Source organism: Cotesia glomerata, linkage group LG10 (assembly GCF_020080835.1).
Source record: "Cotesia glomerata isolate CgM1 linkage group LG10, MPM_Cglom_v2.3, whole genome shotgun sequence".
Lineage (NCBI taxonomy): Eukaryota > Metazoa > Arthropoda > Insecta > Hymenoptera > Braconidae > Cotesia > Cotesia glomerata.
In genome coordinates, this window is record NC_058167.1 from 5,674,369 (window position 1) to 5,746,080 (window position 71,712).

At 32.0% G+C, this 71,712-nt stretch overlaps 8 protein-coding genes and 1 long non-coding RNA gene across 13 annotated transcripts; 3 read left to right on the forward strand and 6 right to left on the reverse strand.

Annotated features, from left to right (window-relative positions):
* Positions 1–4,359: 4,359 nt before the first annotated feature.
* On the reverse strand, positions 4,360–7,631 carry LOC123272559. Its single transcript, XM_044739433.1, has 7 exons — positions 7,365–7,631; positions 6,850–7,056; positions 6,411–6,759; positions 5,973–6,173; positions 5,545–5,881; positions 4,577–4,843; positions 4,360–4,479 (listed from the first exon to the last, which is right to left on the reverse strand). Exons 1-7 carry the CDS (start codon positions 7,469–7,471, stop codon positions 4,406–4,408), a joined length of 1,542 nt encoding a protein of 513 aa, XP_044595368.1. The 5' UTR covers positions 7,472–7,631; the 3' UTR covers positions 4,360–4,405.
* A 283-nt stretch (positions 7,632–7,914) lies between these two features.
* On the forward strand, positions 7,915–13,625 carry LOC123272558. 4 transcript variants are annotated; one of them, XM_044739431.1, is made up of 9 exons: positions 7,915–8,391; positions 9,341–9,405; positions 10,404–10,643; positions 10,739–11,090; positions 11,166–11,369; positions 11,555–11,888; positions 11,984–12,265; positions 12,561–12,854; positions 13,184–13,625. In XM_044739431.1, the coding sequence occupies exons 1-9, from the start codon at positions 8,374–8,376 to the stop codon at positions 13,369–13,371; spliced, it is 1,977 nt and encodes a 658-aa protein (XP_044595366.1). In that variant the 5' UTR covers positions 7,915–8,373; the 3' UTR covers positions 13,372–13,625. The 4 variants fall into 4 exon arrangements, with proteins under 4 accessions (XP_044595366.1, XP_044595364.1, XP_044595365.1 ...); XM_044739430.1 differs by having other exon boundaries at positions 7,917–8,391; positions 9,309–9,405; positions 13,184–13,624; XM_044739429.1 differs by lacking the exon at positions 9,341–9,405.
* Positions 13,626–17,078: 3,453 nt separating this feature from the next.
* LOC123272621 lies at positions 17,079–19,294 on the reverse strand. The gene is made up of 6 exons (XM_044739536.1): positions 19,203–19,294; positions 18,703–19,025; positions 18,450–18,491; positions 17,914–18,049; positions 17,652–17,832; positions 17,079–17,568 (listed from the first exon to the last, which is right to left on the reverse strand). Exons 2-6 carry the CDS (start codon positions 18,720–18,722, stop codon positions 17,285–17,287), a joined length of 663 nt encoding a protein of 220 aa, XP_044595471.1. The 5' UTR covers positions 18,723–19,025; positions 19,203–19,294; the 3' UTR covers positions 17,079–17,284.
* Positions 19,295–19,919: 625 nt separating this feature from the next.
* LOC123272620 lies at positions 19,920–24,178 on the forward strand. Of its 2 annotated transcripts, none has more exons than XM_044739535.1 (3): positions 19,920–20,114; positions 21,323–21,462; positions 21,690–24,178. In XM_044739535.1, exon 3 carries the CDS (start codon positions 21,717–21,719, stop codon positions 24,042–24,044), a length of 2,328 nt encoding a protein of 775 aa, XP_044595470.1. In that variant the 5' UTR covers positions 19,920–20,114; positions 21,323–21,462; positions 21,690–21,716; the 3' UTR covers positions 24,045–24,178. The 2 variants fall into 2 exon arrangements, with proteins under 2 accessions (XP_044595470.1, XP_044595469.1); XM_044739534.1 differs by lacking the exon at positions 19,920–20,114 and adding an exon at positions 20,795–20,969.
* Positions 24,179–28,401: 4,223 nt separating this feature from the next.
* Positions 28,402–31,603, reverse strand: LOC123273378. Its single transcript, XM_044740779.1, has 4 exons — positions 31,301–31,603; positions 28,999–30,587; positions 28,620–28,853; positions 28,402–28,538 (listed from the first exon to the last, which is right to left on the reverse strand). Exons 2-4 carry the CDS (start codon positions 29,798–29,800, stop codon positions 28,402–28,404), a joined length of 1,173 nt encoding a protein of 390 aa, XP_044596714.1. The 5' UTR covers positions 29,801–30,587; positions 31,301–31,603.
* A 21,073-nt stretch (positions 31,604–52,676) lies between these two features.
* Positions 52,677–54,571, reverse strand: LOC123273379. Its single transcript, XM_044740780.1, has 2 exons — positions 54,134–54,571; positions 52,677–54,071 (listed from the first exon to the last, which is right to left on the reverse strand). Exons 1-2 carry the CDS (start codon positions 54,569–54,571, stop codon positions 52,677–52,679), a joined length of 1,833 nt encoding a protein of 610 aa, XP_044596715.1.
* A 16-nt stretch (positions 54,572–54,587) lies between these two features.
* Positions 54,588–55,382, reverse strand: LOC123272793. The gene is made up of 2 exons (XM_044739789.1): positions 55,198–55,382; positions 54,588–55,096 (listed from the first exon to the last, which is right to left on the reverse strand). Exons 1-2 carry the CDS (start codon positions 55,367–55,369, stop codon positions 54,603–54,605), a joined length of 666 nt encoding a protein of 221 aa, XP_044595724.1. The 5' UTR covers positions 55,370–55,382; the 3' UTR covers positions 54,588–54,602.
* Positions 55,383–56,245: 863 nt separating this feature from the next.
* Positions 56,246–56,791, reverse strand: LOC123273468. The gene is made up of 2 exons (XR_006511315.1): positions 56,738–56,791; positions 56,246–56,353 (listed from the first exon to the last, which is right to left on the reverse strand). It is a non-coding gene; the product is annotated as an uncharacterized LOC123273468 (long non-coding RNA).
* Positions 56,792–68,419: 11,628 nt separating this feature from the next.
* Positions 68,420–70,294, forward strand: LOC123273380 (trichohyalin-like). Its single transcript, XM_044740781.1, has one exon. The coding sequence runs from the start codon at positions 68,462–68,464 to the stop codon at positions 70,292–70,294; it is 1,833 nt and encodes a 610-aa protein (XP_044596716.1). The 5' UTR covers positions 68,420–68,461.
* The last annotated feature ends 1,418 nt before the right edge of the window (positions 70,295–71,712 follow it).

Here is a 71,712-nt window from a genome sequence, read left to right on the forward strand (position 1 = left end):
TCAGCGTAATCAAAGCTATTGTCCAATTTCATAGTGATAACAAACTTATTACTGGTATCATAGTTAACAACTTCAAACGTATTAATTATGGATTCAATACAGGCCATATTCATATAATTAAGCCACAGAAAACCTTGAACTTCATTGAAGAAACGCGAATGATAAGACCGGCGATAAAGATTGAAACTGAGAAAAGTTACTTATGGTATAAAACTAGCCAACTCATGGGAGACAGATTAAAAAATAATGTAAACAACTATTTTTTACTGGAGAGTATAATTTTCTTTATAAAATTTAATTTACTTGTCATTTCGATTGTAAAAAAACTTGTAATTTTTTACCAATAATAAATATGTTTGCCTACTGTTTTGATATTTACGAAATTTTTTATTTTAAAATTACGATAAAATCATTAATCCTATAAAAAAAAATTCTTGAAAATAATTTACTAATAATTTAATTTTTGATAATAAAATATCTCATAATAATTTTCCTTAATTACAAATGGTTTGCCGTAATTTCGGTTAACCTTAAAATTTCAATTACTATCAAAAAAATCAATTTAAATCATGGATCTCCGTTAATGGTATGTCATTTGATTAATTTCTTTATCCTTTATTGAGAAAAAAAGATTTAAAACGATTGAATCTAGCAAAATGTATATCTATGTATTTATCAAATTGAATTGTTTTCAATCGCATTGAGCCATTTCGAATCCTTACAAATTTATTTTTTATCAGGGATGATTTTACCTAGGAATAAACGAAATTACAATTTCAGATTTTTTAATTATTCATACCGAATATTTACTGGAAATTTCTCATTTGTCTATCTTTTTATACACTTTGAGAATTTTTAATTAAATAAAAAAAATTAAATGTAGTCAATACTTAATGAAATTAAAGTTAGCAGTCACTTTAAAATTCTTTTAAAAATTCTTAAAATTATTAAATATACTAAATTAATTTTCATCAATACTTACTCATTTTCAACTAGTACAAAATTCCTGACTTATCTACATTATACGCTCATTTCACGGTCGTTTCACTAACAAACCACTGTACATTTACAACCGAGTTACGGTTTTTCGACAAGACATATATTTTCAATTGACTGTCAAACGACTGTCAAACGACAGACAATTGATCGATTACCTACGATTGTTAAATGGATAAAAAATCAGGAAAACTGAGTAAAAATTTTGTTTTTCGACGGATGAAATATGACAATTATACAGAATAAAAATCATAAAGTAACAGTGAAAATTGTTCAAAACCATACTCATCGTTCACTGTCAAACGACGGTCGTTCGACAGTCAAGTGACGGTCATTCGACAATGATTTGTCGACACTGTGAATTGACGGTGCTTTTACCGTCGTTTCACGATCATTTGATCGTGATTACGAATCCGCCAGGGTTTTTATCCTATCATAATTTGTATATACACATTTAGTTTTCTCTAAGTTAACAGAGAGGGAGTTGCCAGAACAGTAATCTCTGAGTACAGTAAGCTTTCTCTTTAGGTCGAATGTCGTATTAGCAAGTAGACCTAAATCGTCAGCATATAGAAACATACAGAGATCAGTGAGATTATTGATTCGAACTCCTGTGATGCCTTTGGCCCTAAAAAAATCAACTATGTCGTGAATATACAGAATAAATAAAATTGGACTCAATAGGTTGAAGAAAAATGTGATTCCCTTCCGTTCAGACCAATAATACGCGATATTTCGAACTTTCTTGACTCTGTAACTCGAACAATGTATTCCATCCCGTGAAGTATTATTTATATAAATTTAGACTCTATATCTCGAAGTTCCAAAAAAAGACTCGGTAAGTCGAAATAAGAAATTGTGATGATGTCATCTTGTACATTTATGTTTTTTCTTATCGCAAATTGATGGTATATTGTCCTTGACATTGGCTTATTTTTGAATGTTTAAAAAAATATCCACAGATTCGGTAGAATCTGGCGCCAAGTCCCGTTCAAACGGAGCGCCAGACTACTGAGTGTGTATATACCGTAAGCAGAACGGTTTTTTGAGGTTGCATAATTTTATTAATTTTACAGACCTTTTTTTCCTTCAAGAATACTTTATAATAATACGTTACATCTTATATTATCAATATTAACTAATTATAGTTAGTGATAAATATGAATTCTATTTAAAATTCATAAAATTCACTGGCACAAACTATAGTGACCCAGATTTTTAGATTTTAACTTTTTTCTTATGGGGAACATAACGTCCAGATGATAGAAAAGTATGACACTATTGTTAAAAAAAAAGGTGGATACGCGACGGAAGCTTATGCGATGTGAGCAAGTGTGTATATTATAAATATATATATGTCGCTGTATAACGTGTTATAGGTGTGGTGCTGTAAGCGCTTAATGCATCCAACGCGAACGCACCCAAAGATATTTCACATCCTGCATTTACACATGCCGGGGTGCGTTGGAATTATTTTTACGTAAAGTATAGCTTAATGGAAATAGTTTTCCGTAAAAAGAAAAATGCAGCCAACGTAATATTAAAGTTGGTACTGTAGAATAGATGAAGTAAACTAAAATCTTAGAGACTCTCACAAATGTTAATGAACTAAAGTATCTTGTCTGCAATTATTTTGTTATTTATTCACTTTTAATTTCCAACAAAACAGTATTGAAATTAAATGATCAATTTTTTGAGTTACAAAAATTATCAAGTTTTTTTCTACGATTATATGAAATATAAAGATTTTGATTGATAATTTAGTTTATTAATCTTAACCAAAGAGTATATGCGGCTTATTTAGGGTGCCATAACTTAGTCCTATTTATTACTTTCGTAAATGTGATGTTTTCATCGAAATAGAGTCTATGAAACGTTCGAAATCATGAATATGAGACTTTATGAATGTGATGTTTTAAAAAAAATAGATTTAAAAAACGTGATATTTTCAAAACGTATCCTGTTGCAAATGTAAGGTTTTCATTACATCGATTTTCATTAACGTGATACTTCAAATATGTGAGGTTTAGAAAAAAAATGGTTTAATAAATGTTACGTTTGAATATCGTACAATCTTCCTCATGTGAGGATTCATAAACGTGAGGTTTCATAAAAAAATCAAGCGACAATATCGACCGAAGATGAAAATAATTTCAGTTGGTACAATAGATTTCATATGATAAGAACTAAAAAATTTTCAAATAGACTTCCGGGCGGCAAATCACGTAGTCTAGTAAAAAAAAAAACAGAATTATAAATAAAATCCTATGTTAAATTTTGTTAATTATAGGAGAGGTTTATACTAATATAATATCATGATTTACTAAGTAAATGTTTTATTAAAATGACCAAAAAATAACGCTTAAATAATTATATTGAAAAAAACGAGACGGTAAATTGTTATTTTTTAAAAATTAATTTATATTTTTTAAAATATCATTGGTTTATAAAATACAAAGTCACGTTTTAACAATTAAGATTTTCAAAATATATACTTATTCTAATATTCCACTCCTGAAGAGCGTTAATTAGAGTACCTACATTAATTTTTTATAATAACATAGATAAATGAATAAAATATATGAAAAATTGGTCCACAGTCATCCCTGATAAATAAGAAAGAAAAATAATTAAAAAGATACCAGGTCTTGTTAATTTCTGACATTTTCATAAATATCAGCTAAATTCTGAGTTTTACTCGTCAAGACCTTTAATTTGAGTATCCACATTGATTTTCATACATTTTAGTCATATATATTTATATAATTATAAAAATATACGAAAAATTGGTGTGGGCACTCAAATTTAAGCTCTTGAAGAGTATAATTCCAGAATGAGTTTATATTTTGAAAAATATCATTAGTTTACAATATATCTGGCCATGTCTTAACAATTGACATTTTTAACATATAAGCTTATCCTAATATTCCACTCATCAAGAGCTTTAATTCGAGTACCCACATTAATTTTTCATATATTTTTTATAATTGTATATATCAATTAATAAAATAAATGAAAAATTGATATGGATACTCAAATGAAAGCTCTTGATGAGTGGAATATAAGGATAAATATATATTTTAAAAATGTTAATTGTTAAGAAATGGCTTTGTATTTTGTCAACTAATGATATTTTTAAAAATATAAGTTTATTTTGACGTTAAATTCATCAAGACCTTTCATTTCAGTGCCCACACCAATTTTTCATGTATATATATATATATATATATATATATATATATATATATATATATATATATATATATATATATATATATATATATATATTTGATACTAAGTCTACAACTTGATGGTTCTTCTGCGAAGAAGATCCGCAACATGACGCTCAACAGACCATTTTTCAGCACAAAACAAATATTTTTTACTATTTAAAATTATGGGTGCACCGCTATTCAAACTGAATATCTATTTCTTGGAAGACATCCATTGCAAGGTAGTATTCAGCTGGCTGTAGGACCATTTCTGCAAGTCATAATAAAATATTATCAATACTCGATCACTTCTATATCAGCTGTCTGTAAATAATTGATATTTTAAATTAATATAAATTAAGCATTACCTCCAAACATGATAATGTCTTCCTCATCGTCTCTTCTGAGATCCATATGCTCGATTTCAATTTCCAAATAAGTCGGCTTCAAAAACAAACTAGCATAAGCTAGAAAATTTGGCATATTTAATAGACCTTGTTCATATAAAAGCCAAGCGTTTTTAATGTCCTGGTCTCTTTTTACAGTGTTACTACGAGAATCTCGTACAATTGTTTCACCGCGAAACAATGACAAGATCTCTATGTGAGTTACAGCTTGTAAATCTCGCAGTTTTTCTGAAATAATTCAACATAATTATTTCTTTGTATAAATTTACTCTAAGAATGACAATTTAAAATTTTATAAACCAATATCTTACCGAAAAATATTTTTCAATCAATAAAAATAATTCAGTCTTTTTTTCAATAATTATATGTAAACGTTCATTTCTTATAACTTGGAAATAATTCTTTTTTTTTTTTGATGAAATTTAAGAAATTAAACTTTGACCAGTAAGGTATAAGCCCCAGTATCGGCTCATGTACCGTTACCTGCTCACTCCGTGTATTTGTATATCTATATTCACCAAAATAGACATACAAATGCATGGAATCCGCAGGTATTGATACATGAGCCAATACTGGGGCTCCTACCTTATATTAATCAAAATTTTGTGATAAAAACAATCTAAGACTTGCATTATTATTCGTGATTTTTATATTTAATTTTTTTAAATTATTCATACGATCTAACGATAAAAAAAAATAAATGCAGGTCTAAATTAATTAAAAGAAAAGGTACTTATTTTACTTTATTTTACTTATTTTACTTTATATTTGTTATTGAAATGTGTAGATTCATACAGTAGAATCCAAATTATATTGCGAAAAAATAACTATTTCAAGTTATAAACTAAAGCACGTTCGGATAGTAAAAAAAAATGACTTTATTTTTATTGCATCATATCATTTGTTTTTGAAAAATCATGTATTCATACCTGTAAATGTCCATATATTCGGATGAATTCCAAATCGCTGTTTATTCCGACGGTTGTTTGATTCCGAAAAGTTATTAGTCCGATTTTTTTCATTAAGTACGCTGTATCTACTTGGAGGTACTCGATTTATCCATTGACGTCTAAAATATCTGAGAAACGGTGTAAATATTTGGCGAATATCAACGGGTAAGTTCGCTTGTAACCAATGAAACGCTGGAATTATTTCATGATGAGGCAATAAAGCAAGAGCCATCACTTTTCGCATAATAATTTGTCCTGGCAACCACTGCTTACTTAGTTCCAATAATTTGAATTCTTTAAATTTTTTCATCACTGCCTATCAAAAAAAAAATTATTTTAAAGAATAGAGAATGATTTGTAACTAGATAATTATTTTTATAATATGAATAATTAAGTGTTTGACTGACTTGGCAGTAATGAAAAAAGCAGCCGACATGTTTAGCTTGCGGATACACTGAGCGAATAGAATTTGGTAACGAGGTTTCAAAATCAGTCATGATTACATCAGGTTGAAAGTGCGAAGCAAATTCTCCCTTGAAGTGCGTTAATCCTGCTGTATAAGCTGATGTGGACTTAGCAGTCATGATCATGCAGCATACCGGTACAGCCTAAAACATAAAAAATTGATACTTTAAATCATAGAACTGATAGATTAAGAAGTTACGCATTAAATTACAGCTCAGGAAATCGCAAAATTACATTGATGCATAATAATATACAAAAAGTAAATTTGATATGACTGATCAATTTTATGGTTAGTGAAGAATATTTAAATAACTTATTGTTATACACGACTGTTTCAAAACTTTTTACCAAATTTAATTAATAATTTATGAAATATTTACCGTATCATATACTAATCCCGTGATCATGAAAATTTGAAAAATTTTCGGTTTTTTTGGTTTTATTTTGTAAGTTGCGTCCATAAACAAGCTCTTTGGATTTATTAATGTCAAAAAATTTGGATCGCCGATAATAGTAATAGATGATGTATCAGCAGCCTGAACAGTTTGCACCCTTAATCTACCATTGTTGTAACAGATTAAATGTTGCCATTCGGGCTGTTGCAGTAATCTCCCATAATCAATCAAATTTCTCGGCTGCTCAGGGTGCTGTGGAGTCACTTGTGAACGCCATCGCTGCATAACTTGTTGCATTTTAGTCCACGTTAATGTTACTGCAGCCTCAGAATGCCTGCAATTATAAATTTAATGCTATCAGAAAATCGATACATTATTATTACTATAAATAATATAAAATTATGGTCAAACTTTAAGATCTTACAGAAGACACTGAGTATCATAGGCTAATCTGAATGATTGAAACGGTCGATCAGTCGCAGCTTTATACAAAACCTTTTGAAACTGATGCTGACACGATAACAGTGGATTTTTGGCATGGTTATGGTCTTTCGAAAGAAATGGTACACCATCAACTAATTTCCCTATGGCAGGACACTTATTCACTGTACGGCTATGACATCTGACGTAGCTATATGAACAAAAAACGAGAGTTGCATTAATAATTATTTATGATTTGTACTTCTTGTTATCGGCATGTACTCCTCATGATTAATAACGCATAATGAAATGTAGCACTAAGAATAGAAAACTGTCAAATTTTAATTGGAGTTAAAGTCTTAAGAATAAAAATTTACTTCTAATCATTGAACTATTTAAGTATATAAAAGTACATAAATTATTATAAAAATTTACAAAATTGCTCCAATTTTTACTTTTTCTGTGTATAGAATTTTAAAAATAACGTATACTTAAAATAACGTAGGTATAGATACGTACTTTTTATCATCATTTGAACGGTATGTATAATACGAATATCCATCGTGAACTTTGTCAGGTAGTTTGATTAACATTCTACTACCTTGTCTTAAAGCACTTGGCGGCATTTAGAAATATTTAATATTAACTTTACACTACAGGTAATTTTTAATAATATACTCGTATATAAACACTGTATACTGGTGAGTATCATGAAAACAAAAGCAATGGCAACTAGAATTGGATTGAAATTTCAGGCACTGAGAGGTTTCGCATTCGACCGTTCAAGCTGTGTGGTGGCGTGGCTGTGTTTATTACATTGTTCCCAATATTCCCAATGTGTTAATGAATTTCGGTAACATGGGGTTCAAATATTCAAGCTGCATTTACTCAGGAACTTTCTCTGGATATATGCGATAAATTTATTTATAGTAGACTATTTAAAAATTTACAATACTTTTTTTTTAATATAATTTGAATATGCTCAGTAGTAGGACAAATACCATATTTATTTTCTTGTGGACGTCCATCGCACTCCAAACACCTTTTTAATCATTTACGTTAATGTGTTTGTGCAACGTTATAAGCTAGTAAAGCAACATCGACAATTTTTTTTCGTAAATCATTTGTTTGTAAGGGTTGCATTCTCAGCCTTCGTTGATCAACATAAAACGATGCTTTTGAATTACCGCTGTTTTAATATGGCTGCTGCGCTTGCGCTTATCACATAATTGAAGACAGCAGAAAGTGGGGGGGGGGGAGTAAAAAATACGACGGTAGTGCTGCGAACTGGCTGCGGGTTAATTTCATCGTCGAAGTCAAACACTGTCCGACACCAGTACCAGTCAGTCGCTGGACAATCCGCGTTTAAATTATTTGTCGTGGGATCGACGAGGACGAGTCTACATTAGTATTTTTAAAATTGTTTTGTGCTCAGAAATCTCAGACAAATGGATGCCCAGATGAGAAGATCGGCAATTCGATCAAGACCTGACAGGATATTTGATGGCTACGGGTATTATTACGGGAGATGGGCCAGTTATGGGAGGTAAGCTTAAAAATTTTTTCTTACTCCAAATAGTTCTAAAATATCTGGATAAAATATTAGAAAAAAATTAGAATAAGTATATTTGAAATTATTATGGCCCTCAGTTTTAACTATAATTTATTTATTATTTAATTACTAGGAGTAGCACAAATAATTAATTGCAAAATAATCACGTATGTTCTTGGAACAGCTCTTGAATGTAAAAAAAGCAGTCGAGGGATAAATTCTAGCAATTTTTTTTGTTCTTTTTTGAACAAAAAAAATTTGGTTGAATTTCTCCCTTAACCCCCTTCTCCTTTTTCATATTTCAGAGCTGTTCCAAGAACATACCAGATTATTTCGCAATTATTTTTTTGTTAAATAACTACATAGTTTTATTTCCACACGTTTCAACTATACTTTTTTTTTTTTTTTTTAATCAGTTTCAGAAATAGATCGAAAAATGTTTTAAGAATAATCGCGTATGTACTTGGTATAGCTCTGCTATCTAAAAAAAAAAGGCGATCGAGGGAGTAATTCGACTTGTATTTTTTTCTTTTACTAAAGATTCCTAAAATTAATATTAAAAAAAATCAAGAGTAGAATACTTAATATTTACATTACAAATAGTTTCTTAGTAACTTAGTATCTAGAAACAGAAGGAAACATTTTCTGCGAATAATCGCGTATATAAATACTTGGTACTGTTCGGGAACGTATGAAATACGATCTCTAGCAGGAAATTCTACTAAAATTTATTTTTGTTTCTTATTTTTTTATTGTAAGTAGTGGAATCGATAATGGATACGTAAAAAATCTCGGTCAGAATAATTTGAAATTATTTATGTACATAGTTTCGAGTTATTTTATTACCACTAATGGACTGTGAAATAAATATCTAAAGAATATTGAAGAATTATTTGCAATATATTTATAAGCACTATTTTGAATGGCCAATATTACAATGCAGTCCGCCAGCCTGGATTTGCAATGTATTTTTTCGGAAGGCATTGCAATACATAGCCTTATGTATAAGTGAGTATATGACATATATTTAATGTTTTAGAATCACGCCTCAATCCATTCATTTCAAGCTTTTTATTTGTTCTACGGTTTGGTATGGTAAAATCCCCAGTATCCGTTCAATTACCCGTACCTACTCACTCCATCTATTTGTATATCTATCTCATTTGTACATATTTGTATATGTATCTCTATATTCACAAATATAGAGATACAAATGCATGGAGTGAGCAGGTGCTGGTACCTGAGCAGCACCGGGGCTCTTAACTGATATGTTTCTTTTTTTTTTTTTAATTTTTCTTACTTGCACTGATAAAAGGATTTCTATAGATTTAAAAACATTTCTTTATAATTAACAAAACATTTATTAGAGACCACTTATTAGCATTAAACAAATATTTGTTACTATTTAAAATGATTTTTTTGTATTTAAGAAACGAGCATCAGATTTATGAAATAGTATTAAAAAATCATTTTAAATCGTAAAAAATATTTTTATGCTAAAAAATGCTCTGTAATAAATTACTTGTTAACAATTAAGAAATCTTTTTAGATCCTAAGAAATTCTTCTTTCTGTGTGCGTTCATACTCTAATTATCTTTGTTTGGCAATCGCTTGGCATTTTACACTTTTTTTTTCTTTATTTGCATTGTGTAATTTCCATGCTTATACTTCGCACGTCCACAAAGTATCCGTTCATTTATTGGCTGTTTCATGGTGGATATTATGTGCAAAATCATCGATTTATAACCCAATGCTTCAATGAAATTTAAATCTAATAAGTTTTATTAATTTGATTTTGGTTCATTATTTTAGTTATAGCTCCAATGAATGCAATTTATATTCTGCTATCAAAAGAAATTTAGATATTTTATTTTGTGCAAAATTCTTTTGTAAATTTAATGGTAACTCTGTACTGAAAATATAATTTTACATTTTATTTGTTATGTAATATCTGAACTTCAAGCATGATACTTATTTTTAACATTAATTTTATTTTCTTTCTCTAGGTTATTGATCTGCTCCAAACGAAATGCCCTGAATTGTAACGCTCAAGGCTTTATCGATTTAGAGGGAAATTTTCAATATGTCACCAAGAATGGCATTTCTTCTGCAGATCCAATAAATCCGCACTGTCATCAGCGTAATGAAAACATTTCTGAGGAAGCAATGTTTTTTCAACAATTACACGCTGTAGTTGTACATTCTTATTTATCCTACTCTGCTATTTACCATGAATTGAAAGACTTGTAAGATTTATTTTTAATTTTTTTTACATTGTAAAATTCGATTTTTTTAAAGTTATGTTTTTGCATTTTAGTGGTGTATTAATTTCATGTTTTAGGTATCCAAGCGCTTCTAAAGCAAACTCTTTGCCAGCTGTTGTGCTGCGTATGCGACAATGGAGAGCGGGTCGAAAATTCCCGTGCGTAACTGGTGGTCTGGAGACAATTTTTGATTTGGTTGAAAACGACCCTAACTGGAAAAAAATTAAATGCTTCGATAATCGTTTTATGACCTTTAAATCCATTAATCACAAAGCTGCAGTTCGAGGGATAGTCTTCGGTGATGTCGAGTTCACCGCTTCAATTGATGCAGCTCTCCATCAAACAGTGTTTGTTGAAGAGGCTCCAATTACGATCAGTGGACTGAAAGAATCTCGTCTAATAATTGCAACTGTGCCACACAAAAATTACGTAAGGAATCACCTAACTGAAAAAAAATTGTCTCTATATTTTACTTATCTATGAAATTTTATATTCTATTTATAGGCTTTTCCAGTGGCGTGGGCAATTATTGTGGATGATTCTAAATCAGAGAGTTACTGTGAGCTCCTTAGGGGTGGAATTTCACAGATTCTTGGGAACGTCCAGCCGGAAACTATTTACTACGATTTTGGAGCGGAAATGTTCCGTGCCCTAACTGTGCAATATCCAGCCTCCAGGGTCAGAGGCACATTCGACGCTTACTGTAATGTAAGTTTTCATTTTATGGTATTGTTATGCTGTTGATCAGTTTCACTTATATAATTCTGCAATATTTTACTGCAAAATTTTGGTTAATGTAGTCAAATAATTTTTATGTCATACGATATTGATCGTAAATTGTACATTTATACGAGTTATGACATTTTCGTTTTTTTTTTTTTTTTTTATGTCAGTTACTTTACACAAATGTGTCCAACACGGTACAGCTTCGCGGAGAAAACAAAGAAGATGCTGTGCGAATTTTTTTAAAACTTATCATTCTCTCCTTGCTACCACCGGAGAAAATCGTCGAAACTTTTTACGGCATTGTGCAGAATCTCAGTGAACCCCTCTTTGCTATTTTTAGAACTGCTTTGCAATATTATGTGGCAGAGTGGCTCAACAAGGTCGGTGTCAGTAACCTATCGTTCTATCATGATCTGACCGCACTTGCGAATTGTTCGAAGCTCCACTGTACACGATTAAAAAATATTTCTGGCGGGACTCCCGACTTTTGGAATTTCTTAGGTATATATATTATTTATTATAATTCGTAGTATCATAAGCTAACTATTTATATTTATAATTATATAATTTAACTCGATGTTTAACTTTTGTTACAGGATCAACGATCACCATTCAAAACCACAGTTCAAAAGACTTCGAAAAATTGAAGTCGAAGAAGTCTATTTCAAACGGAACATCTCGTGTTGGAATGTTGATCGACGTAGAAAAAATTAAAAAACTTCAGTCGAAGTTAATAACTGAAGAAATTACATCCCTTGAATTTTTGAGCCAATCTGTCTCGGCTGTGGAGCGCCATGTTGCTGATCTTATTTTTCAGAATCCGCCTCCAAAGAAAAACCACCAAATTGTCGAATTGGTACCGATTCATCACAAATTATGTGAGTACAATTGGTTTATTTTCATCCTAAGGACATTCATTCGCTACACTACAGTCTAATGAGAGCTAAATTTTGAGGAAATTTATTCAAACGCGAAAAATTTTCAATATATATTAAAAATAATTAGATAATTGAGAAAATTTTATAAATTTATACAAAAAATTTTTTAAGTTAAAGGTCTTGACGAGTAAAACTCAGAATTGAGCTTATATTTATAAAAATGTCAGAAGTTAACAAGACCTGGTATCTTTTTAATTACTGGACTTTTTAATTATATTTTTTTTTTATTCTTCAGGGATGACTGTAGACCAAATACGCGCTTTGGAATCAAATGGTCCTGAGGTCTTACTCGGACAGCATCTTCCAGAAGACGCCAGGGCTGATGCTGATGAAGTCAATCTAGAAGATGAAGTCGATGCCGAGTTTGATGGTAATGATGGTGGCCCACAAGGGGAAATGTTAGTCGGAGAGCCCGTTGTCCTAGACGCCGGAACTGATACCCGGGAAGCTGAACTGGACGAAGAAAATGGATTGGAAGTCCCAGTCGTCGAGAATTTTGGCATCGCAGCTGGTGGTCGATATTACAAAGGTAAGAATACTTTCTTTTAATAAATTCTAAGTTCACTTGATGGGCGTTCAATCGCGAGACTTAATAATAGATTAAAATTTTCATTTTTCAGTTTCGATAAGTTTTATAATTAAATAACTTTTTCTAAAAATTCGAAAACTCGTTATCGATCGTTTTGAAAACTTATTAACGATTACAAGTTTAATTCTTAACATACAGTCTTATGGCGCATCCGATTTTTTTATCATTTAAAATTATTAATTTTTATTATAAGCTGAAGCGTTAACATGCATATTTAAATAGAACGTGCAATTGCTCTATTTATTGATCTTTTTTAACTGTGATTTCAGTAACAAATTTGTGTCTGATCTGTGGACTAAATGATTTGCCTCCGGATGTCATCTACAATCCCTGTCGGCATTGTATAATTTACCAGGAATGCCAGAGGCAGTTTGTGGACCGAGTTATTACAAACGGAGAGATCTTCAAATGTGCGTACTGCAGAGCAGACGTACTGACAGTTGATCTAATCATTTAATATTACCCCTTACTATTTCTTTTATAAAATAAAAAAAAAAATGCATGCTATGTTTTTTGTATTTCTATTCAATAGAAGAAAATCATTTTCGGTAACTATTTGTTTTTAAATGTTTACTGATTATTCAGCTATATCTATATAAATCTACCTTTAATCTATATATGTTCAGTGTTAATAGATATAAAAAAATGTTAGTTGTTAAGATATAGCTTTATAGATAGATAAGAGTTTTATTTGTATCACTCATAAGTGTTTTACAAAGATTTATAATACATGTTATAATTATTACTTACTTAATACATTTTTACGCTCCAATTCAGACTCTCTCTTCTTTTTTTTTTCTCCACATTTTTTATTTTCCTTATAATGAACTTGGTTAGTTTAAAAAGAAGCTGACGGCTGAGTTTTGTAGTATTGATATCAAGCACGTCAACACGTTTACGTCTAGTTTAATCCGAACAAAAACAGTTTCACTGTAAAAAAATCGCGCCAAGTCCACGTTCATAAGACTATTAAGAGAAAAAAAAATTTTTTTTTTCTTCACAAAAAGATATAAAATAAAAAAATTGAAAAATCCAAGTAACCGATATGATTGTATACGATTTTCGAAAATTAAAAAAAATTTTGTTGTAAATTTAAAAATTAAAAAAATTTTTGAACGTACTTGGTGTGCGTCATTGTGTATTTCAATTTTTTGAAAGTCCTAGTAAATAAATTTTACGAATTTCATTAAAAGTAAAATATTTTGCAACCACGCACACCAAGAACGTTCCAAATTTTTTTTTTTTTTAATTTTTAAATTTACAACAAAATTTTTTAATTTTCGAAAATCGTATACAATCATATCGGTTACTTGGATTTTTCAATTTTTATTTTATATCTTTTGTGAAGAAAAAAAATTTTTTTCTCTTAATAGTCTTATGAACGTGGACTTGGCGCGATTTTTTTACAGTGAAACTGTTTTTGTTCGGATTTTAGTATTTTTGTAATTATAATAAAAATTTACAATTGGTACCAACTTAAGTATCGCGTTGGCTGCATTTTTTATAGCAAACTATCCCTTTGAAGCTACAGTTTATGTAAAAATAATTCAAGCGCACCCTGGCGGATGTAGATGCAAGCCTTGAAATGTCTTTTTTCAACTGTAGTTTCCCATCTATTGGAGGATTACCATGTATTCTCGAATTATTTAGTCTGTGGCATGTCACTTTTTACATCGAAAAAAGTCAGGATCTAAATTTTTGCGTTGCTATAGTTTGTGCTGATTAAATTTAATAATTTCAAGCAGATTAATTGTTATGATCGACTATTATTAATTAATGTCAGTAAAATAAAGTATGAATTACTGTTATAATATACAATTTAGAAAAAAAAAGTACCGTAGAATTAAATAAAATTTGCAACCTCAAAATATCGTCCTGCTTACAGTAAACACAGTCGGTAGTCTGGCGCTCCGTTTACAACGGATTTGAACGGAACTTGGCGCCAGATTCTACCGAATCTGTGGATAAGTCTTCTTATAATTGTTGTTTATTATTACTTATATTAATTAGTTTTATACTTATAATTAATATAATTATATTGATCGATGGAAAACCATGCCGTTATTGGTGCAAAATTGGAAGAAATTCATTTTACTGCTGTCCTGAGAGGCGACCAGATGACCCGCAAGTTGAAAAAAATAAATTTCAATCTTGGCCTATTTTAAAATCAAATGTACCTTTAATTAGAATATCCACATTGATTTTCATACAATTTATTTATTGATATTTATGTATATAATTATAAAAAATATATGAAAAATTAATGTGGGTACTCGAATTAAAGCTCTTGATGAGTGGAATATTAGGATAAGCTTATATGTTAAAAATGTCAATTGTTAAGACATGGCCAGATATATTGTAAACTAATGATATTTTTCAAAATATAAACTCATTCTGGAATTATACTCTTCAAGAGCTTAAATTTGAGTGCCCACACCAATTTTTCGTATATTTTTATAATTATATAAATATATATGACTAAAATGTATGAAAATCAATGTGGATACTCAAATTAAAGGTCTTGACGAGTAAAACTCAGAATTTAGCTGATATTTATGAAAATGTCAGAAATTAACAAGACCTGGTATCTTTTTAATTATTTTTCTTTCTTATATATCAGGGATGACTGTGGACCAATTTTTCATATATTTTATTCATTTATCTATGTTATTATAAAAAATTAATGTAGGTACTCTAATTAACGCTCTTCAGGAGTGGAATATTAGGATAAGTATATATTTTGAAAATCTTAATTGTTAAAACGTGACTTTGTATTTTATAAACCAATGATATTTTAAAAAATATAAATTAATTTTTAAAAAATAACAATTTACCGTCTCGTTTTTTTCAATATAATTATTTAAGCGTTGTTTTTTGGTCATTTTAATAAAACATTTACTTAGTAAATCATGATATAATATTAGTATAAACCTCTCCTATAATTAACAAAATTTAACATAGGATTTTATTTATAATTCTGTTTTTTTTTACTAGACTACGTGATTTGCCGCCCGGAAGTCTATTTGAAAATTTTTTAGTTCTTATCATATGAAATCTATTGTACCAACTGAAATTATTTTCATCTTCGGTCGATATTGTCGCTTGATTTTTTTATGAAACCTCACGTTTATGAATCCTCACATGAGGAAGATTGTACGATATTCAAACGTAACATTTATTAAACCATTTTTTTTCTAAACCTCACATATTTGAAGTATCACGTTAATGAAAATCGATGTAATGAAAACCTTACATTTGCAACAGGATACGTTTTGAAAATATCACGTTTTTTAAATCTATTTTTTTTAAAACATCACATTCATAAAGTCTCATATTTATGATTTCGAACGTTTCATAGACTCTATTTCGATGAAAACATCACATTTACGAAAGTAATAAATAGGACTAAGTTATGGCACCCCTTATTTATATAAAATTTTATTAATGCAACTAGATATTGTACGAAAAATAAAGATTAATTTATTAATATTACCATTTTAGGAACATTTAATTTTCGCAGGAAAGGTACAAATTTTGAATTAAACATTTTTTTAATTACAAAAAATGTTAAGATTTTTCTTATTATAAAATCTTTAGAATTAACTATTAAACAACTTTACATGTGAATTTTTTAAAATTATTCATATTTTCTTCTAACCAAATTCTATTTAGTAACAACAGTCAATACTTAAAAGAGCTAAAATTGTTTGGGTTTGCTTTCATCAAAAAAGTCAGCTAATCAAAGTCTTAAGGTGCAATTTTATGCTGACGCTTGACGCTGGCTTAGAGCGTCAAATAAGCTTAAATTGTATATTGTTTCGACTGGAGCGCCATCTTAAATTAATGCAGCGTCAGTCAAAACTAAACATTGTTTACCCTGATAGCCATCTTGTCTACAAGTTAACTTTAAATTGTAGTCCAACTTATGTACAATCTACGGCCGCAAATTGACTTCAAGTTCACTCAATATTTTGGATTGCAAGACTTGACGCCAACTTGTGGAAAAGTTTGAGACAACATTTGTGAATATCACAGATTTGAGGAATTTGTCTGTTTTACCTATCGATCGGTAACATGCCGACAGTTTTAAAGACTCAGTCGGTAAATAAATTAAGCACTCAAATTTAAAAATTTGTGTTGTAGATGAAAAATAAAAAATCATGATTATTTTTAAAGAAATTTTTTTTTATTACAAACAACTCACAGAATACACAGTATTTTTTCATTTAAAAACATATTAAAACTTGCTTAAATAGTGCAGAACATAATATTGTAATACAAAATTGGTAACTATTAATAACTATTAATTTTGAATCTTTTGAAAATAATTTGTTAAATTTAAAATAAATTAAAAACTAATCATTATAAACTTAGTGTGAATTTTCCTCATCCACCATTTCACTTTCATTTTGATTTGTATTTGCATCACGGTTATCATCATCTTCATCCAATAAATCTTCATCATTTCTTAGAGTCCATTCTCTTAGGAAATGTTCCTCTTCATCTGTTACAGATTTTTCTGGTTGTGAGTTCTCGCCTTGACTATGATTTTTCTTCTGAGCCAGGACTCTAGAATTAGCAGCATTCAACGCTGCAGCAACGGCTCTTTTAAAGGCTGGAAATGTCATATTCGGATACATTCCTCGCAAAACAGCTGAAATAAAAATAAATTAAGATTATTATCTTTTGAAAAAATAACTAATTAAGAATAAGCAGGAAATACAAACAGTTACTTACAACACAAATCATGAGTAATACGATGTTTAGCCAAAAGTAGTTTTTTTGTCTTCTGTCCTTTCTTTCCCATCCACATAACATTAGTCAATAACTCATCTGTCATTAAACGATTCTTTTGTAGAATATCTCTGGTGTTATCTTTCGGGTTAGTGCGCATGTTATAAAATGATAAGTATTTTTTCTATAATTGAAAAGAAACTCGGTCAGTATTTAAGTTAGGTTTGAAAAGTAAATTATTAAAAAAATTTAATTTGCTGTTAACCATTTCAGCAACTTGTTCATCTGATGATTCATTATATTTCAGAATATCCGCATGAGTTTTGAATGGGAGATAATTTGGTCGATGAAATGAGTCGTCATTGGAAGTCTGTAAAACTTTAATTGTAGCTTCTAATGTGCTGCGAATAAAAAAAAATATTAATGGTTAAATTGTCATTATAATTAGGGTAATGTGGGTATTACAATCACGACATGCTAAAGGAACGGATTGATAAAAAAAGTTAGGGAAGAGGAAAGTTATTTAATGAAGGTGATGTTGAAGATTACACGTAAGTCAAACTAACTACAAGTATAAAAACAAAAGTTAATTCCCTGTGAGAAATACTGTGCAAGTTTAAGTGGTTGAACAGTGCTACTTATTTAAGTAAAAGCATTTTCTATAAATATTGAAAAATTATCAGAATAAATTACAGAATTGATAACTTTCATCAGTACGAATATCGATACTTTAATTTATTTGTAGTTTATTTCAAAACGATACGAATAAATAGCTGCCGTTTTATATTCTATCATACTTACTTAAGACGTTGTGCCATCGCATCCACTTTCTGACTTTGACTCCTAAAACACCAAATAAATCAGAATGGGCATTAATTATATATTGTGATGATTCCGAGCTACATGAGGAAAGTCATTATCTCTCCGGCAACATTTAAAACAGAAGCATTTGAAGATTAATTACGTACAATAACCTAACGTATTCAAGACCATTAAGGTTTTATAAACCGCTCACTTTACTTGTATATTCATGCAACTTCATAATTTTACTTACGTCAATTTATTATCCACCATTTGGAAACCTTCTTTTAAAAGTCTCAAAATTTCAGGCCCTTCCTTCGATTGTATTACAACTGGTGTACGGCCAGATTTTACGATTGCCGGTGGTTGAGATGAAGCTGTTGAGTGGTTTTTGGTAACAGGTAGAATCAATGGTTGAAGCGGTAGCCTTTGTTGTTGTATTTGAGAGCTTAGGTCAGGAGTCGTTGGACGAGATCTAATAGAAACTGGAGTCAATGATTGAGATGGTAGTCCCAATTGTTGCTGTGTAGCCAGGCTGAGTTCAGGAGTTGTTGATCTTGATTGTGCATTTTGTTGCTTTCGTAGAAAATATAAAATATTAGTACAACGATAAAATATTGTATTGTCATAATGTAAATGCCATCACTTCAGAAAGGCAGAAAGAAAAATTTAGCTTATCTGTAGTGAAAACAAAATTTATGGAAATAGCTTAAAAATAGTGGGCGATACACAAGATTAAATTCAATTATTTACCTATTTTTTTCGATAAGCGTCAATGAAATAGCGATATAATTAAACGATCGGACTGTTGTCTGCTAATTTTCAATTCGGGATTGTAAATACTATGGAGAAATGATTATTAATGCTTATATTGAAGAATCGTGAATTATACAAGGATCTGAACATCATCAACTGGAGCCAGTCATAACAAACAACTAGCGATGATACTGTATTTAAAAAGGATAAACTCGTTAAACTTTTTCTCTCTCTGATACATGCATAATAATTAACTGTGATAATAGATGAAATTAGCTTTTAAAACCTTGAAACGTCGACATAATAATGAAACAACTTCCCCAAAAATGAAAATCAACATAAACAAAGAAAAGGTTATCTTTCAATTAGTTGAAACATGTGTTACAGCTATGTACTCACCAAAAATCATCAATTTATCGACAATAATAAAACGTGTGGTTGTTTTTTTTTCTAGGATGCTAGAAACTTATTTATACTTACATAAATGGATATGTAATTCTTAATAATTAACAGTATATAAATATTTGCATATGCCACTGACGAATACTTTATCTTATTACGAAACAGCAATTAATTGACAGATGTTACTGAACGTTGGTGAATTTCTCCAAATTTAACCTGCACAATAAAAATAGCTGCAATCCAATAATGGGTTGTCAAATTTGTAAATGGGTCGTTGCCAATGCCACCATGAGACTGATGATGACATTTTCAGCTACTGAAAAATGATATTGAGAGTAAATAATAATGTTTATTCAATATTGATTAAATCGAAAATAGCAACATTAATGAATAAACTGAATTTCCAAAAAAGCTTGCAAACAAAAACATATTGAAATAAATCAACACAAATTCTCATTCACCTAAAACAGCAAGAAAATAACAAAATACCTATATGTTAAAAAAATCGTAAGTTAAAAATATAAATATTTTTTATCCATAAACCTAAAGAAATTATATCACAACCTAGCATAACTTATTTTTGGGATTAATTAACAATAATGCAGACTCAATCAAATTATTTCAAATTATAAAGTTTTGGTAAATTTCATGCAATAGTAATTTTTTTTTTTTTTAAGTTGCGGATAAATGCCGCTGACATACATTAATTTTTAAAGTAACAAAAGAAAATTAAAATATTAAATATTAATCCATTTTTTTTAAATACAATATTCAAACAATGACACTCATTATTATATTTTATTTTAAAAAATATTAACCTTGTTATTCAACTAAAAATAAAAAACTAACCTTTCGACCTGACTGTGACATTGTTAAGCTTGTATTATATTTTTATCCACTTTTTAACATCTGTAAAATATTATCTTATATTATAATCAATGCTATTGTTAAAAATTGCAAAAGAAAAATACTCACCCAAGTTGTTAAATATAAACAATTTACTATGTAAAATTACGGATCCTTGCAATAGGTTTTTTATTACAATCTATAGCAAATACATGGAATAACAAAGAAAGAATGGTCTAGACCTTTCTTATTTTTAGTGCGCAAGCTTAGTATCCGCCATGTTTTTCGGACTGTCTTTACATCTGTGAGCAGTGTATGTGTATGTGTGCTTAGCCTCACTTATACATTCACACATAACAACAAGTGTTTCGATTATGAGTGCCAATTGAAAATTCACAAGATTTACATAAATGATAATAAATTAATGATATAAACTAGCTGAAATTACTTTTGAACGCGTGTTTTACAAGATTCTTGATACTTGTAATAGAAAAAATTTCAACACAAAAATAAAACGTAAGTTCACAAATATAACCTATATCAAACAATTGAACCAAAACTTAATTTTTAAATAATTATAAAATTCAAGTAAAAGCTTTTTGAATTTCTTGAAGAAATTAAAATTCGTGAAATTATCTTATCAAATTAACTTTTATTGATAGTACTACGTACTCCATTAGTTACAACTAATTGTCAGATTATTCTGTTGATCCGCATTATTCTATTAAATTACCACTCCAAATTTTTTATTCATCATTTATCAGTTTATTTGTAAACTTGTTATTTAATAGTAAATGCATTTTGTACTTTCAATAAAACAGATAAATTAGATTGAAGGATAAATTGACTTATAATATTTTATATTTCAGGAGTAACAATCTGAGGATAACGGAGTGTTAGACCGTTTTAGCCTTATTTCTAAGACAGCATTTTCTAAGCTTAGTACTATCATCAAAGTATTCGTCATTAACTTGAAGAAAATGCCTTAAATCAAGTTCGACACTTAATTGTAAGTATTTTTATTCAAAAATTATGTCTGCTGCACTCACTATTACAATATTTTGCATTTGACTTAATTGTCAATACGTATCTCTTGCTGCTATACAATATAACTTTTTGTAATATCCAATGCAAACAATTTTTTTTATTATAACATTGACATTTTAAATATTATACTTTTATTTATTTTGAGAAAACAAATATAATAATCTAAAATCGGTTTTTTCTTTGTTCTAGGTCAAAACTTTTTTGAAGAAATCAACGATGGATCCTAATAAATTTCATCCCGATTGCCGTCCAGGCTCGCGAAAACCTTGGGATTTACTTTCAGACAACCACAGAAGAAAAATTAAGAAAAAATATTATGATTCGTTCGATGCTACCTTGCATTGTAATGAACTTAGCTCTATGAATAGTAATGCAGTTTGTCACAGTATTAATAACAGTACATCGTGTAAAGTGCTGGTGTTGGATAAAAATGTAAGTGAAAGCCAGATAAGAGAAGAAAACTCATCTATTATCCAAGAAGAAAATGTGACTGAGAAGCCGATTGAAGAAAGAAGCTTATCTGAAATGCAAGAGACAAATAATGATAGTTTCGCAAAAGATGATAGAGAATCATCATTACGATTATTGAAATTACCAAGCAATTTCAATGATAAAGTTGGAAATAAAATTATTTATATGCAAGGATTATTTACGTCTGCTGCTCCTGACGAAAGTTGTTCAACATTAGATACGAATAACATCGCAGAGCAAGAAGAGCCGACAAATATTGAATCATTTGCACAAACATTAAAAGCGCATCTGGCGAAATGTTTTGTTGAAAATAAGCTGAACCAAGTGCAAAGTAATGCTGTATTAAAGGTTGTAAGACTTCACCCATCACTACGATTCTTGCCTCAAGATTGTCGGTCTCTATTAAAAACTCCGCGCGATAAAATTACAGTGAAAGAAGTCGCTCCGGGAGAATATTTACATCTTAGCTTGGAAAAAATGCTACAATCTATTTTAAATCGAGTACGATTTGAATCAATACCTGACAAATTATTGATTGATTTCAGTACAGATGGTGCAGAATTAAATAAAGAAACTACCTTATGGCCTATTCAATTTCGTGTTGTTAATTTGGAGGAATATGATAAGCCTGAGCTTCTTGGTATTTATCAAGGCGACAAGAAGCCACAGTCTTTTACTGACTTCTTCGCGGATTTTGTTAGAGAGGTGGATAATATTATAATGAAAGGAGGCATAGAATATAAACAAAAAAAAATTCCTATTGAACTTAGATGTTTTATTGCTGATGCTCCGGCTCGGGCTTCAGTACTTAATCATCGCGGTCATACGGCAAAAATTCCCTGCTCAAAGTGTCATGTCGAAGGATCTCAATACGGTGGATCTAATCGGTTTCCTGGTATAAACTATAAGCCTAGAACTGATGCTGATTATAGAGCGTTGAAAGATGTAGACCACCATGAAGGAAAATCGGCTCTGCATGATCTGCCAATAGATCTTGTACATCAAGTATCTTTTGACTATATGCACTTAGTGTGTTTAGGCGTAATGAAGAAAACTATTGAATCGGTAGTGTTCGGGAAGTGTAAACTCAAGAAACTACCAGGTTTTAAAGTGAAGCTGCTTTCAAATCGATTAATAACTCTTCAACTGTACTGTCCAAGAGAATTCGCTCGAATACCTCGAGAGTTGGATAAATTGGTTAATTTTAAAGCCACAGAGTTTCGTCAGCTGCTTCTATATACTTTTATAGTTGTATTTCGCGGACTAATTACTGCTGAACAGTATGATCACTTCCTGTTGCTTCACTCTTCCGTGCGGATTTTATTAAATAATTCATCTACCCCAAAAGATGTGGACTTTGCAGAAGAATCATTAAAAACTTATGTGATTAAGGCTGAAGATATTCACGGCTTGCAGTTCCTGACTTATAACACTCATGGTATATTACATCTTCCTGCGGACTATAGATTATACGGATCTCTGGATTCTGTTTCTGCATTTACATATGAAAATAAAATGCCCGTTTATCGTGGTTTTGTAAGAAAACCAGATAAACCGCTTCAACAAATTTATAAGAGAGTTAATGAGGAAGCACAATTTTCTGCTGTCACAGAAAATGATACCAAAATTTTTAAAGCTTCCGGCATTCATAATTGTGGTCCGATTACTAGCGTATTTGAAAATTTATCAATTCAGTATGAAAATGTACAAACTCCAACTTTTTTCTTTTCTATTCAAAATAATGATAATACAATAATTACCAAACAAGGTAGAATTGGTATTATAAGAAACATCATTTTTTGCAATAATAATTACTATTTTGTTTTACATTTATTTGAGACGTTACAATCATTTTACACAATTTCAAATCAGCCGTCTACTAAATTTGGAGTTTATCTATGTACTGAACTCAATGATACTCGACCTGTCATTATTACATATAGTGAAATACAAAGCAAATGTTATAGAGTTCCATTGTGGGTAAACAAGCAATTTGTAGATCATACTGTTAATGATGAACAGTTGAATAATGCATTCGTTTCTATTACTTTATCTTGTACTATTCTGAATTGATATATAGAGTTAATTCCATAATTCTAGATATAACCATTTATAAAATAATGTCTCTCAGTGTTACAATATTTTTATTTTAATAATTAGAGATAAATATAATATATATTAGAGAAAAAAGATGCTATTTTTATAATGTATTAAATGTATAATTGTAATCACAGTTGTGACAGCAAAATAAAAAATTTATAGACATAAAAATTTATTATTTTTAAGTTCTCGAATGTACAAAATTGTATTTATAAATTTATTTTAATAATAAATATTTTAAGCTACAAAATTAACATGATTTTTCAATTTTTTTTAATCTAGAAATATTTCAGAGATAAAATATTTACATACTATTCATCACGCTTTTCATTTCTTTTAAATCTTGCGATTTTTCTTTATTATTTCTTAATTGTAATTGCCGATTAATTTTAGTAACCTTAAAAGAAATCAGAATTTTTTAACTTTCTAAGGTAACTTATTAAGTTAAATTCGAACTCAAGATATTTACAATTTTAAGTAAAAAATATTTTCTTTAAATCTTACAGTCAAAGTCATTACAATTTTATAAAAATAAATCATTCCAACTTTTCAACAACATTTTGAATACAAAAACTTTGATAAAACTTGGATTCAAATTGCGGCTCTAGATTTACGTTAAGTTACTGTACATTTTCAACTCATATTGTGTATACTTTTTACAATACAAGACTTGGCGTGAAGTTGGTACTAACTTGACTAAAATTACTATACTACAAGCATTTGCAGTAAAAGTGTGGCTATCAGGGATAGTTCGTAAGAATCAGCGTCAAGCGTCAGCATGAAATTGCACCTTAAGGAAGTCCTTTCGCTCCAGTTGAGTCATAACAACTGTAGTAGTAAATTTTCAATAAATTAAAATACAAAACCCATAAAAATTCCTAAAATTAAAAAACAAATAGTATACGGGGCATTAATCGTTGAAATTTTGAAAATTAAAAAAAAAATAGTTAAATACAAAAATTAATTTGACTGTTGTAAATCAGCTGTTAGTAACCTGTTCGTGATTTGGCAACGCTTTATTTCGGTTTTTTACATTTTTATTTGCACAATATAACCTTAACCGTGTTTAACTTTTTGCAGACAGTGTAAATAAATAAATTAATTAAAAATGTTTAGTCACAAAACCATAACATTCTAATGCCAAAAGGTTTTCTTGATTTTTTTCTTAAATTTTGCTGGATAGTTTTTATTCAAGTACAAGAAAGTATTTAGGAAATTCAGTATTTTAGGAAATTATAAATTACTTAAAATAAAAAAACATCGTAATTCAAATTATCAACTAAAATAACAAAATATTTCTCTTTATTTTTGTTTGACAACATAAAATTATATAGAAATAGAAAAATAAAAATAAAAATAATTACAAAAAAAGTTTATTATTATTATTAATATTATTATTATAAGTAATTCTTATTCATCAGTCTCGTCATCAAATTCTATTGCTGAAACTATTGGCTTGTGGTAACTAAAATATGATACATATGTTTGTGATTCTATATTATGCAAATGCCTCGAAAAAACAGCATCAATAGTAGTACCGTATTTTGTTGTCGATTCTTTTGGATTGTTATTTATATGTAATTGAAATTTTTCTAAAAAAAATGTTCTTAGTGGTTCTGATTTTTCATCTGCAAAATTAATATTGAAGTCTCCAGATAAAATCATCGGAAGCTGATAGAAGTTTCCACCAAGTATTTTAGAAACCTCATCAGTATATTCTATCAGCGCTTGATGTATGTAATGTTTCACATCTTCTATTTTTGTATTTGGTGATATGTAGACTATTACCATGACAATTTCAACTCCGTTGTTCGTTTTACATACAGCTGAACAAATGTCTCCAACTCCTGTACGTGAAACATTCACATCGCTGGTATTTTTTAAGATTATGTCCATATTTGGTGTTAAAATATTAGTAGTGTCATTGCTATTTTGATAGATAGCAACTCCACCTGTACGTACGTAATCTCGTTTGAAATGGGCAATGCATTTGAAATTAGGAATATCAATTAGTAGAGCATCAAGTTAAACACGGTGTCTTTTCAATCTAGATTTCTGCTGATACTCGTTACAATGTTCAGATTGAGTTTTTTTAGTTTTAGATGGTGCATTTGATGCAGGGTTACTAAAAAAAAAAATATTTAACATAAAAAAAAAAAATTTCTATGTATACATTTGAGTGCTTCTTTTCTTTGAATTTATATATTTTCACTCCACACACGAGTTATTATTCTAAACTCAGGAAGTAATTTTTTTTCTAATTTACAATGATACTTTTTCGTAGATGAGGCCAAAAATAGAATTCGAAAAAAAGGAGCACCCTCGTATATATACATACACATCGATATTTTTGTATTGTACCTTTCTCGTTTATTTATTTTTTGACGATCCCTGAATGCCTTTTGATGTTCTGCATTTGTTTTTGGTGGTTTTGCGGTACTAAAAATGATTAAAAATACATTTTTTGTTTAAATTAAAACTTAAAAAAAAATATTCAATAAACTTTTTAAATATTTTCATTAGTTTACTAGATATTTTTGATTTATATTGTACCTTTCTTGCTTATTCTCATTTTCTCTAGCTTTTTGGCGTTCCCTATACTCCTTTTGATACTCTGCTTTGGTTTTTGGTGGTATTGCAGAGCTAAAAATGATTTATAATAAAAATAGAATTATCGAAATATATATAAATATATATATATATATATATATATATATATATCTGTTTGTGATTTCAACATTTTGGTGACTTTATTTTTTTTAAATATAGCAAAAAATGATGCGTTTTTATTATGTATATGAAAATTTATGTATATCATAATTTCCAAGAAATAAAGGCCTTTGACATTTTGGTGACTTATATATAAATTATATATAAATTATGTACATTTATACATGTAAGATGTGCAATATTTCTTGCACAAGGAGATATTAACTTTATTCCATCGTTTATATTAGCTTGATAATTTATCCAAATGATCACTAATCTACCGAATCTTTACAGTTTGCAACTATATTATCAATAAATAGAATATTTCATAATAAAGATATAAAAACGTAAAGAAGTAGAAAAGCGCAAGAAAAAATAGGTAAAGCGATTGGCCCTATTGGCCCTATAGAATACTCCTGCTACTTTCCGCTTATATTATATAAAAAAATTATATTATACAAAACTTAATTTCGTTTCTTACGTTCTTTGAGCTTAAAATCAATCGTATATATGCTGTTAAGCTTTTCAGCCATTTACAACATAATTTTCGAACGAGATGCAAACAATTACTTCCCGATTTTGGAAAATTATCAATTTTCTTTACGGAAGGTGAAAAATACATGTTTGACAATATATATTTTTACCATAAGTATTTATTCAGTTTTAAGAGTACAACAAAAATCACTTGTATTTTGGTAGATGTGTAATTAAAACAAAAACAATAAAATACCACTGCTTTATGACTAGTGTAACTAGAAATAAATTCAAATATTTTAAAGATACACAAGACTGTATTAAATACATATATGAAATAAACTATCCTAGTAAATTAAGAGAAGTTAATAATCGTAGACGTACCAAATAATTAACGATAATTAAAAATATCGAATCAGAAATTACACCTGGACACAAAAAAAAAAGTAATCTGTACATTTGACCAGACTTACCTACCTATATGTATTTTGACGCACTGAATCTAAATTTGACATCTCTTAAGATTGTACACTCCCAAAAGTTGAAGTAAAGTGCAGATAAACCCTGAATGAGGTAAAAAGTCGTAAAAATTGCAGTTTTTGAGATGAAAAAATTTTCTGGAACTGAATTGAGCCTTCTTCCCATGTAATTAGATCCCTTGAAAGTTTAAAGTCAATTCAATAGCTGCAATATTTAGTTCTTTCTCCGGTTTTTTGCATTTCACTTAAAAATTTCAAGGGTGTATAAGATACACGGACCTCGAGTTTAGTTTTAGTGCGTTAAAATTCGAATAGGTAGGTACCTTAATCTGGAGAAATGTACAGAGCACCTTTTGTGTGCCAGTGTTATTTATAATAACAGAAAATACATTTATTATCTGATAAATATATATTGCAGCCTTCACTTAGAAAAATAAAAATTCATAATAAAATGAATAGTAACATAACTAAAAATAATGAGCAATAAAAAAATTTTGTTTAATTTATATTAGAGAGAATTCTATCATATAAATGTTAATTCCAACTTAACCACGTTTAAAATATAGTTTGTCATTGAAATTAAACTTCTTCTTTTCTCCTCTCTTAATTTTTTCACGTGGTTATGAATCCATGCGCGCAGTTGAGGCTCAGTTCTCTTTAAACTAGGATTATCTTTTAAGACATTGTCTCATAAGCTTTCCAGAGGGAAGTATCAAAGCTTTAATAGAATTTCCAAATGTGTCAAACACAATCTTTTTTTTCCGTATCAGACCATGTTTTTTTGTATTCACCTTCTTTTGTTTGTCTGAAAATATCAATGATCGTTAAGAATTTTAAACAAAAATAAACTAACACTAATTGATCTGAGACGAGTAAAAAATCTTACCCTTCACTAAATCATCCGTCTTTGATTTTTTCTTCATGCTCTCACCAGAATTTGAAGTTGCATCGCTAGGTTGTCGATCTAATAATTCAAAGCTTAATATTTTACGTTTTCTCCTCGTTAAATTTTTGACACGAGTTGTGTCATGGAAATTTTCTGAATCAGAACTGTTAACTTCCTCATGGTGTGGCATATTATCTAAAAAGGCATTCTGGTCGTCATTGTCAGTATCATTAGCTGTAAATATACATATTTATGTAAATTTAGATACTTAAAAAATAGAGGTTGGCCAATTCAACTTTTAAAATTCAAAATTGAAATAAATCATGTAAATTAATGTAAATAGTGTATATTAATCATGCGAATATCAAATAATATATACCTTTAGCCTGTTTCTGGAATGTAGGCTCAGATGTAGACCTGCTTTGATCACGCCGTATCATAATATTTACCCCTGACGCAACCTCCAAAATTTGGGAAACACCACAAACGTCCCGAGTTACAACAGCCTGTCGATAATGGTCGCGATAAATTTTTTCAGCGTGACCCATAAAATTTGATACATCATATATCTGACACTCATCTATTTTAAGAGATGCCACAGTCGTAGCAAAGTGTTTGCGAAGTTCTGTAGCTCGCAATCTTTCAGGATACACCGCCTCACATTTTTCACTAAACTTGCGCATCAAAACGCATGCTTCTAGGTGCTTGTAACGCGTACCATCAAATCCTGGCAAAGCAAAAATAAACGGATTGTCAGGATGAATTTGGGCTGCACTTCGATGTGATAATATAATATCGATAAAAGAACGCATGCTGGTTGATAAGAGTAATGGTATTTCTCGACCCACTTCCCTGAATTCAATACGCAAGTATTCGTCGACTAGTCTCTTATTCTGACTTGATAATTGATTATATTCATCTTTATTGGTTTCCTCGAATTTTTTAGCCCTTTTATAGTCATCCAGACAAATCCTTTCTAATTCTCCTGGTCGCTTACGGTTAAATAGCATAATAGATATAAGAGTACATTGAGACAATTTTTTCCATGCATAATACTTAAATCTTGCAGTCAATGATTCGATCGCCGAAACCAGACAGGCTTCAATATAATTTCTGAAACTGTTTATATCTTCCATTGTTGGAAGAGGTTTTGCTTGTACCTTTTTGCTTTGTTTGGACATTTCTCGCCAGTGTATTGATTCGAGTAGGAAATTCTACTTCGTGGACTTCCAGAAAATATTTCACAATCTCACATCGTCCGAAGTCTAATTTTTTATCAGCTCCTTTTTATAAACTTTAGCTACTTTCGTAATCCATGTACCCGCAGTAGTAGCAGTTGAAGGAGCTCTACACTCACTTGTTTCTATGTTTACGCCAACAATCACTTGAACTGCAATGATCATATTGTCATAGAGTCTCGGATCAAGAATATCAGCAAAACCTTTGACGTCTACTGGGTTGTGATGTTGATTAATTCTACCATTTTTAAATACATCTTCGTTAAATTCCATAACTTTCAGCAATATACTTCCCAGCATTCTCAAACGAGATCGTATCATATTATGATGATGCTGGTTGGTATATCGTTCAGTCAAATCGTTCGTAAACACTATCAGCAAAGGGTCGTAACGAATAATTTCTGATATCTCATCGTCATTGTTAATTGCGAGAATTTTTCTGGTTAATTCATTTGCGTTCGGTGAATTTGCCCCATCATTATTTTTGATCTAATTAAATTAGAGCTATCTTCATGATGGTCTTTTTCTTCTGGGCAATTATGTCGTTTTAAATTCTGTAACCAACGTCCACATTTAGCACAAGGCTTATAATCTATAGCATTCGCCCCCGATGTTTGACGAGGTTGACGAGAGACAAGGAGATTCCCTTGGTTGAAATCTCTGTTTAAATTATACATGTTATTACCTCGGAGTCGTAATTTTTCTATTGCTGCTTTCCTGGCAGCTGAATCTGTAAGAAAAAAATTATTTCTATTCTAATAAACTCATGTCAAAAGTTATAATTTTTAGCGTATTCAACAAAAGTTTTTATGGATTTAAATAATTTTTAATGAACCAAGCAACTAATAAGCTAATAGAATATATATACTTTTAAACGAAAGCCTATGTAACACAATTTAAATTTGTTTTGAATAGTTCTCGTATTTAGTTTCAAAAGATATAAAATTTTTTTTTTTAAGTTTTCTTGCCGATATTAAAATTATTTCTGTAGACTCGATTAATTTCCTTTTATTTTCTTTTTATTTACTCAAGTACTAAAACTTTACTGAATTTATTAATCATTAATAATATAATCCGCACATATTTACAAATTGTACGGTTTTTAGAACAAGATATATATTTTGTAAAATAATGACTAAATACGCACATAGCGTTACTACAAACTTTTATAATGAAATTCAACTTTTTATTGTTTTAGAACTATAATTTTTTTTGCTATACAGTGAAACGTTTAAAACTTTTAATTATTGTAAAATTGGTTCGATAATTTAGATCATACAAATGGGTTAAGTATAGAACTATTTTTTTGTACAGTTTCTGTAAACACAAATTCTGTTTCTGTAAACATGAACACAGTTTCTGTAAATACAAAATGCACACAAAAAGTATATGTTCAAAAAGTCTAAAAATCCTAGAGATTTTTTAAGGTATATTTATATTCACTTACTTTTTCTAGGGCAAGGAAGTACTTAACTTCTGGTTCATTAGCATGAGCATCTCGATAGTGACGACTAGGAACTACCTTTAGTTCAAAACAGAAACAGCAAAATGTTTTTTGTTTTCGTTCCAGATACGGGTACATCTAATTCATGAAGAACTGGAGCTACTGCTGTAGATAGCAGTTTTTCTATAGAGTTAGCGGTACTTTTTTCAACAACAGAGTTGATGTCAATTGATTCATTTAAGCTTGACTCGATATCGGGTATAAATGTTGAATCGTCTTTCGATTGATCAATTTCAAAAATACTAGAACCTAAAAATACAATAATAGCATGAAATTTTTTCAAATTCTTAGCTTAGATAACTTGATTAACAAAATTTTTGAAAAAGGAAAATTTAATCTACAACTTTTGATTTTATCACTCGTCATATAGATTTATAGAATTTACAGTCCAAGCTGTATAAAATTTTGCATAATAGATTAGTAGACAAAAACTTATGATTGCTAAGAAAAAGCTCAACAATTTCTATCAAATTATATTTTGAATAATAACTCGAGAAAATATTTAAACAACTATATAGATTATAATAAAAAAGAAAGGTAATTACAATTTTGTTTAAGAGTAATTACATTGTAAACTTACGTAAGAGATCAGATAATGTCAATTCTGAAACGACTGAATCATTAGAAAATTCATTTTGCTTCTTTGAATTCGAATTTACTTCGATGCCGTTACTTTCGCAAAGCTGAATATTTGACTAATTACGTGTTGAGTTTTCAGAATTATTAATCGTCTCTCTCAGTATATCATCCGTCTCTAAATTATCAGATTCTTCGAGATCATTTAGTTCGTCGAGCTCACTGATGTGAGAGTCACTTGAATCGGAATCATAATCTGAATCTTGAATACTATCTGGTACATAATTAGGATCTTTATCATCATCAATTTCATCGGAACTTCTTATCGGATGAGTTCTAGAAGAATCCACGAGAGAGGGATCTAGTAATAAAGTTTCAGCACCACGATTGATTTCTGATGAAACTATAGCATTTTGAACTTTACTGTATAAATCCGAATCAATTTTGATTTCGGTGTTATCAATATAAGAGCCATTATTTTCAGCCAATACAACTGGAAATGCTATATTGTCTCCAATTAACGGGTAAAAAGAGATTTCTTCTCCATCTGTATTATTTACCGGGTCGTTGGAGATAATTATTGGTACATCATCAAGTTCTAATAATTTCATTGGTTCAGGAACTTTCTGGATGTGTCCATTAACAGTTGGCAAAAAATGACCTACAAAATTTGACTTAATAACTGGTTTACTAACTTTAGTGCTTAAGTTTACACTTTTATCTTGACTTTGATGATCGGGGGACACATTATTCATTTGCTCTGGATTTTTGATACCGTAAGTATTTGTGTGATCTTCATCTTCGTTTACTCTGTATTGATAAGTCTTACCGGGACAATCATTTATGTTTTTGACTTCGGTCGTTAATTTTGTAGCAGGTACTTGAAGATTTGTTTTGCCATCACTACATCTTTTCATTCAACAATCATCGTCCAGTATTTTATCAAACGGCAAATCATTCTTTAACCTCAAAATACTGTCAACAGTATTAAAACGTGTATCATCATAAGGTTCTGGTTCTTGGTTGGGTACCAAACAATCAAATTTTTTAGACAAGGAACTCAAATCTAACTCATTGCTTTCGTTTTCAACTGCTCTAATATCAGTTATCTTTTCCTCCAATGCGACTGATTCATTTTTCAAAGTTTTATTAGACACTTCAGTACGTTCTAAACGTAAAATCTTTCGTTCATTTACTTTTTCAATATATACTTTTGGTAATTCGTCAGCTAAGTCTTGCGCAATTTTCAATAAATCTTTTTTTCTACCTACAAGATAGAAAAAAACTAATTATTAAAATTTTATTCAAAAAACCTATCATTATTATTTTATTCATTATAAATGCTTGAGAAATTGGAAACAAAATAATTGATTGTTTATGAAGCAAATATAACAAAAATTGTAATCAATAAATAAAAAAATTTAAAACAAGTTCTTCAAGTGCTATTTGAAAATGCATAAATTGATTTAACGACTTTCTAAAAATAAAATTTTTGATTTTCAGTCATTAACACTTCATCAATCATTGTATAATTAAAAAATTGTTTCAAAAATTGAAAAATCTTTGCCACATAAACATTCACTATTTTTAAATATTTTCAATTGTTTACATCTATAATAAATAACAATTATGATCTGTCATAATTACCATTACGCAAAATCAGGGAAGTTTCATATTCATAACCTCTGTAAGTAACTAATCCATTGTCATTCCGTGTTATATTTTTGTTAGCTGCTACTAAATATTTTTTGTGTTTTGTTTGAACTAAGCAATACATTTTGTTATTTTTTAATTTATAAAAAGCATTGTAATAAAAATCGCGCAAATAATATATTCATAGATTATTAATCCATGCTTATGATTAAATAATCACAAAATTGATAGATTTTCACTTTCCAACAGTATTTGTGTGTGAAATAAATATTAATTACAGTTGATGTGCAAAATATGTGTGGATTAATTTTTAATGCGTATTTTTAATTCTTTTTTCCATACGCTTATCAAATCACAATAATTCTTAAAAAATCAACATGGTAATCCAGAACTCTTACAGATAAAAAAAATGGCTGACTTGATTCAAGTACTCAGACACCAGGGGTCATCGTTAGTCTTTTTTAACTTCATTTAATATTTATACTATTAATTAAAAAATATTCCATAGCATAAATTGATTATTAATTAAATGAATATAAAAATTCGATAATAATATCGATATATTTATTAGTAGTATGCTATTGCATAATATTTGATAGTTCGAATTAATCAGAAGGTATAGATTAAAAAAAACAATATTGCATCCCTCACCCAACGCGATCAATTCATCAAGTAAATCGTTCAAGCAACAAAATAATTACAAAGATAAAATATTCCCTATTATTTTCACTGTAAATATAAATGTAAACAATTTTATACTACTGATATTTCATATATACTCGGAAGAAAATCACAGAATTTAAATAGAAAAACCGTACTTTGTTTTTAAAACTTGAAAAATATATTATAGAATCATACGAGTTTTGTAAAATAACAAATATTGAACATAAAATAAATAAAATTATTAAATATTCCACTCAAAAATTTTATTTCCATATGTTAGAGTTATTTAACTGTTAGCTTGTTAAGTAAGGTTAGAATTGTAAAATAATATCTACTGTACTTTTCAATAATTTTTATTATTTTTTTTTATTAAATTAATTTTTTAATAAATTTATTTTTTTATTAAATTAATTTTATTTTAGAATAAATTTTATTATTAAATTAATTTTATTTTTAAATTAACTTTTTTTTTTACAATAATTTAATAAAAAAAATTAATAAAAGTTTCTCAAACAAAATAAAATTTGTTTTATGCTGTAAGATGGACGGCGGAGTTCTTAAGAAGATCCATCTTCACAAGCATGGAATGTGAATGTTATCCATACATGCTTGTGAAATAAAATAAAATTAATTAAAAAATAAAATTAATTTTAAAATAAAATTAATTTTAAAATAAAATTAATTTGATAAAAAAAAAATTAATTTATTATAAAAATTAATTTAATAAAAAAAAATTAACAAAAATTTCTTAACAATGGAGATATCGAAATATCCTATATAACAAAAGACGAATAGTAATAGCTTATCCCGTTATAGAAAATCAACTAATACTCGTCATCATATTTTTGAAATTGCTCAATACCCCACGCGACTAATACATTTTTTGATTTACGAGAAAATGATTGTTCGTAATGTTTTTAGTTTGCTTCAATTCTAATTGAATAAAATATTTTATTAGGTATTTTACAACGATTTCGACAGAATTTTATATAATAATTATAATACTTATTCTATTTCAGTTATTATTAAAATAAAAAAAATTAACTATGTGCTTTCTGCATCATTTTTTTTACTTAGTGAAATTAGCAGACAGCCGACAATTTTTGAATATTTTTTTGAAAAATAAATTAGATCAAAAAAATTATTTTAAAAAACTTCATTTATAATTTATTAAAATTTCTAAAGATGAAATTTTTTAAACAATTTTTTTTTGCTATAATTATTTAATAAAAAAAATTCTAAAAATTGTCAGATGTCTTTTAACTTCAGTGTTATAAGTTGGTTATGCAATTCTATATGTCATCATACCTATATTTTGGTGAAACTAAAATATTTTTTACAATTTTTTTTTAAATAAATATTTTTCAGCAGTAAAATATAGTTTTATCACAACAGTTGCTTATTTAGATTTGGTCAATAATCTTAATATTTATCAAATGAATCAGTCAATGAATCATTTAATAAGCTGAAGACCATGTTAGAAAAACTTTATCATGAACAATAGAAAATGAAGAAATGATGAATTAAAAAATAGTTTTATACTCAATCTGATGAGATGATGGAAAAACATTTCGATAACTTATTGCAATGTGTAAATCTCTCACTCATGTATAAAGCCTGTACACACAATCAAGATTCATGTAATTAATCAGATTGGTTGGTTCTATTTCAAGAAGAAAATTATTTTCCCTATCAGCAAAATTCAATTAGGTTCATTGATATTTTTGTGGGTTGCTAAACATATATGTGTTGATGCCAAAATGAGGTATAGAGCGTATTAATTTACAGTAAAACCAGTTAGTTAGTCTAAGTAGAAAATTTTCTTGGCGTAAGAAAATATTTTAAATAACGAAAATATGATTGGTAAAGCAGATAATTTCTTGAGCCAAAAAATTTTCATGTCTTAAGAAAATTCTCTTGAGACAAAAAAATGTTTACTCTGCTTCAAGGCAAATTAAGATTTCAAATCATTTTTTTGGCCCAAGTAGACCTATTTTCTATGTAATAAGGAAACGTCTTTATTACAGTATCTCAGTTAATCTGCATTAATCTTTAAAATAACCTTCATATGAGATTGCGATTTTATTTTAGAATGAAAAAATTAACTTGATTCAAGAGAAAAAAAATCATAATTTAATAATATCATTATAAAAAATGGGATATTTTTAAATCGACAAATTTCTTATAGATCAAATAGAATTTATTCAAATTAAGAAGGATTTTTGAGCTCAAGAAAAAAAAATATAATTTGTTCATGAGATGAAATGTCTTCAAACATAAATATCGTTGATCTATTGAAAAAAAATTAAACTAATCAGAATTAACATGTCTTTAAGTTCTTCGATCTTTATATTATTTTTTTTAAGGAAATATGTTATATGATAAATTAATAATTAAGATGAATTTTTTTTATTTTATTGGTACCTTATAAAAATTATAATCATATTGCAATTCGTCTCTGAATGAAACAATTCAAAAACTATATTAGTATTGATTAGTCCAGTAGACAATATAATGTGATTTCGGCTCATAGCAACTAATATAAAATTTTTTATAGAAGCAAGTTTTATTAGTTTAATAATATATAAATTGAATAATAATTAGTTACGCAAAAATATCATCTTAAGCAATGTGTACTCTCAACAAATATAATTCGATAATTTACTGAGATACATCGGATGCACTTCTGATAACGAGATATGTATATTATTAATTTAGTCGATTATATAAGAGTGTTTAATGTGAATAAAATCGCAGATTTATGTTTTGATGTAAGGAGATGATATCAAACAAAGTAATATATGTGTTTTTCGTTTTCAGACCACAACAGATATATATTGAATAATTTCAATAATCAATGACATTCGAAAGAGCGACGTTCTATTGACTGATATACTTGAAGATCATTTATTATAAAATAATTTTTCTTCATTCATTGATAATATTGAATAAACAATTAGCAGAAAAGTACTTGTTTATTAGTACTAACGAGTCATCAAAATTACATTTCGGTGATTCGCTGAAATACATTAAGATTAGTCGCGTGGGGTATGAGTTGAGTATTTGTATCAAAAAATAGAATTAATAACAATAATCGAAACAAGCAGTATGATGTTAACTCAGGTCTATTAGGATTAAGTTCAAGAGAATATTAAAAAGAAATAATTATAGTAACGAAAAGTAGATTATACAGTTGTATGTGTTAACATACGTAAATTTTCATGACACAAAAATATTTTTTACAATTCTTTTTAAATAAATATTTTTCAGCAGTAAAATATATAGCCTTATCACAATAGTTGCTTATTCAGATTTCAACAATAATTTCTTAAATAAAATTTCTTAAATGAAACTAATTCAACTTCAATTCTTACTAATTAATATGATTCTTATACCCCACGCGACAGTTGGCATATTTTCACTAGTAAGTCGACAATATTAACATTGGCAACTCTTAAACTATTGAGTATTTACGTAAAATTATCAGCTTCTTTTCATTCTTATTTTTATACTGTTGAAAATAGTGTACTTTAAAGAAAACTCACGTAGTCATATTATATTTAAAATAGAAAAATATATACTTCTTTACACCATAATAATAACTATATATTATATATTACAAAAATAGCCTGATGCAAAGTAAACTAAAGCAAAATATACAATTATTAGATAATCAGTACGAAAAATACTCATTTTAATAATAAAACTTGTTTATTTTTTTTTTTTGTTTTTGCAGTGTCATAAAACTTAATATTAAAATTAATTTTGTACGATCTGATTTAAATCAAGTAAATTATATAAAGTTAATAGAACTGTGACTCAAAAGTTGTACTACTTTTCGCTCAATGTAGATCAAACTATGAGCCTCTATTTTATTAACTTTTTCAATAGATTAGCAATTTCAACTAAGTCAAGGTCTGAATCTGTTACACCAAATATAAAGTTTTTAATAAAAAAAAAAAAAAAAAAAATACGACAGATCAGAACAAATAAATACTGTTCAAAATCTCTTTAATTATTTCAACAAAATAATATATTCACAGTTCTTTCGAAAAAGATGAAAGTTTCTTTAACTACTAAAATTAATTAAACATTTGTCGCATTAATGAAGTTAATTTTACATTAATCAAATTAATATAATTCCAATTTATTTGTAGTGGAAAGTTTCAAAATTTAATACATCTTTTTTAAATAAAATGAATCTAAATGAGAAAGGCACGCTAATAAAAACAATTTAATTAAATTATTTATTTTAGTAATGAGAAAATAATTAGAATACATGTTAGATATTCTTTTATTGTTTTAACCAAATTTTTGAAAGAAAAAAAATACTTTAAAATTGAAACTTAAATTGTTCATTAAACACGATCAAACATTATCTATGATATTTAAAATTTGTAAATTTTAATCCAAGAAGCTAATAAAAATGAAAAGATACCGTTAATTATCAGAATGAAAATGTGTTTGTGAGAGAATAGGAATTTATCATACAAATAAATATTAATAATTGTCAGATATAGGCTTTACATGAGATATTAAATTTTCACTCGATGTTAAAACAATCATGACATAATGATGTCATGTGTACTTGACACATGGGTTTCTCACATTTGTAGCAATATGAACGAACTTTTTTGTCCGCTTTTCTAGGACAAATAACACATCTGACAGGCTTATTTTTTGTTTTGTCGAAGGTTCTTGATAAAAGTTTTAGCGATAAAAAATTACTGGCCTCATCTCTCAACTCTCGCGATAAATATTGACACGTAGCTCTATTTTTGATTTGATTACTTACAAGATCCAAGCCAAGCTTTTTCAAAAATTCCTTTCGTGATAAATTATGTTCTATGTTTAGATGAAAAATGATGGAACTATTTAGACATGATAAATCGATCATAAAAAACAAGAGTTTCAATACCAATCTTTTTGTTTGTCCCATCACAGAGTACTTGTTCAAAAGTTCTTCGGTCGTGAAGGAATTATTTTTCTGTAGGTCGACTTGAGGGAAATTTTCTAGCTCACTAAGATTTAAATCCAGTTGTTTACAGCTCTGATCTAATATTATAGTAATATCCTTATTTTGATTACTCAGTACATAGTTTAATGCATCTAAATGAGTGATAGAATTTTTAAGTGAATCATTAAATATTTTTTTGTTGTAAAATTCCAACTTATATATGTAGTAATAATCTGTATCCATTACATAATAGATCACTAGTCCTGACGATGCACTTTCATTGGACACTTCGTCTAAATTATTTTCAGTCGTTAATATTTTTCTACTTATAATAATAGATTCTCTAGTTTTTTAATTATTTTCACAACTTCGTAGGAAATTATCTATGATTTCTTCACTTTTGTCAGGGTTATTAATGTTGTTTCCTAGTTTGTACTTTCGAGAACTTGTGAAGTAAATATACCGTAGTAAAAATTTAAATCTTCTTAAACTCATAGTCAATCTACGATTTTTGACACCAACTCCGCCATTCTCCCACAAATCATCGACTTTCCAATTATATTTTAATAATCCTGTAAATATTAATAGATTTATTAATGCTTTAATTTCATTCACGCTGTTTTCTTGACAATCCCGCTCCTTTGAATAATTTTTCCGAACTACACCAATGTTGGAGTTAGTGCAGTTAACTAACATAGTCAAAAGATTCTTTTCAAAAAACAATCTGTGATACTTTTTACACCTGCTATCGGCAAATTTTGACTTTATGCTCCAACACTAGTTGATTTATGTTCCTTACTATCTTTATTCAATCCATTATTATCTTCAGGCTTTTGAGAATTATAATTTATTTCTTCATCAGTAGAATTTACGTTCAAAATATTATGAAATTTGTTTAAGAATTCTTCTGTATCTCCATCATAACCTTCACTATCCGTGTCACTCCAATTAAAATTAAATGCTACATCTTCAATCAACATTTTTTTTATGTTATCATAATTTAACATTTGGGCTGCCTAATAAACAATAAAATAAATAAATAATATTATTTTACAATTAAAACCAGAATTTTGTTTTTGAAAACGTTATACTTACCATGGTCAGAATTAATTATGTTCATCAAATCAATTTAATAATAAACGTCCGTAAACAGCCCAGTTATGTTGATAAAAAGCCAGTATTGTTTAAACACTGAAATAATTTCTTATTTATTGTTTATAGTTGTAATCAAATGTATTCGAATATCAAAACATTGACATATATCTAAATGATCAAAAATACAGTTGTACACAATACCAACCAGCTTTTACAAAATTTAACTAGATGTCACTCTATGAAACTTTAAAATCTTAACGAATTGACACTGAAACTCAAAACGCGCTAAATATGAATGGATATAGTTTAAAATAAGAAAATTTATTTATTGATTGTTATTAACAGTCAAGTTAACATTAATAACTTTTTAGCCAATCAGATGACGACTCAAAGACCTGAAGTCCTTAAGTTCGAAAATTACACTTATACCCCACGCGACCACAGAGCAGAAAATATATCCCATGTGAAAAATGTTAAAAAAAATAGCAAATTACACTTATGTTAGAATGATATACAAATTCATATGTTCATATGACGAAGATTCTGTTTTCTATCAGCAAAATGTATTAAGGTTCATTGACATTTTTCTGACGTGCTAAACATATATTTTATTAGTGTGAATTGTACTAATAATAAGGAAACTTTTTTATCACAGTAAATCAGTTCATAATATGTGTTAAGTTTCATGATAAATATTTAAATGAGATTGTAATTTAATTTAGAATGAAGAAATTAACTTTATTCAAGAGAAAAGAATCCTAACCTAAGAATATAATTTTGAAAATCAGGATATTCTTAAATCATGAAATTTTATAAGTCAAATAGAATTTATTTAAATTAAGGAGAAACTTTCACTTTAAAAACGACTTTGCTCAACTAACAATAGCCTAATTCTTTATAGTGCTTTTTATTATTTGAGAATTTTTCTCTTGAATAAAGTCAGTTTTATTATCAGTGTAATTTTATCTAACAGCATAATTTATTGCATACCTCAAAAGCAAAGCGTTGAGGTAGTGCTCTACTCTCGCCTTACAAAAATCGAGCAATCTCCTGAACTATAAATGTCTCTATTCAGTTCATATTGCATATATAGAATAAAAAAAAATACATACATGTTAAGAAAAAACACTCGTTTGGATAGATTCGATACTTTAGGCAAACATTTCTAAATTACCAATAGACCTTAACAGGTTTACTCAAAAATCTTACTTTTTCATGACTTGATTCAATGACATAAAAGCTATAGCTTCGACCATATCGTGGGGCAAGATTTTCTTATCGTTATATAATTCTATGATTTCATGACTATATGATAAATTTCGATGATCTCAGAAAAATTAAATACACTCATTAAACGTTAAATTGAAATTTTTCGAGATGTAGAATTTCGTTTTACTTAATGTAAGAATTCTTTCAAGCAGGAGAAAAATGTTCTCAAAATAAGAAAATTTACTTCTGCTAGGATTTATTATTTTCAGGACCGAGAGAAAGTTTCTCAAGACAAGAAAAATTTCTTGAAAAAAAAAAATTTTTTTTGCACTAGACAAGAATGAGAACAAAAATTTTTGCTTGATCAAGTAAACCATTTTTCTTGTTAGTTAATGTAGTTTTAATTTTTCGTATCGCTATGAATTATTACTCTGTCAGCAGAATATTCCACTTCAAAAAGTTTAAATTGAAGGGAATTAAATCATTAATATCAGCTCCTCAATGTATAAAAACTTCAACAAGTTCACACAGGTGATTAATGCATTGTAAAAAAAGCAGTTGAAAATGGACTCATTGTAACACCGGTAATTTAAGACCAGTGTATGAATTTTTTTTCTTATGGAGAAAATATTTCGATCGCTAATGGTATCACCCTTATTAAACAAAGGATTAAAAATGATATCACATGTTAAATGCCCATAAGAAAAAGTATTAAAAAGGATTTGAAGGATTAGAAAGTATTCAAAATTATTAAAAATCAAATCATTTTAAATTCTTTCTGATTTTTTTTTTTTAATGGGGGCATTTTAACACTGATGTCGGTGCTGAGTTTAACACTGATATTCTCAATATTGCACGACGCATGGACTTATGCTGATTTTTTTTTCATCGTACACTAAATAATAGTGCCCTGTTTAAAAATATTTATTGAAAAAAAATCACTGTCATGAGATTTGAATTTTTATCAATAATTTCAATTGATTTCAATTGCTCAGTATATATCTATAGATATATAATTTGAATGGAGCGAATTTTTTTAATTTTTTTATTGAATATTTTTAAACAGGGTGAACATAGTTAGTTTATGAATGATGATTATCTATATGGATTCATGCTATTGTTGACAATTATTGTTCATTTTTCACATTTTTTTTTTTCAAATCCAACTCATTGATATGAAATCACACTAAGTTATAACTAGGGCCAGGAAGTTAGCGTTTTTTCTTTAGTCAAATTTGAGGTTAAACATATAAACGCTCATTTAAACAACTGAGAAATTCCTGGCCCTAGTTATAACAAATATTAATTAGACTTGCTCTAATAATGCTGTGAAATGAATAATTGATGGGAAGAATTATTTGTGTATGCGATTTAGTGTGTCATCGCACTCATGTTTCAGTGATTCATTGAAATGTCATGAGCTCACTAATATAGATAGGAGAATGCGTCGGATACATTAGTTGAATTCTTTATGTCCTCAATTATTTGTTTGAAATCGAATTTAATTAATTTATTCCCTACTTAAAAAATTACAGTTGAAAGTATGAAGAAAATAAACGTTAGCCCACTATTTTAAAGTCTTCATTACAAGATATCACTAAAATGTAGAAATAATGAAAAAGATACATTCTGGTGATTCATCAAAATGTTGAATCGGTGGCAATAAACATTTTGGTGTCCCACTAAAATGTTATATATATGGGAAAATGTTATATAACGATTCGATGAATTCACTAAAATGTTAAGATCGTATAAAATTTCATTTCGGTGACGTCACCAAAATGCACGAAAGTCACCAAAATGTAGAAATGATGTGCAAAAAAGTCATCAAAATGTAGAAATTACATACATATATATATTTAAATGTTTGGAATTGAAAGGAGAATTTTTTAACTTACAATTAAAAAAAATAACTTAAAATTAAAAAAAAAAATATTCAATAAACTTTTTAAATATTTTAATTAGTTTACTAGATATTTTTGCTTGATATTGTACCTTTCTTGCTTATTTATTTTTTTTTAGCTTTTCGGCGTTCTCTATACTCCTTTTAATACTCTGCTTTGGTTTTTGGTGGTTTTGCAGAACTAAAAATGATTAGTGAAAAAAAAATAGAATTATATATATTTAAATGTTTGGAATTGAAGGGAGAATTTTTTTTAATTATTTAAAAAAATAATCAATAAACTTTTTAAATATTTTCATTAGTTTAGAAGATATCTTTGCTTTATATTTTACCTTTCTTGCTTATTTTTATTTTTTTTAGCTTTTTCGCGTTCCCTATACGCTTTTTGATAATCTGCTTTGGTTTTTGGTAGTTTTGCAGTACTGAAAATGATTAAATATAAATAGAATTATTAATAACATGTATATATATATATATATATATATATATATATATATATATATATATATATATATATATATATATATATATATATATATATTTATATATATATATTTAGGACAGAATTAACTTTTAAAAAGAAATATTCATACACACACACACACACACACACACACACACACACACACACACACACACACACACACACTCGGGGCAGAAGAGATACTGCTACCGGGCGCGTCTCCCTGAGCGGATGGGAGAACGCTCGCTGTCCTTGGATGACACTCAATCTCTTAGTTGATGAGGTACAGCGGGTAGGAGCCAAGCAAAATAACCAAACAAAATAAGCTCCCGTGAACAAAACTCCCCTTTAATGGGTTGGTCACGCTAACTGACCTAGCAAGACGATTGGTTCCTGCTGTAACTCACTGGGAGTGTCCGGAACCTGTATCGTAGTTTCCGACGATGCAGGCCACGGCTGATGTGAGCTTGCTCTGCTGAGGTGAAAGTTGCAGCAGTGGATCAGGAGCCAGCCACTTCGGGCCTTGATCAGGAAGTACGCAGTGAGTGTTTGAGATCGGAATCTTCACCGCTCCGAGCGAGTCTAGTCCGTCCGTGTATTCCGGGACTGGCTAAGTATCGGCTAGGCCTCAGGGAACGGGTAGGAGTACTATCTCCGAGGGTACACCCGTTCCTAGTTATGGCAACCCGCTCCACTCCGTACGATGCGCTGGTAAATCAAAAAAGTATGAGTAGAAATATGAAAACAAACAAGAGTCAAAACGGGGCTCACGCCCAGCAAGCAGCTATCGTAGCAAGCGCTGAGATGAAGAGGGCACAAGCGCTGGAACACCTTGATAAGCTTACTAGAGAGCTGCATGAGTTTGTTAAGTCTAAAGTCAACAACATCCACAAAGAGATCAAGACAAAGACAACCGGTGTAGTCAACGCCCTTCAAAGGTTCAGAACACTTGATGACGGATGGCAGGCACAACAACGGCAAACTCCCAATGTCACACCGAAGAAGAGCAGACAACCTGCCGCAGACACCGTCGAAGAGATGGACACCGGTGCCGAAGGCGATGGTGAATCTCTAACAGAAGACAGAAGCGACACTGGTGTCAGGTCTGGGAAGAGGAAAGACCGTAACTCTCCTGACTCAACGGTCAACCAAGTAATGAAGAAAAAGGATACAAAACCAAGTCCTCCGAAAGAAGTGGCGGCCCGGAGTGCCAAAAATAAGGAGGTCGGCGCGTGGCAAAAAGTAGAATCGAAGAAGAGATGGCCGGAGCAGGATCACCTCCCAAAGCAATTGCCGAAGGAGCCACGACCGGAACCTAAGCGGAAAAAATCGCGCAAATGGATCAGACCTGACGCGCTGATAATCCGCCCTGCCGAAAAAGAGAAGTATTCCGAGATATTGCGCCGCATAAAGCGTGATGTCCCAGCAGACCAGGTTCGAAATACCGTCAAGAAGATCCGCAGGACAATGACCGGAGATATGCTGATCACGTTGTCAAGGAAAAGTGCTGACAAAGGCCAAGCCTTGCAGAGGACCATCACAGGAATTCTTCAATACGATGCTAAGGTAGTCTGTAAAGGTCCACAGGAGACCATTGAGATTCGAGACATCGACGAAGAAACGACGAAGGAAGAGATCCAGGCCGCCCTGAAAGAGGAAGTTGGAAAAGATCATGAGATACCTCTAGAAGGAATGAAAATCCGTAAGGCTTTCAGAGGTACGCAGACGGCTGCAGTCACTTTACCTATGACCATCGCGCGAAAATTAGTGGAAGGAACCGGCAAGATCCATGTCGGGTGGGTTAACTGCCGAATCAAAGCGACGACGAGACCTATCCAATGCTTTAAATGCTGGCACTTTGGACATGTTGGGCCCCAATGTAAAAGCCAAGTAGACCGATCTAAACTCTGCATCAGATGTGGACAAGAAGGGCACCGTATCGCGGACTGTAAAAATTCTGCCAAGTGTGCAATATGTGCTGACCAGCAAGGAGCAAAGGACGTGGCTCACCATGCCGGCACCTACAGATGCCCGGTATATCAGGAGGCGCTCCAGAAGTTGACGAACGAACAAGCATGAGGATATTGCAGCTCAACCTCAACCATTGTGAAGCAGCGCATGACCTGCTCATGCAATCTGTGCGAGAATTAGAGCTGGACTTGGTACTGATAGCAGAGCCATATAAACACCTGAGTACCCAACCCTGGGAATCTGACAGCACATCCAAAGCTGTCATCTGGTCATGTGGCAAGCTTTCTTTCCAAAATGCAGTCGACAACAGCAATGCCGGCTTTGTAGCAGTATCAGTAGAAGGCTTCCGCATCTATAGCTGCTACGCACCACCTAGCCTCTCCATTGTTGACTTCACTGATTTCCTGGATCAACTAACCGAAGATGCGAAGCAATACCATCCAGTAGCGATAGCCGGAGACTTCAACTCCTGGGCAGTTGACTGGGGCAGCAAACATACAAACGCACGAGGGAAAGCACTACTGGAGGCCTTTACTACACTAGATGTGGTTTTGCTCAACAGTGGTGATACGCCGACCTACACCAAAGGTGACGCAAGCTCAATTGTAGACCTCACTTTTGTCAGTAATAGCCTTGCCAGAGGCGACTGCAACTGGAAAGTGTTGGACATCTACACTGCCAGCGACCATCATGCGATATTCTGGGAAATATCAAGCGACCAGAACCCCAAGAGACCAGTCAAGCAGTCTAACATCGTTGGTTGGAAGGTAAAATCTTTTGACCCAGAAGCATTACTAATAGCCCTCGATGGTGATCCGATCAACACTGGATGTGCAGAAGAACAGACTAAGGACCTGATGAGGAGAGTAACACATGCTTGTGATGCCAGTATGCCTCGTAAACGTGGCATAAATTCGAGACCTTCGGTGCATTGGTTGAACGACCACATCAGCGTCCTCCGTAAAGAGTGTCATAAGAAAAGAAGAATCTCTCAGCGCGGCTATCAACGGCCCAACTCAGTGGAGCTGATCGCAGAGTACAAAAAGGCGCGTCGTGAACTGAATAAAGCCATCAAAGAGAGCAAAAGAAGATGCTGGAAAGAGCTTATATACGAGGTGGATAAAGACGTGTGGGGTAGACCTTATAAGGTGGTTATGATCCACCTGAAAAAACAACAAATGCCATCACCTACGTGTCCTCAACTTCTTCAGAAAATCGTCACTGCACTGTTTCCACAGCAACGCAACTACGATTACCAGTTGGCGCCAGGCAAATTGGACGACATCCCACCTGTCACTGAAGAAGAACTGCTGGAGGCTTGTAACCGTGTAGGGAATAATAAAGCGCCGGGATTGGACGGAATCCCTAATTTAGCCTTGAAAACCATCATAAAGGCAGCTCCAACATTATTCCTAGACGCTTATAATGCATGCCTCAAGGAGGGGACTTTTCCTCGTAAGTGGAAACAGCAACGATTGGTACTGTTACCTAAAGGGAAGAAACCACCAGAAGAACCGTCATCTTACCGACCACTTTGCATGCTAGATACGGTGAGTAAGATACTTGAGCGCATAATTCATCAACGAATAGATGCAGTAGTCGACCCACTCCTGGCAGACAACCAGTATGGATTCCGGAAAGGACGATCAACCCTGGACGCGATCAATCTGGTTGTTAGCACGGCTAAAGAAGCGATCGCAGGAACCAGATGGAAGGGTGGCACAAAGAAGTATTGCCTGGTGGCGGCATAAGACATTAAAAACGCCTTTAATTCCGCCAATTGGAACTGCATCATGCAAGCTCTTCGAGAGAAAAACGTTCCAGAATACCTGTGTAGAATAGTGGCCAGCTATTTCACCGATAGAGTTCTTAAATACGACACGAAAAATGGTATAAAAGAGTACGATATTACAGGAGGTGTACCTCAGGGCTCTGTACTTGGTCCACTGCTGTGGAATATCATGTACGATGGCCTATTGAGATTGAAATTGCCAAGAAGTGTAAAACTCGTAGCATATGCAGACGACGTAGCCGTAGTAATCGTCGCTAAACACCTTGACGAAATTAACAACATGTTCGACTTCACCTTCGAGCAAGTCCATCGGTGGATGAATACGGTAAACCTGCATCTGGCTACACACAAAACTGAGGCAGTGCTTATATCCAGCAGAAAAGTGTTAGAGACCATCAAGCTGAAAGTCGGCGAACAAGAAATCACATCACAACCTTACATCCGATATTTGGGAGTGATACTTGATGCCCGTCTCAACTTTAAACAGCAAGTGGAACACGTCAGTGCCAAAGCGTCAGTAGTGAGGGCTAGTCTCGCACGACTGATGCCGAACGTCGGAGGGCCAAAGCAGAGCAGGAGACTACTACTATCATCAGTTGTCACATCGGTGCTCACATATGGAATATCCATTTGGGCAGACGCGCTGAAGTTGCAAGAATCATGGAGAAAAGCTGGACCAGTATATCGACTGAGTGCTGTAAGACTAGCCAGTGCATTCCGCACGATATCAGAAGTAGCAGTGTGTGTCATTTCCGGAACTCTGCCGCTTAGAGTTCTAGCTGAGGAAAAGACGGAACCTTTACCAACGAAAGAGGTCAACCACACTAAGTGCCGAGGAACTCAGAGCTGAAGAACGGCAGAACAGCATCGCACGATGGCAATCGCAGTGGGACGCCGCGACAACAGGAAGATGGACACACCGTCTCATACCGAAAATCGACATTTGGATAAACCGGAGTCATGGCGAGGTCAATTACTATCTGACGCAGATGTTGTCAGGACATGGATGTTTTCGGACGTATCTTCACCGCTTCAAGCATGATGATTCACCGGAGTGCCCGTCCTGCCCAAGAATCAATGAAGACGCGGAGCACGTTTTCTTTGAGTGCCCACGATTTTACCTACAGCGCGATGAGCTGGAGATGATCCTGAAGAAGAAAATCCAACCAGAGACAATAGTAGAAGCAATGCTGTCATCAGAGGCTGCCTGGAACGCCGCAAACACGTTTGCAACAGAACTCCTTATAGACTTGCGTTCCATCGAAAGAAAAAGAGCAAATGACAACAACTAGAAGAAAGGTAAAATAATACCTAATTACCAGAAGGAAGAGCAGTCGCTATATCCTCCCCCCACGAAGTAATGCCTAACGGCGGTTTCCATGAGGGATTAGAGGAAAGAGGGAAGGGGTTTAGGGTTTAGTGGGTAGGGGCGTTAGCGTCGAGTTTTAGTATGACGCTGCGTCGAGTCGCCACATATCCAGGCCAAACAGCTACGCCTAGAATCCGTAAAAAGGATTCCCCCCCCTAAGGGAAAAAAAAAAAAAAAAACACACACACACACACACACACATACACCACGTGTCCTCAACTCCTACAGAAGATCGTAAACGCGTTGTTCCCCGAACAAAGCAAGTTTAACTACCTATTAGCGCAGAATGAAATGGATGACATTCCATCTGTCATAGAGGGAGAACTGATGGAGGGTTGTAATCGTGTAGGGAACAATAAAGCGCCGGGATTGGACGGGGTCCCCAATATTGCTCTAAAAACAACTATAAAAGCAGTGCCATCATTGTTCCTGGACGTCTACGACACATGCCTCAAGGAAGGGATTTTCCCTCGGAAGTGGAAGCAGCAACGACTAGTACTACTTCCAAAAGGGAAAAAGCCACCAGAAGAACCGTCATCTTATCGACAGCTTCGTATGTTAGACACGACAGGTAAGATACTTGAGCGTATAATCCACCAAAGAATAGAAGCAGTTGTCGATCCACTCCTGGCAGACAACCAGTATGGTTTTCGGAAAGGACGATCAACCCTGGACGCAATCAACTTGGTTGTTGCAACGGCCAAGGAGGCAATCGAAGGGATCAGATGGAAGGGTGGAGCGAAGAAGTACTGCCTGGTGGCCACTCTGGACATCAAAAATGCCTTCAACTCCGCCAACTGGGACTGCATTATGCAAGCCTTGGAAGAGAAAAACGTACCAGGATACCTACGTAGGATAGTGGCTAGCTACTTTACAGACAGAATCCTGAGATACGACACGAACAATGGTCCAAAAGAGTATGATATTACCGGAGGTGTACCCCAGGGTTCTGTTCTGGGTCCACTTCTGTGGAATGTCATGTATGATGGCCTGCTGAGACTGACTCTTCCAAGAAGTGTCAAGCTTGTTGCATATGCAGACGATGTAGCTGTCGTAATCGTTGCGAAACACCTAGATGAGATAAACCACATGTTCGGTATCACCTTTGAGAAAGTTAACCGGTGGATGGATTCAATGAATCTACAACTGGCTAAACAGAAGACTGAGGATGTGCTTATTACCAGCAGAAAAGTGATAGAGACCATAAAACTAAAAGTCGGAGAACAAGAAATCACATCACAACCATATATCCGATATCTGGGAGTGATGCTTGATGCCCGACTCAACTTTAAGCAGCAAGTCGAACACGTTAGTGCAAAAGCATCAGCAGTGGTAGCTAGCTTAGCACGACTGATGCCAAACGTCGGAGGCCCAAAGCAGAGCAGAAGACTACTATTATCATCTGTAGTCACATCAGTGCTCACTTACGGAATATCTATATGGGCGGACGCACTAGAAAAGCAAGAATCATGGAGAAAGGCTGGACCAGTCTACCGTCTGAGTGCCTTAAGAGTAGCAAGTGCCTTCCGCACAATATCTATGGAAGCAGTGTGTGTCATCTCTGGAACTTTGTCCCTCAGAGTCCTAGCTGAGGAAAGACGGATCCTTTACCAACGAAAGAAGTCAACCACACTAAGCGCTGAGGAGCTTGGAACAGAAGAGCGGCAGAGGAGCATAAGTAGATGGCAACTACAGTGGGATGCCACAGTGAAGGGTAGGTGGACGCATCATCTCATACCAAGGATCAACGTTTTGCTGAACCGGAGTCACGGTGAGGTCAACTATTATCTTACACAGATGTTATCAGGACACGGCTGTTTCCGGGCGTATCTCCACCGCTTCAAGCATGATGATTCCCCGGAGTGCCCGTCCTGCTCAGGAGTCAATGAAGATGCAGAGCACGTTTTATTTGAGTGCCCACGTTTTTACCCACAGCGAGATGAGCTGGAGAATATCCTGAAGAGGAAAATCCAACCAGAGACAATAGTAGCAGCAATGCTGTCATCAGAAGCTGTCTGGAACGCTACCAACACGTTTGCAACAGAAGTCCTTAAAGACTTGCGTTCCACCGAAAGAAAAAGAGCAAATAGCAGAAGATAGAAGGAAGGTAGTTAACACCTTAGCCACCAGAAGGAAGAGCAGTAGCTAGATCCTCCCTTCACGAAGTAATGCCTGACGGCGGTTTCCATGAGGGATTAGAGGAAAGAAGGAAAAGGGGTTTAGGGTTTAGTGGGTAGGGGCGTTAGTGTCGAGTTTTAGTATGACGCTGCGTCGAGTCGCCACATATCCAGGCCAAACAGCTATGCCTAGAATCCGTAAAAAGGATCCCCCCCCCCAAAAAAAAAAAAAAAAAAAAAAAAAAAACACACACACACACATATATATATATATATATATATATACATATATATATATATATATATATATATATATATACTAGCTGACCCGGCAAACGTTGTTTTGCCATATGAATAATTTCCTAGTTATTTCTAGTGTAGACAAAAAATAGCTTACTTATTGGAAGTATGTATGTATGTTAGAATGTGTATATTGTATGTATGTAAGAATGTGGTATATGCGTAAAATAAGCATGAAGCGCTGTGAACGATGAGGGAATATAAAAATAACAAAAGACAAACATTATTTTTAAGTTATTATAATTTATTCCTTAAAATTATGTATCATTAATTAACCAATTACGACAGTAACACTATTAAACAATATCAATCTCTTAATGCTATAGCGTGAACAATATTTTTTGTTAGCCCGTCTTTAGCTAATACAAACAAACTTGATGGTTTACCCACTCGAGAGCATGCAACGTATAATTTTTCGTGTGAAAAACATGGTGTGCTCAAATCTAAGCCACAAACAGACATTGTTTGGACTTGGGATTTATTAATAGTCATTGCAAATGCCAATCTAATCGGAAATTGAATACGCTTAAATTGAATTGGCACATCTGTGGGTATAATAGGTATTCGTGGTATCAATATATTATCACCTCGAAACTTGCCATTTAATATGGTGCCTTCGATAACGTTTTTCATTAATTTTTTGATGACTAATCGCGTACTGTTGCATAGCCGTGGCAGGTTCAAATTACGAAGCGAAATAATTGGAGATCCAACCTTCAATTGTAAGTTATGTGGTGGCATGCCTGGCAAATCTAGTGAGTTCAAAAACTCTGTTGGAACATTTGCAGCTCAGTGTCATCGCAAACTGTATCAATAGATTTATATGATACCAAGTTCCCTGGCAAAAACATTTGTATCTTCAGATTTAAATTGTCAACGTCTACATTTTTTGCCGCTAAAATCGCTCTTTCTGCAAGCCACTCATGATTTATGTACTGTGTGTGTACATCGGAAAATATTTTTTCAATGAGAGTATCTTGCGAATCAGCGATTGTGCAGAAATCGGTCGGTAATTTTACGTATCCAGTTTCATCTATAGCAACTTTTCCATCACCGATATCTAAGAGTTGTTTTGAAAATGTTTCAGCGGATGGATCTTGAAGCATTTGAACGCGCATATTTATTTTTAGCTGTAATTTTCCAACATTACGCCACAATGGAGATGATTTTAAGCAAGCGTTGATCTCATCAGCGTATAATGAACGTGAAATGACTGAAAGTGTTTGTTTGAAATCACCTGAAAGGACCTACAGAGTTCCGCCAAATAGTTTGTCACTGTTTTTAATATCTTTCATTGTCCTGTTCAACGCCTCAAGTGAATGTTTGTGTGTCATAGAACATTCATCCCAAATGATAATTTTACACTGTTTCAGCACAGTGGCCAAGGACGATTGTTTCTTAATGTTGCATACTGCGTCAGGGTTATTCTGAATATTTAGTGGCAGCTTAAATACTGAATGAGCTGTTCTACCTCCATCTAATAAAGTTGCTGCAATGCCCGATGATGCAACGGCCAATACAATGCCATTATTTGATCGTATTTCAGCAAGAATTAGCGAAATAACGAATGTTTTGCCAGTTCCACCCAGTGCATCCAAAAAGAAGAACCCACCTTGTCCAGCTGAAACTGCGAGCATAATGCGATCATGAATGGTTCTTTGTTCCTCATTCATTAGTAGGACATTGCGGGCAACAATCGCTGCCATTTCTACAGTACTGTACTGCAGTTCACGATTCATTTCAGTATTCATTAAATCAGATGCAGTGCGATTTGGCGAATTCATACCGAAATTACTAAGTGGTAAGTTGGCAATGACAATGCAAAGATCCTCAATAGCAATCAATGCTTCATTGTACATTTCGTCGCTGAATGTTATGGTTAGATCGTGGCACCGTATACGATGTTGATGCAATATATCATCAGTCATTGAATCTTTGTGATTTTCCCATAATATCTGTGTTCGGGCTGGGAAACATGTAGTCAACACTATAGCGAATAGTAGACGAATTTGTATTGCTGTACAGTTCAATGCAGCTTCAGCAAGCATGCATTCCCACTGGTTGTCGTCTTCCAGCAAGCCGAGTGCAAGGCATGCATCTTTATACGTTGGATATTGTTGCCCATTCACTTTACGTATATCTTGAAATGATAATGGGCCAGTAACATTAACCAACAACAGTCGAAGATAAAAGCACTCCGTGTGTCTTGGATTGACTGTAAATAATCGCCCTAAGGCGTTTGATTTAAATAAATTGAGACATGCAGCAACTGGTGAGCCTTGCTTGCGGGGCATCCATGTTTTTGTTTGAGTCCATCTGAAATAGCGTGGTACTTGTGAATAGAGTAATGTTCGTGCAAAGGAACCAAAATCATCCGCACGATTACACAATTCAAAAAATGCAGTGAGTGTAGTTTTAGGTGGATTTATTGCACGATCAATCGCTGTCTCGTTCGTGAAAAATACACGCTGACCGTTTTCAAGATGGATGGCTAACTGAACAACTGCTGGATCCCGTTCATGAATTGGAAAACCAAAGATACGCCAAGCAGCTTCATTGGAGCTGATGAACCGACCAATTTGGTAGAGCGTTATTTCATCGTTTTTAATCACTGGAGGAGCATTCACATTAGTATTTCCACTCTAAACACAGCCATATCACTGCCTTTATGGACATAATTGCAAATGTATTTGATGTTCTTCACAGAACTGCAGAACTCAACATTAATATGAGCATTATATGTCTCGCTCAGCAGAGGCGAATATGGCACCACCCAACGATTGTCAATATCAATGTCTGTGTTGATGATAATTTTAATAAATGATTGTCCGCCATTTTCAGGATTTCTTTGACGATATATTGGGTATCCGTCAACATTTGTGACCGTATCATTGGTAAAATCTTTAGGGAAATTTTTAGTACATTTTCCATCAGCCATGCAAGGCGATGAACTATTAAGAGTACCACATGGACCATGAATCATGTTTGTTGTAACAATATCAAACAGCAGTTGGTCAGTGGATGGATCTGGAATTTCCGCAGAAATGATACTATCGATTTCTTCAGGACGGATTTTGTCGATGAACCAAACCAAAATGTGTGCATGAGAAAATCCTCGCTTTTGCCACTCAACCGAATACATCCAGCAACGTGTGGGATCAAATACATGTGATTTAGTAATGAAACTTATTTAAAGACTTCAACTTTTGTCTGAACACACGTGCTGTAATGTCATGGCGATGTATTGCTTTTTTGCCAGGCAGTAGCAAAGATGTAATCTCTGGCCATTTTGGATTACATGTGAACGTGATAAATAAACATGGTCGTCCATATTCGCGCACGAAAGTCAGAGCATCCTGTATATATTCTTGCATATGACGTGAACTGCCTACGTACGATGATGGTAAAATGACATGGTTACCAATTTCGGCGACGTCGGCGTTGTTGTTGATAGCGTCTCGCAAATGAATGTACTCTTCCGCGCGCAGCTTTTGTTGATTATATCGTAAGTATCGTAGTCGTTCGCTCTCAATCTTCGCGTACATGTCGACCATGAATTGTTGACAAAGCTCACGACATCGTAAAATGACGTTGTCCAGGCCACGTCTAATCATTAATCGGTACGCATAATAATCCTTTGAGCTAACGTTCTTGTTTGTTTCAGCTCCTGTAATTTTTGTTCATAAAAATAAATTTAAATTTATTACGTACAATAATTTAATTGATTTGTTAAATGATTAATGATCAAATTAATAATCAATGAAGTACCTGATACGGGATCTCGTTGTTTTATGTTTATGCAATATCCGTCTTGTACCTTCCAGAATATTAGCGGATATTGGAGAGCTTCATATGAACGATGTGTGTCAGCAATGAACTGAAGATTATTATTTCTTCTACGAATCACAATTTCTCGTGCAGCTGTACAATCGCCAACCATGATTCCATCAACATCATCAACAACGGGTGCATTGAACCTACGAATATGCTCTCCAGCTGGTGTTTTATCAGGATTAATGACGATAGCATGATTATCGCTTTGTAATTGGTGCATATGTGATTTGAATGTTTTCAACAACTCGTTGTGCTCGTTCAAAAGAGCATCAAGCTCGCTGACGATGCGCCTGGCATAAAGTAAATCAAGGTTATTATAATCACAACGTGCATTCACGCGATTGGCAAGTTAGCTTCCGGAATCCTCGCCGCCCATAAAGTAGATTTGTAAAAATTTATGTAGTTCGTTTGGCATTGGCAGCAGTGAGCCCATTTTATGATAAACTTGGCCTCTGATTTTGAATGTAGAATTGAATTGTTGACCATTGGCATTAGTATTTCGAACTATTTCTGTTGCTCCGAACGATGTCATTTGAAAGCATAAATTGAATCTTCGAATTGACTTCAGGAACACGTTAGAATCTGGATCCGTACCGATAAGTAAGCCGTTCAATGGTTCAGGTGGTGTTTCAATTTCAGGTAGTTGCACTTTTCCAGACGCGCAACACATCCCAGCTGGCTCATTTTTGAATTTCAGAGCATGACAATGCGGACATTCTTTGTCCATAGCACCAATTACCACTTTTGAATGAGCATAATATTCAAAATCGGGCTCATACTGGAATGCTAGACGCAGGAATGAATCAGATATAAATGCTCGATGTACCTGTTGTCGTTGTTGGTCATTTGTTCTTTGTCTATTGACTGTGAAACGGCGTGATTGTCGTTGTTCTAATCTTCCGACTTCATTGCGTTCAGCTCGTATATCTTCTGGCTCTTCTTGATGCAATTGCGCCATTCTGACACGTGCATCAGTATTTTGTTGCTAGATTTGTTCTTCTGTTCTTTCGGATCTTCTATTTCGCAAGTTTCGAGCTTTACTTGTACTGCGGCTTAAATCAGCCCCTTTGCGTTTTCTTGGCATTGCTCACTGTACAAAACATACATAAATAGAATTAATGAAATTTTTTAATAATGAAAAATGTTAAAAGTATAATTAGGGTCAGGATTTTTGCCGCAGTTTTGAAATGATTAGTTTTAATTTATGAAATTATAACAAAAATATAAGTTTTATGGAAAAATTTTTCAAACAAAAGTAAAAAATTAAATTTTATGAAAACATTGTCTCCTATAATTTTTTCATACAACCAATATTTCCATTGACATTTCAAAATAAAGATTTATAATGATAGATTTTTTGGAAACTATGAAAATCTTAATTGTTCAATTAAATTTTTTTAATAAAATTAAATTAAAATTACATTTTCATAAGATCAACAACATTTTCGATATAAATAAAAAAAAGTATACTTACAACACAAAATCCGTTGTTATTGGAAGCTCGTGTCACGTGTTGAGTACTTTTGAGGTTATAAAATCACTTAATTAACTAATCGTGCAAAATACACTCAAAATTAATAATTTAATCATTATTCATAAAATAGGAATGATTGAAAGTTAATATGAGAGTTACACTGAGATAGCAAAATAATAATTGTCAACGTTACTACAACACTCGATGCATAAACAATAATGATGGCCGACAACTGTGTAGGGAGTGAAAAAGAAAGGAGACCGGCTTCGTTCTCATCCCTACTCCGTGCTGTTTACTGGGTCAGAAGTGACACTTGTAGACATCTGGCGAGGATAACTAATTAAATGACGATTGATCAGTTTTCGACCGGAGAGGAAAAATGATTAAATTACTAAAATGGCTATTAAAAAAAAAGGGTTGATCGTAGAAGGGCGAAAATTAAGGATTGTATGTATTTTTGTATGTTGTATCATAAAAAAATAGAAATTAAAAATTTTTTCTAAAAAATAAAGATAAAAATTTAGGGGTGGACTACCCCTAACATTTAGGAGGATGAAAAATAGATTTTGGCCGATTCTCATAGATACCGGATAAGCACAGAAAATTTCATCAAAATCGGTCGAGCCGTTTCGGAGGAGTATGGCAACGAAAACTGTGACACGACAATTTTATATATTAGATATACATACATATATAAACTTTTGAACCATATGTATTTTCTGACTCAGCTCGTCGAGTTAAGTCGGAATATAGCAAAATTTTTCAAAAGTTTTGTCATGAGGACCATTGCAATAGTTAGATTTCTATGGAATCTACTAAAAATGTAAAAATTTTTTAAAAATATATGTAAAATTAAAAGCTTACAATTGATCATTTAGTTTATCAATCTAAGCTAAAGAATGTTCGCGGCTTATTGATATAAAATTTTATCAATGCTGCAAGATATTGTACGGAAAGTGATACTTTAAATGATTTATATTAAAACTTTATAAACATTCAATTTTCGCGGGAAAAATACAAACTTTGAATTAAAAATTTTTTTAAAAACAAAAAGTGATAAAATATTTTTTTTAATATGAAATTCGTAGAATTAATTATTAAATAACTTTCCATTCGTATTTTTCTAAATATACTTTCTTTTCATTTAGTTGTATTTATTAACTAGAGTCAATATTTAAGGGCCAGTTTTTCAATCTAGGATAAAATTTTATCTAATGATAAAATATATATCTATATATTTCATATATATAAATATACTGGCATCATAATTTTATCCTGGATAAAATTTTATCTTGATTTGAAAAACTGGCCCTAAAAGAGCTAGAATTGTTTGATTTTGCTTTCTTCGGAAAAGTCAGCTTATCAAGATCTGAGTAATTCTGTTCGAGCAATGTACAGATACTACAAACGTCTTGATGATTGTTGCCTGTAGGTGGCACTACTTGTTAATTGAGCGAAGTTTGAAACGATGATATTTCTTACATAATATTTATTAACCAGTCTAAATACACAACAGACTAAACGTTGTTCGAGTTCTACTTTCTTGGGATAAACCAGCTGTGCAGTGTCTGGGGAATTTTCATTGAAGATAGTGTACATTCTATAATCTCATGGTTGTTGCCTGTAGATAGCACTGTCATTCAATTCGGCGGGTTTTAAATAATCTTAATCTCTTGATAATACGTAACATAACTATGCGTTCGATACATTGTGTCATTTACTAACAACAATATCATAATAACAATAAATAATTCTGGTAATCATAATAACAACAACAATAATAGTAATTATATTTCGAACAAAAACAGTTTCACTGTAAAAAAAATCGCGCCAAGTCCACGTTCATAAGACTATTAAGGAAAAAAAAATTTTTTTTTTTCTTCACAAAAGGATATAAAATAGAAAAATGAAAAAATCAACAGACTCGATAGAGTCTGGCGCCAAGTTCCGTTCTCAAGCCAGACTACCGAGTGTGTATATACCGTAAGCAGAACGGTTTTTTGAGGTTACAAATTTTTTTTCAAATTTATTTTGATTTTTTTTCTATATGATATTTTATAATAGTAGTTCATGCTTTTTATTACGCGTATAACTTGATTATTATCAATTATCTTTATAATTTCTATTTAAAATTATTAAAAATAATCAGCACAAACTATAGCGACCCTGATTTTTAGATTTTAACTTTTTATTATGTAAAAAGCGGACGGCCAAAAACTAAATAATATAAGGATGCATGCTAATCTTATAATAGATGGGAAACTACAGTGAAAAAAAGATATTTGACAGATTGCAATTACACACGCCAGGCGGCGCAATAATAACTTTTACATGAACTATAGCTTAAAGGGGATAGTTTGCCACCGGAAATGTATTTAATTAAAATTGTCAATTTTTATTATAATGACAAAAAATACTGAAATCCAAACAAAAACAGTTTCACTGTAAAAAATTGCGCCAAGTCCACGTTCATAAAACTCATCTCAATAACATTTGCACTTCACAAAAAAAATTAGGCTCGTTTTAATAATTTTCATTCTCTATAAAAAGATGTGAAATACAAAAAAATATAAAGAAACCGTAAGAATGTTGAAAAAATTGAAAAAAAATTTGTTGAAAATTAAAAAATAAAAAAAAAAATTTTTTATATTACTTGGCGCGCGTCATTGAGTACCCCAAATTTTTTCAGGATAAATAAACATCCTTTTAATGCTGAGAAATTTATAAGTAAGTCAACCTATGTTATTTCATAATAAGTTTTACAAAAGTCAGGTAAAATTGATATGTCATACGCAGTTATGCAAACTACATTTAAGTCGATACGCATGCATACGTTGGGTCAGTTGCATTGTGAGAATTGTGTTTACTAAAAAATAAAACATATGGCCGACTAAATTGGGACAATGCGGTGTGAGTTCCGGTCAAAATGTGTTAATTACAATTAAACGAAGCAATATCAAACTTTAATATTGCATAAGGTTCTTCATTAAAGATTAATGACGAAGCTGAAAAAAAATGAATCCAAAAATTTTATATAATTTCAGATTTTTTGAACACACCACCATATTGATAGTTGTTCTCACTAAAGATCTGAAAAAAATTTTAAGAACGGGTTTTTTCACTAAAACTGATAATTAATACACTAAGCAATGTTTTCAATGAGTTCAGTATCCTTGACTAATGAAATCTATATAAATATATAATATGATTATATATATATATATATATATATATATATATATATATATATATATATATATATATATATAAATATATATATATATATATACAAGCGAAATCGATTTTTCTTGAGTTGAAATTCTTCCGAAAAAATTTGGGGTACTCAATGACGCGCGCTAAGTACGATAAAAAATTTTTTTTTTTATTTTTTAATTTTCAACAAATTTTTTTTAATTTTTTCAACATTATGACGGTTTCTCGGTATTTTTTTGTATTTCACATCTTTTTGTAGAGAATTAAAATTATTAAAACGAGCCTAATTTCTTTTGTAAAGTGCAAATGTTATTGAGATGAGTTTTATGAACGTGGACTTGGCGCAATTTTTTACAGTGAAACTGTTTTTGTTCGGATTAAATGTCCTACGAGAAAGGTTATGATTGATTTAACTCTATCATTTCGTCCTTCAGCCAAAATTCAAAATTTAAATTTCAAATTAATTTAGTACCAATCTGATTAGTTTTCAAAAGTTTGAAGTACTTGTCGTGGCTAAAATATTGAAATATAAAAAAATTACATTTAGCTTTCTTATGAGAGAATTCAATTTCCTATAAATAAGGTCCTTTTGAATTTAGCTCTTTCCCATTATTTTTCCCATAAAAAATTTTAATTCAAAGACAAAATCAAGATTTATCACTGATCTTTTCAGTTTCTTTATGGTTTAAGTACTCGGCAAGGCATAAATAATGAAGATACAACAAAATTATACAAGACATTTTTTTTACAAAATTAAATTTTCTACAAAAAAGGTAATCATCGATTTAACTTCATCTCATTGTTTTTTCCTCTGAAATTTGAAATAGAAGTTCGAATTCAGTCATTGCACTGATCCGATCAGTATCAAAAAGTTTTAAGTACTTGTGTCTAAAATATTGAAGATTCTAAATAATCATATGAGACTTTTCTTTAAAGGAATTTAATTTTCTAAAAGAGACATCTCTGTTGATTCAACTCTATCTCATTTTTTTCGACGCCAAAATTCGAATTTAAAGTCATACTTAAATAATTTTACGGATTTAGTCGGATTGCAAATATTCATCTACAATAGAAGTTTGAGACTGTTTTTTGCAATCTTGTTCTGAGAAAAAAAAAGTATTTTTGACTCACGTCATTACAAACCTCTTAATAAAAGTTCGATACCTTCCACTGTCTGTTCCAGATAATTTTTTTTTATTTTGCTAATTGGATAGTTATAATTTTAGTCATGTGGTTAATGAGAAGGTATTTTTATTCTTGTTTATTTGAAATGTTATCCCCGTAAGTTTTTAATGATTGGATGCATATGGATTTTTATTATGAATATCTTTTTTTATGTATAAGCATATCAACTTATCAATGACGTAATCATTCTTAATCATTTTTCTGGATCGGGAACTAGGTTTTCAAAAAGTATTTCTCCTAGCAGTAAAAATTTAATCGACAAGTGAATACCTTTATTTTCTAGTCAATACCTTTTTTGATCTGTAATAAAAATTACAAAATAATTAACAATGAGACAATTCACAAATATTCTTTTTCCAAATCACAGCAACACTTTTATACCAATAATAACTGAAAAATATACCTGAAATTTAATTAAAATCTTATTGTTATTCCAGGAATGAACTAAAATGATCATTTAATATTTTTAGAAAAATTTATTTTCAATTGTCAAAAATAATTTAGAATGTTGTGATTCGATCTGAGTGTAAACATTACTGATGGTCACAGCATGGATTTAAGTTATTCCTTAATCACAATAATTTAAACCATCAAGATATATTTTATTCTTATTTTCTGTCATACTCCATGAATCAACTTAAACGTTTTTTTTTCTTTAGATATTATTAATAATGCTTTGGTAACAACAATTATAATACATTTACTTCAATTAACCATACAGTCTGGAACTATAAAACTCCAATCCAGAAATGGCGTCTATTTATTTTTTAGTTGGTCGATAATATAGAAACTGTTAATGCCTACTCAAAAACCGAAGCGTTTTCTACGTTTGCGATTACTGACAGATTTAACTAGTTACTACTAGGTGTCACTGTGGAATAGTTCCTGCTTACAGATGTTAATAATAATTATAATCTCATAAATGTGCCTTATAAGTATATATTACTCTACAGAAGGTCTTTTTTCATCGAATATTACACGCTTAAGCATCGCATTATTAAATTCTTATCATTTCATGTAATTTAATAATAATATCTCGTTTCAATAAGTTTTTTTTTCTATTCACGATCCTCTATAACTGTTAGCGCAAATATTTTGTTGTATAAAATAATTTTCTCAAACATCTCTCAACTTTATTAGTATTTTATGATATGTAAGGTTACACACAGTAGAAAGTAAGCTTTCTCGATTGACATATCTTTATTTTTTTTATTTTGTTTAATTACTAATTAAATTTTTTATTTAAGGAATTCACTTTTGTCGAAATGTTTTCATTAATTAAATGTAAGGCAAAAAATGTATTTATTGTGACTTCAAGTAGACTATCAAAATTAAAAAATTCACAGTCCTATTTTGAGTATGAATCCCATTCCGGTGCAAAGAGTACTGTGAAATTAATCAAAAAATCAGGTACGAAAAATTTTTATTTACAGATATTTTACAGATATAATATGCAAAGTATAATGCAACTTAACCTTTAATTGAATTACATCTGAGTTTATATTTTTTTTATATATTACTATCATGTATCGTAAGCTCTATAGTTAAATCGAAATTTCATAAATTATTAGTAAATTTAGTATCTTATTACTTTTATTTTAACTAAGTTGGAACTATTTATTTTAAATGCTCTTTTTACTAATATTAAATATCTTTTAGATTCAAAATCATTTCTCGAAAAATGGAAAATCAAAGTTCGTTCAGAAGGTGGCCTTACATCATCTGATGAATCATCTGATGATTCAAAAATTTTACCTGAAAAAAAAAACAAGATTACTATGTTTCGACTCCAGTTAATCTAAAAAATCAGCCAACTTTAGTAGTTCGATTGTCTGACATTAGGAAATCGTTCGATTCAACAAGAACAGATTCCACACAATCGGAAAGTCCTGCGCCCAGCATTCCTTCAAAGCTTCTGGAAATGTTTGATAGTCGTTCTACTGAGTCTTCATTCACGTTAAATCTGAAAAAATCCAACTTTCTTAATTTGGAAACAAATAATTCTATCAATAACTCTCAAATCCAACTTTCTAATAATAACCTCCCAGAAAATGAAAAGTCTACCTACAGTGCCGATGTGAGCTCTAATGAAGCTTCAAACAATAGCGTCAAACGTCAAATAAATTAAAAAAAAAATAAATTTAATAAAAAAAAATTTTGTAATTGATCATCCAAAAAGTAGAAAACAAAAATACAGTTCTGAGAAGTTTAATGTCAAGCGTTCTAAGAACAAAAAACTAAAAAAAAATAAAATAAGAAACAATCCAGTTATTAATCAGCAAGAAAATAAAGCAACTAATTCTAAAAAAATTGTTGATTTAGAAAGCGTAGAAGAAAGTCAACTAGAAACTACTCAAAGTGAAAACTCGAAAGTATCCAATAACAATGATCCCGACTTTGACCCTGATAGTAGCGGAGTAGCAAAAAGTAATGATAGTAATAAAAATGATGGCTCAAAAATCGCTAGTATTAACAAATCATCTTCATTCGAGGCTATCATTCCTTTTCGCGTTGATAATTTAGTAGTTCCATCTTCGAAATTCGTACCCAAAGATGATACAACTGTAAAACCAGCAATAACCTCGAAACAATATTTTTGCAAATATTGTAAGGAGCTGGTCACAAAATTTGCTCGACATCTTGAATCTCGTCATAAAAGTGAAAGTTCCGTCAAAGAGTTTTTGAAACTTCCTTTAAAAAGTCAACAGCGCACAGATAAAATTGCTGCTATTCGTAATGAAGGTACATTATTACATAACACCAACAAGGAACTAAATAAAGGAATTATAATAACTAGTAGAAGATGTCAGGTTGGTAGTAAACAAAAAGCAAGTGACTATGTGCCTTGCAGTAAGTGCAATGCTTATTTTTCAAAGCAAACTTCACGTATTCATACAAAAAAATGTATTCCTGATCACCAGCCGGGTGTCCATGATATTCTGAGTATGAGCCGCCGTAAAGTTTGCTACATTCACGAGAGAGCCAACGAATTATTGTGGACAACAATATTTCCAGTTTTAAATGACAATAATGTAAAGGATGAAATTTTAATAGTGTATGGTAATTTTTTGTGTGATAAATATCCTCACATTCGTCACCACGATATGATTCGCTCTGACTTGCGATATCTTGGCAAACACAAAATAACTATAATGGATTTAAATCCAGAGATTAAAGAGTATTCTTCGATTTTTCACCCAAAATACGTCGATATAGCCATGAAAGCGTTAAAAATTATAGCCAAATGGAATAAAAAAACGCAAATGTTCGATACTCCAGCAGTTGCTACTAAAATGACAACTCTGGTTAGAAAAGTTGCTTCTAGATTTCAATCTGAATGCATAAAAAAAGAATTAAAAGACCGCAAAGTAGAAGTTCAGGAATTTATAGACTTGTGGAAAGATGAAGTTCAGCAATTGGTTAATAGAAAAGCTATTGAAGACCAAGCAGTTAAGAAAAGCCAGAAACAGTTAGTTATGCCAACAAAAAATGATATTGAATTACTGTATACTTATCTTAAAAGACAAAGTGACAAAGCTGCTGACATTTTAAAAAAGGGATTCAACTTAGAGGCTTGGACAAGATTATCACACTGTACCTTGATTTTAATATAAATTTTTAATAGAAAAAGAGCTGGAGATACTGAACAACTATCAATTGATCAATTTGTTAATCAGGATGCTGTTGGTCGAAACATAAATAATGATTTATTTAGTCAATTGTCAAAACCTGCTCAAGAAATAGCAAAGAAGTTTGTGAGAATATCTAATCGCGGAAAACTCGGAAAGCCGGTGTCTATGTTAGTACATTCGTACATTTTAGAATATGTAGAGCTGATGAAGAAATATCGCCTACTAGCAGGTGTTAAAAAGAGTAACAATTATCTATTTGGCCGTCCCACTAAAAATGCTTTGCAGAAACCTTACTTTAGAGCATGTCCTCTTATGCTAAAATTTTCTGCTGCATGTGGAGCTAAAGTACCAAGTTCACTTCGAGGAACTTCTCTCAGAAAACAAATTGCTACGTACACTGCGATGATCGGCATTGAGGACACGGATGTAGAGCGTCTTGCATCGTTTATGGGTCACCACAAAGATATTTATAAAAATTATTATCAAATGCCGACTCCTCTTGCTGAAATGACCAAAGTTGCTCATCTTCTTGAAGTTGCAATTGGAGATGATAAGGACGAATGCGTCAATGATAGTAGTTCCGATGAAGATTTTGATGGAAATAGCGATGACGACAGCAAAATTGACGACAAAACCTCAGATCCGTGCGAAAATGTTGTTAATGCTGATAAAGATGATAATTACGATATCAATAACCGCAAAAAAATTCGCCAGCACTCAAGAAAACGTCATGCTAAAGTTCTTACTGCTGAAAATTCGGATTTTGAGAATTCAAGCGGCAAAGTTGGCTTTTCTAAGCCGAAGTCATCAACTAAAAAAAGGAAATATACTTCAGACGTTGAATCTGATAGAACCCCTACTCAAAGTAAGGCAATCAGTTTAATTTTTATAATTATATACATTTGTGAATTTATAAAAATGTCTGAGAATAACTTGTTTGGGAAAAAAATTGCTTCTTGATTTGTACTTAACTTTTTCTCAATATCGATATTTGTTTTTTAACTTCCCGCTAAAAATCTCAGATTTTCAAAAATCGGGAAGTTATTGTTTTTACCCCGTTTGGCAAAAATCGAGTTTTCATCAGATCTCGACGTTTGAAGGTCACAGGAAGCTTCCCTGACTACCCCCGCGATGTTGTCACTATGTCTGTATGTATGTATGTGTGTGTGTGTGTGTGTGTGTGTGTGTGTGTGTGTGTGTGTGACTATGTGACTCGCTTATAACTTTTGAACGGTTGAACCGATTTCATCGCGGTTGGTGCCATTCGAAAGGGCTACGCTGAACTTAGATTTCCTGAGAATTTGAACCGATTCGGACCGATAGATTTTAAGAAATCTTGAAAAATCTTAAAAAAAATAAGAAAAAATCATTTTTGAAAGTAGTTTTTTTGGAATATCTTTTAAACGGCTTTATCGATCAACTTCAAAAACTAATCCGCCCTTAAGCTTGAAAAACCACGCCGATCGGCGTCAACCCGATCAAAATCGGTTGATTCGTTCGAGAGATAGCGTGAACGAAAGAAAACCGAAAAAAACCGAAAAAAGTGTTTTTTTCACATAACTTCGTCATTTCTTCTCGGATCACTTTTGATGACATCGCATAATTTATAGAGCTTAAAAAACCGCGTCGATTGCCGCCAAAAACGTAGAAATCGGTTAATTAGTTCAAAAGATATCGTCAATAAAAGATTTGAAAACAAGTGTTTTTTTAAAATCACTGCGACATTTTTTTAAATAGTCTATATAAATTTTGTTTACTTTTCACAATATAAAATCTAATAGATAAATTAATGAATATTAAAAATTCAACAATAATTAATAAGTATATAGTTATAAGATATCGTTAAACTCGAATAAAATGTTTAAAATTGATACATGCAAAGTACTCCTTAAATGTAGAAAGTTCACATAATTTTTTCTCGAAGAGCTTAAAAACGTCATTGGTGCAATTTTAAGCGCCTAAGTATGGAATTAGCGGGAAGTTGCAGGGATGGCCTTCAGGGTCAACCGTTTTTCTAATTTTTTTTCCTTGAGAAAAAAAATTGATTCAAGCTTAAAAATTTTAAGCCTAAAAAATATATTGTACAGGTGATTAAGCAACTTTTCAAAAGAGTAATTGATTATCGCAAACAAGTTATATTTTACATCTAATACCAACTATAATATAGAATCGAAAAATAATGAAATACTTCAAATATCTTTAGGTGCCGATCATAATAAAATCAGCCGTAATACATGGTTACCTGCTGAGAAAAATTGTCTTATTAAATATTTTGGTAGACTGGAAACATTAAAAAAAACTCCAAGTATACCAACGTGCGAAAAGTGTAACAAGCCTCCATAAATTATATAAAATTTATATATAATTATTATTAATAAAACTAAAAATGAAATAAAAATAATTTACAAAAAGTATTTAAGCAAGTACGAGAGAGAAGACAGCCGCGCGCAGCCTACTCGGGAACGAAAGAGAAGAGAAAGAGAGACGGCGAAAGGCACCGGAGACAAGCCGGGAGTAGTAGGGGAAGCAGCCGGGGAATCACAGTAGCGGGGAGACGCGTAGTTCGCGCGCTCGCCGTGAGGCAGCGCGGTGTCGCTCAAATGGTTCGCCCGCAGACTCTTGCTCTAGAAGTATTATAAGCAATTTTCTGAGCAGTTTTTGTCAGATCAGCTTGAGCTTCTGAAGTGAGTGGTACGCTTACTGAAGAGGTCTTGAGTGCTGTGTGTACGGATATAGAAGGTAAGAATATTACTCTCTATATTAATCTGTCCTCGCAGTAGATCTTTTTGTACCAGGTCGACCTGAGGTACTCGGGTCACCGAATAGCCCCTATTGCACGGTAAGGGGGCGAGGCTGTGGTTCATAGTCTGTCGTTTCGTACGAATATCTGGGGATAAAAGCTAGGAGGTTGGCGACACCTGGACGAGGAGGTACTGCTCGTCGGAACACCTAGGGGGAGTTACGGCAGGGAGTCGAGGTACTTGACAATCCCGGTATCTCTATTTTTGTAACCAAGCTTCCCTTAGTTAATAGAGGGAGTTAGGGGGAATTTTAGTTAGATCCGCGGTCGCGACGCGTCACCCCGTAGGCTGCAAAATTAGCATCACGGCTTGTCAGTAGTATGGTTGTATATATTGTAAATTAGAGGTTAGATTGATGCGTGCTTTGTACAGTGGCATTTTGGTGTATTATAGAATATTTCACTTATTCTTAATATTTATCGTATTTTTTACTATAATTTATTTTATTATTATAAATATTTAATCTAGCTTGATTATGAATAAAAAACATTATTATTATTTTCATTCTATGGCTTATTATTATTATTAAATGAATAAATTCAACCTTGTATTTGAATTCTGTCTAATTATTTTCTTAGTATTAGTTAGTTGTAAGTTATCTGTGTTGCGTGATCCTCACCCAGACCCTGGACCACGACGAGCTAGAGCACGAGGAGGTCGTACTAACACACGACGAGGTATTAGAACCTTCCGCAACGTCACAGGTAATTTTTGGCGCTCGAACTAGAGACTTGAAATTGAGAACCTCACATTAGAAGCGCGATTGTCATCTGAGGCATTTTTTATTATTGGCTTATTTCTTTTATTATCAAATATTAAATTATTCTTTATTACTATTATTTTACTTGGAATATTTAATTTATTTTTGCTGACAATATTAATATTAGTGCAAAATGAATTTAGATAATAATCCGGGTAATACAAAGACCTCTTTCCTGTGGGCACTTAGAAAAGTAGATGTGATAGCCGAATTAGCGAATCATAGAGTCGAAGTCGATCCATCCGCGACTGTAGCCGAATTAAGATTAATATTGCGTGACCACCTCGTACGTTTGAGAAACGCGCAGGGCAGTAGAGCGAATAGTATCGCAGATTTAGTTAATGATATAGATAACGCGGAAATCGCGGGTGACAAAGACACAGAACAGACGACAGAACCGAGCGTAGTAATCACACAGGAAACCGATCCGAATCAAATCACACCGATTCTTAGAAGACCTGACCGTATTAATCAAAAGACAAACTCGCACACAGCATCTGATAGTTCCGAAGAGGACTCTGAGACAGAAGAAGCAGAAGAATTGCGTAGGTTAGAAAGAGAAGTAAAAGAGAGAACCGCGCAAATACAAGAAGAAAAGAGAAGAGAAACAGAATTGCGTCGAGAAACGGAAGAAAGATTGCGTGCAGAGTTTGATAAGCAAGAACGGTTGAGACAGAGACAAGAGCGACGGTCGGTAAGAGAGAAACAAATCGCAGAACTGAGAGAGAAACTAACAAGCCTCTCAGATAGACCAAGCGTGAGAGACGAATCGCGAGAAAATTTAACAGAAAATCCCGCCGAATTAAGAGCACGTATAGAAAGAGAAATTCGCGCAGAATTAGAATTAGAGTATAGGCGAAAAAACGAAAAAAGTAGACAAGAACATAGTAGTAGCCGTACAAATCAACGCGATAAAAGAGATATCCGGGACTTAGTTAGAAAATGGGGAGTAACCTTTGATGGTGGTAAAGGCGTGCAAGACTTTATCGAACGAGTAGATGAAATGCGTTTAACTTATAAAATGAGAAATAATCAAATAGTAGAATGCATACCAATTCTGTTAAAAGATAAAGCCTTGCTCTGGTATCGCAACAATAAACGTGATTGGCAAACTTGGAATGAGTTCACCAAAGACTTGACCGCTTTTTACATACCACCAGGGGTTAAGATCCAGATAGAAGAAGAAATTAGAAATAGGACGCAGGGAGCAAAAGAACCGGCAAAAGAGTATATCACTAAGTTGCAAACTTTGATGAGGAGATACGGTCAAATGAGCGAAGTAGCAAAATTAGAACGTCTCTACTACAATCTTCGTCCCGAATATAAAAGATACATCAAGCAGACAGAATTTAGCACGGTAAACGAATTGATACAATTATGCGATAGTTACGAGCAGTTGGTTATTCAGGAGGCTGGGTATAAACCACCCAAACAACAGTCGGTAATGCCAGAAACAGCCTATAACCAACAAACGAAGAAACACAAGAGCGATCGCATTGAAATCAATGAGTATAATCACCTAGAGGACTGCTGGAGGTGTGGAAGCAAAGGGCATATCCAAGCGGGATGTACAAATCCACGCATACTTATGTGTCGATTCTGTGGGACACGAGGAGTAAGCACTTATAACTGTGGCTGTTCGGGAAACGACCAGAGGGCCGGCACGAGAACCACGGGTCGGCCCGAAGGAGAAACGGTGCCCAAAGAAGAGATGACCAAGGGTCAAAAGATCAACAGAAGCCAGTCATTCGCGAAACCGAGAGGGAAAGGATGGACACCAAGAAATCGAAGCCGGAGCCAGTCAGTGCAACGAAATCCAGTGCAACCGGGCCAACAACAATATCGACCGAGTCGAAATCAAAATCCACAACAGCCTCAGCCTCAACATCAGCCTCAACCTCCACCCCAACAGCAACAGCAGCAACAGAACCAAACGTTGCCGCATACCGATTTAACGCGCAAGTAAAACCGCGAAATCCTCGTCCGTATATCGTTGTCAGTCTAGGAAATAAAACACTTTGGTGTTTAGCAGACACCGGAGCTACGACTTCTTTGATCAGTCAAGAGCTGTGGGAATATATACAAGCTCACGGGCTATATTCAAACTTTGAACCAACACAACAAACAGCAACGGTAACAGACGGGCGTGAAGTATCTTGTGTGGGTATCGTGAATGTAAGGCTAAGAGTAAAAGATAGAGATAGAGAGTTACCTTTCTTTATCATGCCAGACTTTAATGGAGATATGCTGTTTGGAGTCGACAATCTGGGTACGCTAAATTTTAGTATAAAATTAGATCCAGAGACGGGAAAGATGAGACATGCTATCAGTATGTGTACGGTCGTAGACGCAGTAACAAAAACGAAAATGGAAATTGAGAAAGAATTGTTACTCAACGCAGAAATTAAAGGACCCATCACACTAACTGAGCACGTAATAAAAGTAAAACCCGGAATCGAGCCGATCAAATTTCGATACTCACCAAAAAATCCCGCGATGCAAAAAATTATTGACGAGGAGATCAATGAGATGATTGAAAAAGACATCATTGAACCGTCGAGTAGCCCTTGGACCTCGCCAATAGTATTAGTGCGAAAGAAGAATAAGAAATATCGATTCTGCATTGATTTCAGAAAAATCAATGAGATATCCGAGAAAGACGCGTACCCTCTACCTCAAGTAAACGCGACTCTAGACAAATTAAGAAATGCAAAATTCATTTCGTCAATTGATCTCGAAAGTGGTTATTGGCAAATACTATTAAGCGAAGAAAGCAAACCGATAACAGCATTCGCAGCCCCTGGTAGAGGACTCTTTCAATTTAAAGTTATGCCTTTCGGATTACATTCCGCTCCAGCGACCTTCCAGAGAACGATAAACAGTATCATTGGCCCCGAATTAGAACCGTTCGTATTCGTATACCTAGATGACATTATCGTGATCGGTCGGACATTAGACGAACACATGGAAGTATTACGCGAGGTATTAAAAAGACTTCGGGATGCAAAATTGAAAATTAATACCAAAAAAAGTAAATTTTTGGAATCGCGACTCGTTTATTTAGGACATGTGGTAGATGGGAAGGGTATCAGAACTGACCCAGAAAAGGTCAAAGCGATAGACGACGTAAAAACTCCGAAAAATATCAAAGAAGTACGACAGTTTGTTGGTATGGTCTCGTGGTATAGGCGATTCATACCAAATTGTGCGGAATTAACCAAACCTTTGACTGCTCTCACACAGAAAAAGAAAATTTGGAAGTGGGGTGAGAAGGAGCAAGATGCATTTGACACTCTGAAGGAGAAACTCAAGACAACACCAGTGTTAATGCCCCCAGATTTTGAAAAACCTTTCACCCTACAGACTGACGCGAGCCGAGAAGGA

Coding starts and splice junctions, on each gene's coding strand:
- LOC123272559 (XM_044739433.1), bottom strand. CDS start 7,471: ATGCCGCCAAGTGCTTTAAGACAAGGTAGTAGAATGTTAATCAAACTA. Junction 7,057..7,364: donor CGTTCAAATGATGATAAAAA/GTACGTATCTAT, acceptor TTGTTCATATAG/CTACGTCAGATGTCATAGCC. Junction 4,844..5,544: donor GAATATATGGACATTTACAG/GTATGAATACAT, acceptor GAATTATTTCAG/AAAAACTGCGAGATTTACAA.
- LOC123272558 (XM_044739429.1), top strand. CDS start 8,294: ATGGATGCCCAGATGAGAAGATCGGCAATTCGATCAAGACCTGACAGG. Junction 8,392..10,403: donor AGATGGGCCAGTTATGGGAG/GTAAGCTTAAAA, acceptor TTCTTTCTCTAG/GTTATTGATCTGCTCCAAAC. Junction 11,370..11,554: donor CATTCGACGCTTACTGTAAT/GTAAGTTTTCAT, acceptor TTTTTATGTCAG/TTACTTTACACAAATGTGTC.
- LOC123272621 (XM_044739536.1), bottom strand. CDS start 18,722: ATGGTGGATAATAAATTGAC. Junction 18,492..18,702: donor ATGGTGGATAATAAATTGAC/GTAAGTAAAATT, acceptor TTGGTGTTTTAG/GAGTCAAAGTCAGAAAGTGG. Junction 17,833..17,913: donor ATGAACAAGTTGCTGAAATG/GTTAACAGCAAA, acceptor TTTCAATTATAG/AAAAAATACTTATCATTTTA.
- LOC123272620 (XM_044739535.1), top strand. CDS start 21,717: ATGGATCCTAATAAATTTCATCCCGATTGCCGTCCAGGCTCGCGAAAA.
- LOC123273378 (XM_044740779.1), bottom strand. CDS start 29,800: ATGTCCAAACAAAGCAAAAAGGTACAAGCAAAACCTCTTCCAACAATG. Junction 28,854..28,998: donor ATTCCAGAAACAGGCTAAAG/GTATATATTATT, acceptor GTATATTTACAG/CTAATGATACTGACAATGAC. Junction 28,539..28,619: donor GACGGATGATTTAGTGAAGG/GTAAGATTTTTT, acceptor TGATATTTTCAG/ACAAACAAAAGAAGGTGAAT.
- LOC123273379 (XM_044740780.1), bottom strand. CDS start 54,571: ATGTATTCGGTTGAGTGGCAAAAGCGAGGATTTTCTCATGCACACATT. Junction 54,072..54,133: donor ATGTTGAGTTCTGCAGTTCT/GTGAAGAACATC, acceptor GGCTGTGTTTAG/AGTGGAAATACTAATGTGAA.
- LOC123272793 (XM_044739789.1), bottom strand. CDS start 55,369: ATGGTTGGCGATTGTACAGCTGCACGAGAAATTGTGATTCGTAGAAGA. Junction 55,097..55,197: donor ACAACGAGATCCCGTATCAG/GTACTTCATTGA, acceptor CAAAAATTACAG/GAGCTGAAACAAACAAGAAC.
- LOC123273380 (XM_044740781.1), top strand. CDS start 68,462: ATGAATTTAGATAATAATCCGGGTAATACAAAGACCTCTTTCCTGTGG.